At 55.2% G+C, this 70,754-nt stretch overlaps 1 pseudogene; it reads right to left on the reverse strand.

Annotated features, from left to right (window-relative positions):
- Positions 1 to 824: 824 nt before the first annotated feature.
- On the reverse strand, positions 825 to 29,022 carry LOC137202957 (uncharacterized; annotated as a pseudogene).
- Between the last annotated feature and the right edge of the window lie 41,732 nt (positions 29,023 to 70,754).

Genomic DNA, 70,754 nt, shown 5'->3' on the forward strand with positions numbered 1-70,754 from the left:
AGCCCTTGGCTTCGGTCCTGGAGGTCCTGCCTGGAGCAGGGGAAGGTCCCCGATCGGCCACTTACTAGTGGGAGACCTTCAGCCAGCCGCCTGTCCTCTGGTCTCTGTTTTCCAGGTGAGGAAACTCACATGCCTTTCTTCAGGGTGTGGAGCTGGCCTGGGGACCCCCACCCGATCCTGGCCCCCGCCAGTGCACTTGGAGGGCAGAGACCCTCGCCCCAGGCCTCTGCCCGCCACCGTCTAGCTTTGCCGAGGGAGCGCCCCGTGTGGCCGCCCCTGCGTCCGTGGGAACAGGCAGGAGCGTCCAGCAGCTCACAGCGTTGCTCTGAAGCCTGATAACCTGGGGCAAACCCCAGACGAACCACACAAAGACTGTGTGACCTCAGACCAGTCACTTGACCTCTCCCAGCCCATTTCCCCCGCTATGAAATGGGGGTTATGGCCCATCTCAGGGGCATAGCGCTGTGGCGGGAGATACGCGTGCAAAAATGGCACATGGTAGGTGCTTCGGAAGCACATAGTAGGTGCTTGGTGTTGGCGTCATGCTTCCTGTGGGAAGTGCTGGGCGTGGTGACTGGCACAGGGAATGACGTTTTAGGCCAGTCTGGGGAGGAGAGGAAATGGAAGTGCTCTTTGTGACTCTGAGGGAGAGGCCTGGGACCGGCAGGGAGACCGTGTGAGCAAATTTGGATGGAGGCATAGCCCCAGCTATCAGAGATGAGAGAGGCAGGATGGGCTGTCCCCTCAGATAGAGAGCTCCCCATTCCTAGGGACAAGCAAGAATAATCTGGTCCCCTGCTTCCTGGGGAGATTGCAACAGCGACTCACACGTACGTGGATCGGTATCTGCCCCGGGGTTTCATGACGCTGGGGTTTATCTGTATCTGGGTCTGGTAGAGACAGACTGTGTAGCTCCCGGAGGGGAAGGTGTGGCTGCCCTGCAGCTTCCGGCGGTAGCTCTCTGGCCCATCCACCTCCCGGCCCTGGGGCTGCACAGTCCTGAGCTGCTGGCAAACGCACGGACGGTTTCCTCCTCCTGTGGACCCGCTGCAGGAGAGGGCACAGCTGTCTGCCCGCCCCCACGGGGTCCTTGCCCTGCAGGTCGCTGTGCTTTCCCAAGGCAGCAACCTGTGTGCGCCTCCAGCCCTCTGACAATCTCCGTACCCCGCGCCCTCGGGGGCATTTTGCACAATCAATGTAATGAGGGCCAGTTTCTGCATTTAGGTCTCAGCTTAAAACCCTCCCACCGTGGCCTGGAATAAGAATTCATTCATTCAGTGGGGTTTAGCGGTAAATACTACAGATCAGGAATTGCTCCACCTGGAGAGAAGCTGGTGGGGAGGGATTGATTCTTGGTTCTATTTATACCCTTGCCACTTCTTCTTCCTCCCTCTCTTGTCCATCTGTGGACCGCCAAGTACCAAATCTCTGGGTCTAAATCTCTCCTGAGTGCAAAACCACATCACCAGGTCCTCAGGCCCCCGGGTCTGCAGGGAAGTCTGTGGTGGAACTCTGCGTCCTCCTGCCCCGAGCCCGTCCCCTTCCACTGCGCCTGCTGCATCCTGCCCTCCAATCAGATGCCTCTCCCTGGTTCTCCCAGACTCTGTGGGCCCCACCTCCTAACCATTGCTGGAGTCTGTCCACTTCCATCCACTACCACCGCACCGTCACCCTCACCTGGATAACTGACAATTGCAGCAGCTGCCTGGGGTCATCCTCTCCCCTCTCCCCCCGCCACCAAGTGCAGGGTCCGTCCAACACCAGCATTGGACAAATAAGGCTGAAGTTCTAACCGACATGTCAGTGAGGTATCAGTGGTGCAGCTTCCCCGGACGCAGAAAGTGAGCAGGGACCCTTCCCCGAACCTCAGGGTCCCCAACCGTAACAGGACAGAGAGAGGCTGGAGGGACTTACTGTCCTACTGTGAGTCCCCGAGGGGAGGGGGCTGCCGCCTCCTTCACCTCCAGCCCGGCAGGGGCCGGTTGGAGAGTCTGTCCTGTGTTGCTGGAGCTGGGGTGCCTGGGGATCCCCTCCAGGAGAGGCCAGGAGAGACAGCAGGGATGGACATGGAGACGCCCCCACGGTTGTCCCTGCGAAGGTGCCTACCTGAGTCCTGTGGACCAGGCATGGCGCCCAGAGCCCACCTGGGAGAACAAGGGACCCCAACAGTGAGTCTTCCAGGGGCGGATGTCAGAGCATCAGGGCCCGGGGGTGGGGATCCGCATTTGAGAAGCCACCACGATGGAGGCGACGGAGGCTGGGGGATGCAAGACAGGCGGCAGCTGGGCTGGGGTTTGCGTTAGGAGCCCAGGGGGCTGCAGTTCTGCTGACTTACTTCCTCCCTCCGGGGGAAACACAGCAGGGTCCTGCCTCTGTCCGGGGCTCGCAATCCCTCTCTCCCTCCACAGGCTGAGCGGCCCTGTCCCTGGCCCAGACCATGGAGCCCTGTGGCCAGGCCGGTGGCACTCGCTGCCCATCGGAGTGGGATGTGCGGGGCCCTGGGCCTTCTCCTGCCTGGGCCTGGGTCTTAGGGACCTGGAGATGCCTGTGTTGACATGGAGACTCATGAGCTGGCCGTGGAGATTTCCAGACCGTGGGCAGGGCCAGGGCAGGGTCCCTTTCCAGCCCAGAGTCTGGCCCCAGGTGTCTAAGGCAGGGGATTGAGGCAGGGGGTGGGCGGGGGGAGATTCGAGCTTCATGAAGGACACGTTGCTGGCAGCTCAGTCCCTGTTCGTGGAGACCAGGTGGTCCCCCACCTCCACCCCCTCTGCCTCCCAACAGGTGTGTGGCAGGTGCTTTGTGGGTAGATGCCCGTCTGTCCCTCTGAGAACTCACCAGGGCCAGTCAATGATAGCCATGGGACTCACACCCTCCAGGGCCCCACGGCACCCAGACCAAAGCCTCCTCACAGCACCCTTCCCCGCAGGGCACTGGTCCTGGGACCCATACAGAAACTGGCTCACTTCTGTCAAATCCTTTCTGAAATATCAGCTCTTCAACAAGGCCTCAGGGGGTCTCACTGCCGGTCCCCCATCAAGATTCCTTTTCTCAGTTCGGTTTCTGTTTCTCCCGCTACGGGCAAAGTGCCTTCTGATCGTCTGGACGCTTTGGTCCTTTGTTCTGTTGTTACAAATCCCCTTCGATCTGGAAATTCCACCAGCCAAGGTCTGGGCTCCGTATCTGCTGTGCCCCTGGGGCCTGGCACACAGTAGGCCCTCAGCAAAAATTTGCCAAATGAACGAACCAACCAGGATTCTGCAGAAACACCGGGCAGGACGTGGGCAGGGATCTGGGCACGCCGCTCTCAACTGTGCAAGTGTTTTTAAAATATTTTTGTTTCAGTTATCAGAAATCAAGGCAGAGTCGAGCGCGGTAATACATCTAAACTGGTTGATCAAACCATAAGGAAGAAAACAGCACTTCGTAGCAGTTAGACATAAGCTACCGGAAGATTTAGAAATACTGTGATCCCTTGAGCGGTTTTTGCAAATGGGGTTTCTATTCATAGTGAGGCCTTCGTCGTCTTTATCTCATTATTTCTGGGGGTTTTCTTCACTGCTCTTCCCCAGGGTTTCATGATATTGTTATATAAAGTGATTTCAATAATGAAAACCATGCACTGTTTGCTCTTGCCATTTTGGGAGCCAGGAGTGCTGTGCAGAGAGGGCTGGCCTGGGGGCCTTGATGTGACAGGACTGGGATTCGAATGTTGAGGCTTTTCATGCCACCTGACAGGGAGAACCAGGTCGGGTCAGAGGCTGAGTCCTGGGTCAGGGGCACACGAGGTAACCCTTCCCCCCACCCTTCCCACCAACTCTTCCTCCAATCCAGCAAGCCCACTCCTGCCTCAGGGCCTTTGCACTGGCTGGTCCTGCTTCCCAGATAGTTCTGCTGTCCCCAGATATGCCCGGAGCTGGCGTTCTCCTTCCTGCCTGCCTTGGCTGAAATGTCATTTTCAAGAAGAGCCTTCTCTAGAGCACCCCTCACCTCCTGAAGCTTCCCACCTGCCTTCTCAGCGTTTTTTCCCTGAGACATTTATTGCTGTCTGCTATATTATATATGCACTTGCTTATTTGTGAAGAGCAAACAGACTCAAGAGTTCTTTATGTGGGTGGGGGGTCAGATCTGGGGGCTGAAGGAGAGGGAGGGGCGGAGACCACCCCAGGTTTCTGGTTTGAGGAGCGGGGTAGGAGGGGAACCAAGGCCACACTTCCATGACCAGCTGCTGGTTCCTCATGCACACTGGTGCCTGCAGAGCTCCCATCGGGCCCCTCCTCCAGCTGGCCTGCCCCCAGGGCCCACGTGGCACGCAGCCTGGCCTCCTTGAGCCTGTGGCTGGCCCCAATTACCAGCAGCAACCCTTTGGGTGCCCTTGGATTGCTGTTACGGGTTGAACTGTGTCCCCCCCCCCCCCAGATTTACACGTTGAAGTCCTAACCTCCAGCACCTTAGGATGTGGCCCTTTATCAGGAAATAGGATTGTTGCAGATGTAATTAAGATGAGGTCATAGTGGAGTCGGGTGAGCCCTGGTCCAACATGATTGGTGTCCTTATAAAAAGGGGACGTTCGGACACAGACATGTACACGGGGAGAAGGCCATGTAAAGATGGGGGCAGAGATGGGGGTGCTGGGGCTACAAGCCAGTGAACGCTAAAGGTGGCCAGAAACCCCCAGAACATGGGGTAGGGGCCTGGCCCAAATCTCCCCTCAGAGCCTCAGAAGGAACCAGACCCCTTGATCTCAGATCCTGGCCTCCAGACTGTGACCGCACACATGTCTGTTGTTTTGAGGCCCCCAGTCCGCGGTGCCTTGTCACAGCAGCCCCAGGACACTAACGCCGTTGCCAAGCTCGAACTGGCCGGCCCCCGGCCCTCACCCGGCGGCTCCACTTGCAGCCCCACCGAGTCTGGAACTGTCTGTCTGGGAGGGACACCCTCGCTCATCAAACAAAGAGGCAGCTCTCCAGTCCCTGGTTCCTAGTTTGAAAAATTAGGATAATAATACCCACCTCCCACGGCTGTCACAAGCCTTCAATTAAATACAGTGGCAACGCACCTGGTTCGTGGTAAGGCTTGGTAATTGGTGGCGGCAGTGCTATGGTTATGTTTATTATTGTTGTTATTAATAGCATGATTGTAATTAGCTGTCAGTTGGCAGGTCTGAGCTGGCTGTCGAGATCAGAAAGCCTCGTGGTGGGGCCTCTGCTCACCGCTGTGTGCAGGAGAGGAGACGGCCTGTAGGAGAGGGCCAGATGTGCGCACCGTGATCCATTCACAGTCACTGTTGCCACCTCTGTGCCTGGACGCATCTGCCCCCAAGGAGGGAGGCGCACCAATGGTGATCGCAGTGCAGCACGATCTGGGCTCTGATGACAGGACGCTGATGGGCTGCGGCGGCCCAGAGGGCACCAGATCCGGCCTATCTGGATAGGGTGATGGGTGCAGGGAAGGCTTCACAGAGTAGGTGACTTTTGAAAAGGGCATAAAAGGAAGGGAATCTGGGCATCCAGGTTCCCAGCTCCCACAGCACAGTGTGACCTTGGGTTGGTCCTTGACCTTCTCTGGGCCTCTGCCTCCCTGCATGAAAAACGCAGGCCACCAAGGGCCTATCCCCCAGAAGAGCTTGGAGTAGTCACCCTGCTAAGCATCTCCAGTACCCAGGCCCCATCCTCAAAGCCAACCAAGGTAAGGACCCAGATGTCCCATGAGGCACTTGAGCAGGGCAGGCTTGTGGCCGACATTTCGGCCGGTTCTGAGAGCTGCATGCCTGAGGATAAGAAAAGAAACTCTGGACAAACATCTAAACCCTTTCATGACCCCCTGCCCTGCTGTTCCAGTCGAGGAGAAAACGAATAGCCAAAGCAATCTCTCTGAAGACGTACACCCAGCTGGGCCGAGCCTGGACCATCCAGTAGCTTCCCGGTTCTTTTATTCAGTTTCAGCTCTGCGGCTGGCCACCTGCCTGTCCTTTTTGAGCGCCGAAATAGAGCGATAAATGGGGACGCTGGAGCTGGACAGATGTCGCCATTTCGGAGAGTCGCCCCTCGCCTGCCACCTGGGATTTTGTTCTCCCCATTGGAAGACAACATCCCAGCAACGTGGAATCTTTCTCTGCTGCCAGATTGAAGGCATCTTGTAAACAGGAGCCAGAGGAGGGGAAAGAAACGCCCATTTGCTGAACACATGTTCTGCTCGGAGGGCTGCCTTGTGCGCGGTGAGTGCGGTTTCTCCTCTCCCCGGTTCCTATTTTACAGACGTGAACTACGGTGCCGGGAGCTTAGAGATGAGACAGCCCCCCCCCGGGAGGGCAGCAGGAAGTGAAGTCAGGGCTCTGATTGTCAAGTTTGCTGTGGACCAAGACCCAGAGTAAGATTTCAGAGCTGAGCAGCTTTGGGAGGATGGCCAGATCGGTGGGGGCCAAAGGGTGCGTGATAAGGAGAAAAACTGCACCGGGCTTCTGCTAAAAATGGCAAGGAATACTTTATTCAAGGCTACTGCGATAGGGGCAAGAGATTGAACTCAATTTCCGAATACAGCAAGGACAGCTGGGGACGTACAGCCAAGGAGCAGAGTGAGGGGATCAGCGGGTGGAAAATTACTAAGAGAGACTTGATTAGGTTTCCCGGGTAGGGGAATTCTTGCTAAATTGGCCCCAAAGGATTCTGGCTAAAGGGTCAAGGACTTCGATACCAAGGGTCGGGAGAATGAAGATATGGGGGAGGGCATCCTTGATAACCTGGCTTAGCAGGATTCCTGGCTGAAACTGGGCTTGGCAGGTCAGGGTCAAGGAGGAAAGGGCTCGGGAAGCCTGATGGAAGTTTGGTCCAGGAGGGAGTCTGTCAGGTGGAGGGGAGACCCTTAGGAGAAAGAGGTCGAGTGCCATAGTGTGAATATCCAGCTCTCTCTGGGGACTGGGCAGGGCTCGGAGATGTCCCGGGACGTGGCGATGGGAAGTCCAATGTCTGGGACCAGGAAGAAGGCGATCGGGGCTGTGCTTTGACCCCCTGACTCAGTTTCTCCGTCTGTTAGGTGGGGCCCCTGGTGCTGACTGAGAACACACAGGAGCAGCGACTGCACATACGAGGGGTTTGACAGTTATGAACCCTCCCCCGATCCGCTGCCCCGGAGCCTGGGGGTTTGTAAGCTGAGCTGCCACATATAGGCCCACTGCATCCAATGTAATTTGGGGAGAAAATTCCAACTGGGACAAAGACACATGTTCTCTGCTACTGCAGCTCCCGGCCCTACGGGGCCGTCTTGTTAGGCTGTTCACAGCTGGCAGCAGGCTGGGACCACAAGTGGCGAGGACTTCAGAGCTGGGGCCAGCGGGGCCTTTCATTCCAAGAGGATGCGTCCTCTCTGGGTATTTCTGGGTGGTGTAGCAAAGAGCTGAGCCACTGGCACCGCTGGGGACCGGCAAAAACACATGGGGGCCAGATTGCTGCCGAGGAATCCCACGAACCTCCGTCGTGACTCAGTTCCGGGACAGCTGAGCACTTCGGAATTAGCTTGAGCCCCGCCAGCAGATGCGCAGAGGCCATTGCATGGAGGGTGGCAGGGCCCAAACCAGAGGGGAGAAGCGCCTGGCTCTTGGCTGCATGTCCCCGTTGCTGGGAGGTGCGGCTGGCTCGCCGCCCTCTTGCGGGGTGAGTGCATTCCCCCAGGGCAGCGACCGCGCCTGTGTCATCCTCAGGTCTGTCCAGCAATCCCCGAGCAGCTGCTGTGTGCCAGGCAGGGGTGGGGCACCGCGGTGCCGAGATACATAGGTCTGAAGTTCTGTCTCCTCAAGCGCCTTCCAGGACTGGGCCCCCGGCTGGAACAGACAACCTGATATAAAGCAACTCGCCGTGTCCCAGCCCCTGAAGGCGGCTTGTCGGAAGTCCAGAACTTTCCCTGACCATTTTACGAAGCTGTTGTAGCACGTGGAAAGCTGACGGACTCGGGGATGAGCCAGGCCTTGGCCCAAGTCCTTCTCAGCCCCCGGCTGGCTGTGTGACCATAGACAAGTGACAGTCTCTCCAGCCACGGTTTCCCGTCGGAGGCGGAAGTCTTGGCGTTGGGGGACTGTTTTTATAGGAGTTACCGGGGTAGTGATCCCTAAATTCTAGAATTATGATGAATCACCAGTGTCCTGGGCTGAATCGTGTCCCCTCCCAAATCCATATGTTGAAGTACCACAGCGGATGACTATTTGGAGAGAAGGCCTTTGAAGAGGGGATTAAGCTTACGCGAGGTCATTAGGGTGGCCCCAATCCAGTAGGACTGCTGTCCTTATTAGGAGAGGAGATGAGGACATAGACACGCACAGAGGGACGAGCACACGAGGACACGGGGAGAGAAAGAAGCTCAGAAGAAACCAATCTGCGGAAACCTCGAGCTTGAACTTCAGGCCTCCGGGACCGTGGGAAAATAAATGTCTGTTGCTTACGCCGCCCGGTCGACAGGGGCCCCAGCAAACGATCACAACCAGTATTGACGTTAGAAGAGTCAAATGGCCATCAGAGCCTCTTGGGCTTGAATTCACCTGCAACCTACGAGTACACGCCGTGGGACACTCCATGACATCTGTGGAGCCCCCGGGCCCCTCAGGGCCAACCTGAGCCGGCCCCAACCGTTCTCACTCAGAGCATCCCAGATGCTTTTCTCAAAGGAAATGCCTTCCACCATTCCCGACAGGCACGAAGCTGGAGTTTGTCGCACCCAGGCCCCGGCATCCGCCTCCAGGGACGGTCCATGGGGAAGCCCTGGGCACAGAGATGTTTGCTGTGGTCTTCATGGTAGCAAATCATTCAGAGAAGCAGTTAAGTGAGCCATGCGGGTCCACCCAACAGACTCTAAAGTTGCTTGAGCTCAGTGCGTCTGAAAATTACAGAGGGAAACGGGAGGAGGGAACTAATGGATTCTGAACGGCTGTATGAGGCCTGGCTCTGATAAACGCTTTTGATAGTTATCTTGTTTATTTTTCTTAGCATCCTACGTAAGATAGATATTTTTATCCCTATTTTATGAGGCTAAAAATCATGCCCAGGGCCACGTGAGAAAGGAAGACAAGTTTTAAAAGGAACACGGGAAGTGAAGCGAGCCGGTGATGAGGGAGGCATCTGGAGGGCATCTCTGCTGGCTCAGGGACTAGAGATCAGAGAGGAGTTCTCTCTCATCCACTCCTGCAGCGCTCCTTTTCTATCTGCCATAGAGAGGGAGGAAAGGTCTTGGGGTCTGATCGCCGAGGCCTGATCCACGTCCCCTCCTGGAGGAGGCCTCTCCTCTGGCACCTGCTGGTTTGTGTCCTGGTGTCTTGAAGGCAGACTCCGTCCCTCTCTCTGTCTCCCTCCCAGCACCTAACACAGGCTCTGCACGGCAGGTGACTGTGACAGCAAATGCTGACGTCACTGGCAGTGTGCCAGCTCCACTCTGCACTCCCACCTCATGCCCAAAACCTGTGGCAAGGGCTGTGATCGGGCCCATTTCACAGACAAAGAGACTGAGGCCCAGGGAGCCTAAATGACTTGCCCAAGGTGAACGCCTGGACGTGGGGACACCAGGATCCACCCATGGTACTTTGGCCCCCGCGGCAGAGTGTGTGACCATTGGGCAACCCTGTCTCTCAGCACACGTGTTGAGTGACTGCTGGAGCGAGCAGCTGTGGGGTCTGGAGTGAGTCCCTACGCCTGGCCGGGCTCCCTTCCTCAGCTGGAAAATGGGCTCCCTCTGAGGCAGGAGATAGATGGGCTCCAGGCCAGACATTCGTTACCAGCCCCCTGTTTATATATCCAGAGGCAAGAGACCAACGGGCCCCAGAATACATATTTGTGACCAGGCTCCTGTCTGTATTTCAAGATCTGCACTTCGATATAAGAAACAACAGGAATAGGGTAGATAACTGGACATTGGACACTTTTGTGGCAGGGACAGAGCGGGGCTAAACCCTGTTAAAAGATCAAGTGGTCACATATCTCCCATCCTTAGGGCAAGGGAAACATTGCACGTGCGCAGGAAGGCTCCTTGGGGGTCAGAAAGGAGGGGGCACCACCCCATAATAGGTGATGCTAAGGCCGTCCCACAGGCCTGTGGGCTGTAACTCACCTTGGAAAAAATTTGCGCACGCGTGTTGGGGAGGGTCCTAGGGCAGGTCACGTGTGGAAAAAGAAGCCAGGTAATTGGCCAAAGGTAAACAAACCCGGAAGAACTGCCCTATATGAATGACGTCACCACCTCTTTACTGGGCCCCTCCTCATTGGGGGGACGCCCACACCCTTTTTCTCCCCGTGTGCATCTCTGCCCTGCTTCTGTCCTAACTAAGCAAACTGCTTCTCTGTATGCTCTCCCACTTGTGCTGTGTCTCTAATAATCAACTTTGTACGTGTTTTTACAGTTTTGCCTCCGTGAGAAATGCATTTTTCACTGGAGGCAAGAGCCAGGGGGTGTGGTGGCTGGGATTCCTGCTTTTCATCCAGGCTCCCCAGGTTCAATTCCTGGGCAGGGAATCAAGATCTCGCTTCAGGCCACTGCTCCCTGCTGCGTCTCCGAGTTCACCTCTCCACCGCGAGCCTCCTGCGCGGCTGCGGGAGAGGCAGGGAGGACCAGCCTGAACTGGTCAGCACTGGACACTGTTTCTAGTGGTGTGGACTTCTGGGAGGGCGGGGACGACTCCACCTGGAGCCTGGCTCAGAGAGGGCGTCCTGTGAGCGGCTGATGAGTGGCCACAGGACCGGCAGCCTCCAGGCGTGGCCACTCTCCCTGGGCCTCCCGTCCCTCCTTGGCCAAGCAGCTGCCTTAGGGAGCCTCGTCAGCAAGCCCAGGGCTCAGAGAAGGAGCCGGCGCAGGCCCACATCCTGAGGCCCCTCTGCCCAGGACAGCCCCAGCCCTGTGCAAGGGCCGGCCGCGGGATCAGGACACAGCTGAGCGGTAACGAGGGCTCCCTGTGGAGCGGGTTGGCGGCGCCTGGACGCCACCCAGCGTTCTTCCAGGGCGTTCCGGATCCCCGCTGAGCTCCCTGTCTGACGCTGTTGGAACCAGTGCTTGCGCCAGCCGCCTGCTCTGGGCTGGTCCACAGATAGAGCCACCAAGCATCACAGGAGGAACAGAGTGTGTGGGGGCCCCCGGAGCACCCGGACCCAGAAACCTCCTTAGTTAGATGGGCCTGACTCACCGCTCCATTTCACAGATGAGGAGACTGAGCCCAGCGGGGGATGCTGCCTGTCAATCACCAGGGTGGCTGTGCTCCTTCAGGGCCCTGCCTCCACCCTGGCCTCCCCTCCAGCAGCTGCTGCCGTCGTCCTGCCCTTATTCTTGATGGCAGCAGTGGGGTCAGCCGTATCCCACCTCCTGCGGGGAGACTGGCTGGCCTAAGGAAGGAGGAATTGGGTAGGGCCCCTCTACCTTGGGTGTGGGGAAGAGGGTCATGTGACTCCCCCCAAGGCAGCAGGACGGGTAGGGAGGGTGGCTTCCCATGGGGAACCCAATCCCCGGAGATGCAGCAGCTGCTCCCATCCCCCCAGGGTTATGACTTCCTGGCCCAAGATGGGCCTAGACCCCATTTCATGGAACGTTGTCTGCTCACCAAGTCACTCTGATATTCTGGGGGTCCCACCGTGCGCCAGGCCTTCCTGTCCAGGAAGCAGTGTCTGCCTTTAAGACCTTGTGTGGGAGCGGTGGTCTCCAGGCCAGGTAGTCAGTGTTGAGATGGGGGGGCACAAGGTGACAAGAGAGCTCGGGGTGAAGGCGTTGGAGGTGGTGCACACCCAAGCCAGCCCGGACCCCGGCACAGGCCCCAAAGGCAGCCATCGCTGTGCCTGGGGATGCAAATGGGGTTGGACTCCAGCCACGCCTCGAAGCCAAGCCACGCCAGGGGGTCAGCCTGGAGGAAGGGGCCTGGCTGTAATTTGCACAAAGGCACGGCATGTAGCAGTAGCTGCTGGAGGAAGATGGGTGGGGCTAGCAAGCAAACCACCCCCAGACTTGACCAGTGCCCCTGGGGTCCTCTGGGAATCCAGGTCTGGGGACAAGAGGCTGCTGGAGGGGAGCCAAGAGGCAGGACCGCATGAGGAGCAGTGGGACGACGGGGCTCATTCTTGGGTCCAAGTTAGACCCTGAAGAAAGCATGGATCCTGGAAGCTGGGGCAGAGGGCAGGGCATTGCCCAGGGAGCCGCAGGCTGAGGGGCCCTTGGGGAGGGTCTCTGAAGACGGCCACGCCCATCAGGAGACCCTCCCTGCCCCTCCTCTAGCCCTGCCATGAGCCCAGCTCCGAGGGGTAAGAAGCACCCCAGCAATAGACCTCCCTGGTGGCGCAGTGGTTGAGAGTCCGCCTGCCGATGCAGGGGACACGGGTTCGTGCCCCGGTCCGGGAAGATCCCACATGCCGCGGAGCGGCTGGGCCCGTGAGCCATGGCCGCTGAGCCTGTGTGTCCGGAGCCTGTGCTCCGCAACGGGAGAGGCCACAACAGTGAGAGGCCCGTGTACCACAAAAAAAAAAAAAGATGCACCCCAGCAATGAGGGAGAAGGGGGGACAGAGGAGAAACTGACCACGTCCCAGGCCCCTAAACCACGCTGAGCTGAGCGGGGCCAGGCAGGAGCTTTAAATTCCACGAGGCTCTGAAGTTTTATTATTAGACTTGCCTGGACTTCGTATTACCCAAAAGTGCCTGGAAAAACTATAGAAAATACCCTCGCTGTTCATGCGAGGGAGGGAAGAGTCTGCCGGCTAGGAGCGAGGGCCCAGAATGGAGAATGAAGCTGGTCCCACCCCCAAGCCCCCAACCCACGCTAAGTGCGTGGTGGGCGTGTCTGTTGAGGGGGGCAGTGGTGGTGATGAAGAGCCTTCAGCCAGTTGACTGGGGCTTGGAGAGCAGACCTGCGGGAAGGGGATGGGGTTCCCCTGGGCGGGGGGTGAAGAGGGAATGGAGCCCTGTGCAGGGGGCACGTGGGCTTGTGGGCTGAGCCTGGGCAAAATGCTGCAGGCATCAAAGACCCAGCCCCGCAGCAGGGTCCCTGACCGTGCACTGGTTAAAAACACCCCTCCCAGAGGTCAGCGCCCACGTGCATCCTTCCTGCTCCCACCCGGCTCCGGGGCACCCGCTTCCATGTCCAGAGATCCCGGAAGCTGGGCCGCTGTAATGAGGCCTTTGAAGCCGAGTCAGCACACATCTGGAAGGGCTCTTTTGCCATCAGAAAACTTGAGACAGATTTTGAAATAACGACGTGGCCTTCTGATGTTTGAAGAAGGGATGCTTTGGGCTTCCATCTGCACTTTTGTTTCTTAGCCTGTGGACCAACACACCAGCTATCGACTGACACACACACTTGACACATTCACAGATGCATGCCCACACAGGCACACACAGACACGCACACGCACACTGCCCGCGTTGCCACAGCTGTCCTGAGGAGGGGGTGGCCGTGCCCCGTGCTGCCTGGGGCGAGGGCGGGGCACACTGGGAACCGGAGTTCCCTCACTGTTCTAAGCCGTTTCAGAAATTCAGCAGTTTGGCCCAAGTGGATCCAAAAAAAGCATGGTTTCTGGTGGAAATTAAGTAAAGCGAGAGAGAAGTGTTCCTGCCTCAAGCCCTGGCTCACGCAGACGGCGGCCAGGGCTGCCCTCCCGGGGCCTCGGCGGGCAGGCATCCACGCCTCCCAGCCTTCCCAGTGGGTCATAGGTCGGCAGGAAGGGACTATGGGTCTCCTCATGTCTGTGGATCCAGCTCGGGAGACTCCAGCCCGGCTGAGCTTTCTCCAGCCGCCTCCCTGCACCTCCCAGCTCCCCCGCACCTGATTCCCACCACGGTCCCTTGTCCTCAGCACGAGGTGCCGGAGGCTCAGGTAAAGGGATGCATTGTTTCTGCCTGATGTCCACCTGAGGCCTCAAGAGGAGACACTGCTCAGGGTCACACACGGGGCTGCTCTGCGTTTCTGAGACTCCTCGGCCCCTGGGAGGCCTTTGCTGCTTTAGGAGGGGAGAGGGTGGGCCTCGTCCGGCTCCCCTCCCAGCCCCGGGCTCCCCGTGTCTCGGCCCTGGCACTGCGGCTGGGGGCTCTTTCAGGGCAGGCTCTGGTCTGAGTCAGCTTGAAGGACGTACACCAAACTGATGAGGGAATGAACCAGCAGGTGCTTTCTGAAGAGCAGTGAGAATAACGCAGTGATAAAGCTGGCTCCTTCTAGCACCTGCACAATGGGCGGGGTTCTCCAAGCGCCCAGGTAGCCACTCGTTTATCCTCGCCAGGGCCCTTTCCGTGGAGCCTATCACCAGGCCCACTTTCCAGAGAGGGCCACGGAAGCACAGAGAAGCTGAAGGAGTCCCCAAGGTCACACAGCAGAGTGAGGGGTGGCCACAGAGAGTGGAAGGCAGCCAGACAGACGGCAGAGCCCCCTCCCCCTCCCCTCGGCTGCCTGGCGGGGCCACAGCCGCTCCTATCTGTGCATCTGTGACAGCTTCCCTACTGCAAAGGGCCCCGCGCTCTCTCACCCCTCTTAGCCCCCAGCTCTTTCCTGTTCTGGCTTCACTCTCTGTTCACCAGCACTGCCCAGCACTGCCTTCACCTCACACTGGATGTCCTCTTGAAGTGGAGTTGGCTGTTTGGGTTTTTATTTAATAGATTCACTTGCCCCCATGCACAGCCACCCCCATTACCAGCATCCCGCATCAGGTGGTATATTTGTTACAAGTGATGAACCTGCACTGACACATCGCTGTCACCCAGAGCCCATAGTTGACATTAGGGTTCACTCTTGGTGTTGGACATTCTGTGGGTTTGGGCAAATGTATAACGACATGCATCCACCTTCACAGCATCATAAGAGGAGCTTCACTGCCCTGAAAATCCTCTGTGCTCCCCCTCTTTGTCCTCCCCTCCCCCCTCCCCCTGGCAACCACTGATCTTTCACTGCCTCCATAGTATTGCCTTTTCCAGAATGTCATAGACTTGGAATCCCACAGTTGGTAACCTTTTCACATTGGCTTCTTTCACTTAGTAACACTGGCTGGCTTTTAATGGCACCTTGGCTGGGGGGTTGCTAGCATGTGTCCCTGCCCGCAGCACCACCAACCAACCAAGACGGTGCGCATGGCCACAGGGAGAACTGCTCACCACCCACTTCCCCACCCGCTGTATGAATCCTGTCTTCCTTATACAAATAACAATGATCTTAAATTGCAAAACTGGCCGCATTCTTCCCCTCCTTCTTGCCTTGATCTGTGTAGTCCCTCCCGCATCGACTCTGGACTTGCCCATGGGGCTCGCTTTGGGCAAGGGGACGTTAACATGATGCAAGCAGAGGCTTTGGGATTTGCCCTGGTGATGCCCTTGGGAGGCTGAGAGCAACAGGTGAATGAGCCGGAGCCAGCCTGCTGGAGACGCCACGTTGAGGAGACCAAGGTGCCCCAACCAGCAGCCTGCCAACTACCAAACATGTGAGTTGGCCATCCTAGGTCATTCCATCACCAACCTACCTGCCAGCTGACCACAAACGCAAGACGTAGATTGCCCAGCAGAAGTGAGCTAAGCCAACCCAGACCCAGAACTTCTCAGGCAACCCATGGAATCATGAGCTAAATAAACAGTTGTTAAAGCCACAAAGAGTCGGGATGGTTTGTTACACAGCAGAAGCTGACTGATGCAGCCATTAATATTTGATTGGGACGCTGGGTATTTGGTGTGAGTGTTCAAGACTTCTGTGCATTGGGGTAGTTGCTTTCAGGGCAGACTGGTGTGGAAATTACTCTTTACGCACCAAAAGTTTAAGTTGCCACAACCCCCTCTGCCCAGCACAGGCCTCAAAGAGCAGCTGACTGACCCGCAAAGTTGCCCAGATGCAGAGAGCCCACGTCCTTCCTGAAGACTTGGATTGGGAGGCAGGCACTTTGCAGACTCCGCGAGGGGAGACAGGGCTTAGAAATGTGGTTGGTGATGACCTCAGGGACTAGCAAAGGAAAACTGACCAAGAGCCTGAACATTCTCTGCAACAAGAAGGGTCCTGCTGGAGGAAGCAACGAGTCTCACAGGAAATAGCTCAGGACAAAGGACACTGTGGCCTCTCTTTTGACCCAGAGTTAATTCTCTTAGTTAAGGGGTTTCTCCAAGCCCTAAATGGGGAAGGGATACAGAAGCCCATGATCTATCCTTATATCTTACTGTATGACTTTACATATGGCATATGATAAGATACAGTACATATTTATGTAGATAGTGCAGTTTATGATCTAATACACCAGACACATGTTTCTTATTCTAGAGCAAAGATCTGCAGCACACTTTTCATTTTCTCCCTAAAGTCCTGAGTTGAAAAACACACCTAGACACTGTTGCAGACAGATATCTGGCTTGAGGACCCACCCCGTGCCCTGAAGTCAGGCTCCCTGAGTGGGGAAGAACGATCGGGAGGCCCTGCCCCAGAGGAAGTCATTGAATCTCATCTGACTCTTCCGGGAGACACAGGGAGGCAAGTGGGAGCCCATTTTACAGAGGAAGCCTCAGAAGGACAAGACGGGCCGTTTAAAGTCCTGGCTGGTCCGTGTCAGGGCTGGGACTCCAACCAGCCAGCACGTCGGATCGCGTACCAAAGTGAGCCTTTCCCAGTGTCACGCGTACCAGAGTCAACGCCACTCCCCTCCCCGCACCGGCAGAGAGACAGACCCCACTCCGCTGCACAGCCAGCCCCCAGGGCTCCTCCCCTGCAGCCCCTCCCAGAGAATGATCAGTAGCTGGGGCAAGGGAGCCGGGAACCCTTCCGGGCCGGGGCAGTTGTCAGCGGGAGCCTGGCCTCCCACCGCTCCTTGGGCTGATGGCTTGAGGTAATTGATGCAGGCTGGGCTGCCTCTGGCAATGGCACAGCGTGGGAGCGGCTCAGGGCCCTCACCTGCCCAGGGCGGGGAGTTGGGGTGGTTTGTGCAATGGGTCTGGGCCTCTTCAGCCCATGGGTACGTTTATCAGCTGCTTCCAACCTGATTAATTCCTCCACGCCTTGGGGGGACCTGGAGGCCCCTGCCGCAGCTGGGGCCCTTCTCGATCTGTCTGGGCAGAGTATGCAAGATGGGCAGGCGTCTAGAAGCGGGTGGGGTGTGTGTCTGCATGCACAGGGGCACAGGGAACATGGCGGTGGGTGGGGGGCGGCGCGGATCCCCTTCCTTCTCCCCAGGAGGGAGCTTTGGGCGCCGGGCGGCGGCTGAGACGGAAGTCTTCCTCAGGCTGTCTTGCACAGAGCTGCTTGCAAGGGACCCCCCGGGCAAAGTTCAGCTGCTCACCTGCGGTGCGGGCAGCGGCCAGCAGGACATTCAGGCCTCTGGCAGGTTCAGCCAGCCCCGGTGTGCAGCCCAGCACGCGGTGCACCCCACAGCCTGCTGCCCACACTGGCCTCGTCCCCCTGGCCTTTGCCCTCGCTGCTCCCTCTGCCTGGATGCCCTACAGTCAGCCTTTTGATCTTCTTTCCAAAGGCAGTTGTACACCCAGCCACGCCGGCAGCTGGGAAGAGCGCCCCTGCAGGTGTGCACCCATGTGGCACCTTCCCACGAGGCCTCACAGCCCACTCTGCCCGCCCCTCTCCCCCCTGCCACCTCACCTGCTTTACTGTTATTACTTCTCATGTCATCTGTTGCTTGGTTCTTTGTCTGTCCCGCCCCCAAGGATGTTAACTTCACAAGGACAGAGACTTTGTCTGTTTTGTCCTACTGCTCTGTCCCCACTGCCTAGAAGAGTGCCTGGCACATTGCATGTGCTCCATAACATTGGGTAAATTAATGAGTCCTTCATATGACGATTTTTGTGTCCCAAACCATCTTTTCAGCAAGGCAGACAGGCCAGGGTTAATAACCTTATTCTGCCAGTAGGAGAAACTGAGGCTCAAAAACACCTGAGATCATATAAAAAGTAAAGGGCAGGGGAAGGCTGGAGTGCCTTCCAAGCCTGCCAAGGCCAGAGATCCCTCACAGAGTCATTCAACAAACATTCGTGGAGCACCAATTATGTGGCAGGCACAGGGCTCGTCAGAGGAATATGGCGGCGAACCAGCTCTCTGTGGAACTTGCAGTCCCTTGAGGGGGCATCAAACGGTCATTACCAATAAGCTGTGGCTGCAAACTGAAGAGTGGGGAGTCTGGCCTAAGCAAAGGACATTCAAGCTGAGACCCCAAGGTGGGGAGAAATCAACTGGCCACATGGAGAGGGTGGGGAAGAGCATTCTCAGGCTGGGAAACAGCTTGTGCAAAGGCCCTGAGGCAGGACCTCAAGATGTATTTGAGGTAATGAAGGATTCTCAGGGTGGCCCAAGCTGAGAGAAGGAGGGGTGCTGGGTGGTCAAGGGCTGGGCCAGAACCCACAGGGCCTTATTGGTCCCGCTGAGATGTTTGGTCTTTACCCCAGGGTAACCAGAGTGCTTGGAGGTTTTATGTGGGGTGATGTCATTAGGCCTGACGGCTCTTGGGTTGGATGTTGGAGCCTCTCTCTGGCCACCAGCCCCCGTCACCTGGCACCCCAGGCCCCGTCAGCATGAAGGCACTTTAGGCATTTCTCCTGCAATATGCAAACCAGACGCCTCAGGCATGGGCTTTGGTTCTGACCCGTTGATGCCTCGCATGTTGGGGGTCATTTGCCGCCACTCGGTGGCCGGGAACCGGCTGCAGTGGCTCAAGTGAGGAGTGCAGCTTGTACAAGGCCTCTCAGGGTGGCCTTGGGGGACGTGACCGGCTGCTCCACGGCCAGATCTGCCTGGCTCCCCAGCCACCAGGCTGCCTTGGTTCCTGGCCCCTTTCCTGGCCGGGTTCCGGTTTCTGATTCTGAGAAGCCCCAGATGTGCTTCCTAGAAAATAGCTCCACTGCCTGCAAACAAGCCCTGGATGGTCACCATCCAGGTGGCTCTGCCACTCACGGTGGGGACAAAGGCCTTGATGTGCCCTGTGGGTGACCCGTGAGTTAAGGGGAGTGGCTGAGCCTCGGAGAAGCAAGGAGCTGGGAGCTGGGAACACGGGGATGGTTGAGGCAGACTGCTCTCAAGGTGCCCACATCTGGGCAGTGGCCGAGCAGACAGATGCCAGGACAACGCACCCAGCATGAAATCAGATCAGGGAGGCATCCTAGAGAAAGAATGGTTCCTTCTCTGGGACGGAGGGGTGAGGCTGAGGAAGGCTTCCCAGAGGAGGCAGCCTTGCAGTTTTGAGGAGTGAAGAGGAGTCCATCGGGTGGCCAGGGTCTGGAAGAGGCAGTGGGCAGTGGTTAGGAGTTTGACCTGGAGCCAGAAGCTGCTGGAGCTTCGGGAAAGAACCGGAATCCAGCACCTGAGACCCTAGCCCAGTACCCTCAGGCCACATGACCTCATATACCCCTCCTCCGACCTCACCTCCCAGCCCTGCCCACTCAAACCCATCCACAGCTCCTCAGAAAGTCTCCATCTGAGGCCAAAAGGAGTTTCCCTCACACTGTGCCAGCCCAGCTGGCTCTCCCGTGAGTTTCCTCTGTCCCGCGGCCCCTGCCCTGTGGGGACCTTCGCTCCCCTGCGCAGAGAAAGCCCGGATGGTCAGAGGTGTGTGGCAACTTGCTGGACCAGCTCTTCACTACGTGATCAGCAGAGAGGAATGGGCAGCCAGGGAGGGGCTGGCAAGGTGGGGGGAAGCTCTGGGTATCAAGGGGTGGTCTCTGTTGTTGGTCTAAATCCTACACTGAAAGAGACGCCAAGGGGGGGAACCAGCAGTGTTCATCTCTTCTATTCCTCCAGCTGCTGTAAACCCTGACTCCCCCAGCCCTCCCGTTGCCACGGAGAGGCCTGCCTCTGACACACACAACCTCTGGCCTGAGAAGGGAGTAGGGATGATGAGAATGTGGCCTGGCCAGGCAAGGATGAGGGCTGGGCACAATTGGGAGCCCAGGGGTTTGCTTTGGGAATAGCCTTGGGACTCATCCAGTGACCCAGTCAGCGTGGGGTCTGGGGATGCCAGCTGCCGGGAGGAACAGAAGGGCTGGGGTCCGGGGAGCACTTCCTAGGAAAACCCAGCCTCGCCACACTGCACACCCAGCTGGACCACAGTGGTCGGTGCCAGACGCCTTTGGACCCAGGAGATGCCAGTCTCATCCCAGGTCATTGTTAGACAAATTCGCATTTCTTTAATTAATTCATTCCCTCAGTGACCTGTGACCATCTCAGTGCCGACAACGCTGGGAACACAGAGCTCCCAGCTGTGAAGGAGGTGGACAAGGACACAAAAGATGCCCACGGCGGGGTCAGGGCTCTAATGGGGGAGGTGCATAGGGAAGAGGTTTGGGCATCCAGAGGGGAGCCTGCAGAAGCCTGGTGCTGGTGAGTGTGTGCCCAGCTTCTCAGAGGCACAAACAATCTGCACTTATTAGCACTCCTCCTCCCCCCGTAATAAATTCCCACAACAGCATCTCTCTCAATTCGTCTTCTTCTGCCATCTCCATTGCCACCAGCTGAGTTGAGGCCAGCATCGCCTCTTGCCTACCTTCCTTCCTGATCTCCTAGCAAAGAGAAAAGTGAGATACAATGCAAGACACGTCTGTTTAAAGGCTTGAGAGAGCTACAGAGGCTGCCAGGACTGAAGGGGCCAAATCCCGGAGAGAAGGGAAACTCGTTAAGGCAAAGATGATCGTCTACCCTGATTCTCCCCAGAGACAGCTGACAAGTTGTAGCAGCTGTTCTTAGGGGCCAAGGAGCTAAGCCAAAACAAAGCAAAACAAAACAAAACTAGGCAGACAGTGGCAGCTAATCCGAGCTCTTAGAAATCTCAAGGGGGCTGCGGAGATGAAACTTGGAGTTGAGGGCTGTCAGGGTACCCAGGACCTGAGTATCTAAATTCCAGGAGATGAGAAGCACAGAGAAGTGAGCCCAGTACTCACTCTCCCCACCTCCCCTTCCAGAAACTTGCCGACTCCTAAGCAGAATGAGGCTGGCAGAAAGTGGCTGCTAAGAGACTGAAAATCTAAGCAGAACTTTCAGCAGATTCATGATCGTGAGAAGAAAAAAAATATTGGAGTTCAGGGACCACCAAGGAGGAGTGTCAACACAATTGGACCCATGAAGGTGGCTGTGTCCTAGGAATAAGGGTAAGTCAGAGATAAACACAGCCCGAGAAAGTCTAAGCCCCAGCAGAGAATCAGCTCAGGCCTTGAGTGGATTAATATTCTCTCTCCATACTCTAAATGCCTCCAGAAGCTAACGTCGAGCCTCTTGAGAGGATTATAACATTATATAGAGGCTCTGCGAGTTTGTACAAAATGTTCAATATTCATTTAAAAGTTCCCAGGCCTACCAATAACTGGAACAAGAGAAAAAACAGACAAAATAATGACCCACTGATGATGCAAATCCTGAAGTTATCAGACAAAGAGATGAATATTATTGTGATTAATACATTCAAGAAAATTGGTGACAAGCCGGAGAATTTCAGCCAAAAGCCAGGATTAAAAATAAATAAATAAAAAAAGCAAAAGGAAACTCTAGGTCTGAAAAACATAATAACTGAAAATAAGAACTCAGTTGATGGGGTTGAGAGCAAAGTGGACTAGGCGGAATAGAGAATTAATTAACTGGAAAATGAGTGAGTACGAAAAATCTATATTACAGCACAGAGTGACGGAAGAAGGACCAATACAGAAAAGATGATAAGAGACACAGAAATCAGTTAAAAGATCTGACATACATATAATTGGAATCTCAGAAGGAGGAAGGGGAAATGAATTAGACAGAAACAATGCATGACAAAATAATTTCCAAGAATTTTCCAAATCTGATGAATGACCTTAAGCCAAGATTCAAGAAGCTTAATGAGCCACCAAGTCACCCCTAACACACTGTCACAAAACCAAAGACAAGGAGAAAGGCTTACAAGCGGCCAGGAAAAAAAGACACGTGACCTTCAAAGGAACAACAATAAGACCGACAGGTGACCCTTCAACTAAATGATGCAACCCAGGAGACGATGGAAAAGCATCTTTCATTAAAGTGCTAAAAGAATATAAATGCCAACCGAGAATTATATACCTTATGAAAATATTCAATTCCTTTCAAAAACAAAAGTGAAATAAAGATCCTTTCAGAAAAATACAACTTGAAGAATTTATTCTCAGTAGACTTTCGAGAAAAGAAATACCATAAAAGAAGTTCTTCAGGCAGACACATAACAATATAGGCAGAATGAAAAGCTGAAGAAGAGGAAAATGTGTGACTATGTGGGTACAGCGGAACAATAAGAAAAATATACAGAAGGAGCAAATAAAGTTAAAATGCTCTGAGGCCCTTGCATTTTTGCATTTTCTAGGAAGCGGTAAAAATAGTTACTTAAATTAGACTATAACAAGTCCTTTGCATGGTATAATCTCTAGAGTAACCACCGAAAGAACAATTAAAGAAAGGATAACTAGCAAGCTAATGGAAAGGAGGAAATTGAATAATAAAAAATTTTTGATTTTTCTAAAATTAAGAAAGTGAGTGAAGAAATATAAAAGAGGTGGGATAAGTAGAAAATAAATACTTTTCTTACAAGACAAATATCATCTCACTTAAACTGGTTTAATTTTAACCCAACCATATGCTGCTTGGAAGAGACATCTTAAATAAAAGGACTTATGTGATAGGCTGAAAGTAAAGGAACAGGAAAAGATCATGAAAACTCTAACCAAGTGAGTGGGTTTCACTATAATAACATCAGGCAAAGTAGACTTTAGGGCAAAAATCATAAATAGAGGTAAAGAGGGACAATTAACCAAGAAGATAAACTATTGTAAATTTGTATGCACTTTATAACATAATCTCAGAATAAATAAAGCAAAAACTGGACAGGACCAAAAGAGGAAATAGACAAAGCAGCGGTCGTGTGTGGGGGGTGCCCAGTGCATTTCTCTCAGTAATTAACAGAATGAGTAGACAAAAACTTAGGATATACAAAATTTAGACAATATGATGAATAAACCTGATCTACTGACATATAAGGAACATTGTAAAAATAAACAGCAGAATTCACATTCTTTTTTTTTTTTTTTTTTTTTGCGGTACGCGGGCCTCTCACTGTTGTGGCCTCTCCCGTTGCAGAGTACAGGCTCCGGACGCGCAGGCTCAGCGGCCATGGCTCACGGGCCCAGCCGCTCTGCGGCATGTGGGATCTTCCCGGATCGGGGCATGAACCTGTGTCCCCTGCATTGGCAGGCGGACTCTCAACCACTGCGCCACCAGGGAAGCCCCAGAATTCACATTCTTATCGAGCGCACCTGGTACATATACAAGACTAGATTACATGCAGGTCATAAAGCAAGTCTCAACAAATGTCGTTTAATTAAAATCAGATGTTCTTTGACTACAGTGGAATTTTACTGAAATCCAAACCAAAAAGGCAACTAGACTATGCCCACCGTTTGTAAACTAGTTAAATATACTTCTAAATTCAGTGAGTTGGACAAGAAATCACAATGAAAATGAGAAGGTAGTTTGAAATGGACAATAATAAAAGTGAATCATCAAAATAAGGGATGAACCTCCAGCAGAACTCAGAGAAAAACTGATAGTCTCAAAACTTATATTTTAGGGGGAAAAGGGCTGAAAAGAAATTGTCTAAATAAACATCTCAAGAAGCAGTAAAACAACAAAAACAAAGTAAACTCAAAGAAATAAGAGGGAAAAATAAGAGAGAGAGAGATCTTAAATAGTAAAATAGAAAATGAACATGGAATAGTGAAAATCCACCAAGTATTAAGTTTGTTTCTCAAATGTATAATAAAATTTATAAATCCCTAACATGACAGATCATCAACATGGAAAGCAGTATCAAGAATTAAAAGCTGACATCTCTACAGACCTTTCCAGCATTAAAAAAGGATATTGTGAACACCTCTTTTTGGCAGTAAATTTAAAATTTCAGTTGAGATGGACAAACTCCTAGAAAAACAAAACTAACCAAGAAGAGATAAAAAGTTTGAATAGTCTGATAGCTATTAAAGAATTTGATCTATAATTTAAAACTTTCTCACAAGGAACTCTCCAGGCCCACATGGCTTCAGTGATGAATGCTTCCAAACATTTAAGGAAGAAATAACATGAGTCACGTACAAATCACACACAGAATAAAAAAGTGGGAATCTTTTCCTACTTGCTTTAGAGGCAAAGCAGAGCCTTCATACTTAAAACTGAGAAGAACTTTAAAAGAAAGGGGGAAGAATGTATTTTCCAAAGGCAGACACACCAATATGTTTGCCCTGTCTTCTTACAAGGGGGTTGACCCTCTTCTCACTCTCTCTGAACCTGGGAGGAGTCTAGTAACCTCCCTGACCAATGGAGAGCTGCAGACGTGATGTTATGTGAGGTCCCAGGCTAGGTCTACAAAGGAAAAAGAATAGAGCATATGCCTCACTGCCTCTCTCTCCCTCTTTCTTCCTCTCTCCCTCTTGGGACATTTGCTCTTGGCCTCAGGCCACCATATTGTGAGGGAGCACAAGCAAGGTCCCCTGTCAACAGTCAGCCTGTAAGTGACTGAGATTTTATGTGAATCCTGTCCCCAGCCTCCAAGTCTTCCAGCTGAGGGCCCAGACATTGTAGAGCAGAGACAAACTGTCCCTGCTATGCCCCATCTGAATTCCTGACCCGCAGAATCCATTAGAGATAAGATTAGTGTTTTAACCAATATTCTTTAGTGCAAGTTTTTATTCAACAATATGTAACTAACACAAAAGGAAAACATTAAAAGCCAAAAATTAAAAATGCAAAAATATTAAACAAAATATTAGCCAAATAGTGTCTGGCTATATAGACAAAGAACAATACATGACGATCAAGTTGGGTTTACTGTGGGATGCAAAACTGATTTGACTTTTGACAGTCAATCTGTGAAATTCACCACTTTAGAAGAATATAATACACACATAATCATATGTTTATCTCAGTAGGCGTAGAGATAGCATTTGATACAATTCAGCAACTATTCATGATTTTTTTTTTTTTTGCGGTACGCGGCCCTCTCACTGTTGTGACCTCTCCCGTTGCGGAGCACAGGCTCCGGACGCGCAGGCTCAGCGGCCATGGCTCACGGGCCCAGCCGCTCCGCGGCATGTGGGATCCTCCCCTTCCGGATCTGGGCACGAACCCGCGTCCCCTGCACCGGCAGGCGGACTCTCAACCACTGCACCACCAGGGAAGCCCTATTCATGATTTTTTTAAATGTTTAGCGATCTAGGAATAGAAGGAAACTTCTTTAATCTGTTAGAAGGCATCTATAGTGCCTTCAGCAAACATCATTCTTAATGATGAGAGATTAAAAACATACCCCCCTGAGGTCAGGAACAGGTCAGGGGTACTCACCGTCACAACATCTGTTCAATGTTAAGCCAGTACAGTAAAACAAGAAAAAGTATAAGGACTTGGAAAAAAACCTGTCAGCATATATATATATATTTCTTTTCTTTTCTACTTTTTTGTTTATTTTGTTATCTGCAAATTTGTACAAACATATAAACGGTTCTACTCTCCAGACACGTGATTTCTGAGGCTACCACTGGGACCTGAGACTGTATTTGAACTGCAATGTTTTCTTAAAACTAGAGTCTACTTTTTTACCCAGGTCTGCTTGTAAATTTGTGGCATCCCAGATATTTGAGGCAGCCTCCATAATTTTCATTTTGTATTTCTAACTGGACCAGTACTAACTTTGGACGTGCTTAACTGGCTTGTGCACCTAGGGACGCTACCTGGTATGTTTCTGACTCAGAAGCACCGTCATTAGTACTCGCACCCTCAGTGGTTCTGGCCTATTCCAACAGGACAGTCCCGGGGACTTTGCCTTTCACGTTTGGGAGCATCTGATACGTTTTCACGTACATACTCTGAAGCGCTCGCAGCTGCTCCCACCATCCTGTGGACTCCGCGCACCCACGGTGCTGTCTTCTGGTGCCTGCGTGCTCGCTGGCTGTCTCAGTTACTCCCGGGGGGCTCAAAACGTGTGCCCATCAGAAAGGGAGACGTGTGTCTAAAACTGGAGCTTTGGGGCAATTTAACCTTTTTGAATTGCGCTTCAGCAGAAGTTTTTCCTCCTAATCCTGCACCTGTTCTGGTCCAGGCAAAGGCTGGTTCTGCAGCTCTGCCTCGAAGGAGTGCGTCCACAGTCACTCCACCCCCTCTCCCTTCTGCCCTGAAGGTCACTCGGCACACCGTGGAAATCCAAGTTTAAAATGGGACTTCAGTCGTTTGTAGAATACTTTGTGTTCATGCGTGCAGATGGCTACCAAACGGAATAAACTTGGTTACAAACTGGGGCAACTCATCTGAAAACCAACAAACCAAGCTGTAAGTTGTACATTCGAATTTATTTTAAAAGTCTTAGCACAAGTTGGAGAATTTCTTTAGCCTTTAGCAACCTAAACTATAATTCCCATCATTCTGTTTCAATATTTTCCAATTACCTGTAACAGACCAACCAGGCGAAACTGGCTTTGCGTCCTATTTTATCCATCAATATTTTCAACTCATGTGGAGTGCCCCAAGTCAGCACAGTGAAAGGAACAGGTGCACTTTATGAAACGCCCCCCTCGCCTTCTTCAGGAGGCTCTGACTGCCGCGGTACCGAGCCCACATCACCTTCGCTTTGTCTTCCAGGGGACCTGCGCCCTGCTGGCTTGGTCTTCCTACAGGCTTCACAAGAACACCAGTGTTCCTGATGGATTCTCCACAGGCGGCCAGCTCTACTGCGAGTCCCATCCCCCGCGCACCACCCCCCACCCCGCCTCCCGCCCCGTGACTTCTACTCCTGAAGATTCCTTAAATTCCCACCTCTCTAACCACGTTCATTGTCGGCCACTCCCAAACAGGTCGGATTTTAGCAGCCTGAGTTCCTCGGAGGAATACCTTCCGCACACGGGCTAGTACCTGCGGCAGCCGGCCGGCCTGCGTGCCCTCACTTCTGTTACCAGGTGCCGCCACTGCCCCCCCCCCCCCCCCGCACCATCACACAGCAGGCCTCAGAGCGCCAACCACAGCTAAAATCACTGTTACAACCTACTACTTCCCAGAGTGACTTTTCAAAAGATGTTTCTTCCTCCTGAGTCTTTGTGAAATAGCGTTTTTCCTTCAAATTCTTCTTTGTGTTGAAATTCTCACGTGAATACGGGGTAGCTCCCTGGGGCACAGTGACACCCAGTGAAAGGTGTCTTCTCCATTTTGAAAACAAACATAGGTGACCTCTGGTCATTCTTTCTCTGTACAAACACTGGCTTTCTGCAGTACAGGCAGACCTCGTTTTATTGTGCTTTGCAGACGCTGTGTTTTTTTTACAAGTTGAAGGTTTTGGGCAACCCTGGATCAAGCAAGTCTATCGGCAGCATTTTTCCAACAGTATTTGCTCATTTCATGTCTCTGTGTCACATTTTGGTAATTCTCAAAATATTTCAAACTTTTTCATTATTACTGTATTTGCTGTGGTATCTGTAATCAGTGATCTTTGATGTTAGCACTACAACTTGACCACTGAAGACTCAGATGATGGTTAGCATTTTTTAGCAATAAAGTATTTTTCAACTAAGGTATGAACACTGTTTTTGTAGATATAGTGTTACTGCACACTTAAGAGACTATACTATAGTGGAAACATAGCTTATCTATGCACTGGGAAACCAAAAGGTTTGTTGACTCGCTTCATTGTAACATGCACTCTACTGCGGTGCCTGGAACCGAACCAGCGGTGTCTCTGAGGTCATCAGTACGTCAGTTACTGTAGGGGATTACTGCGTGAAATGTGCAAATGACATCATCTACATAGCCTTGTGGGATTATCTCCTCTGGTTCACGCTGTTATTAAAAGCACATTGCATTATAGAGCTATTCAGATATTTTAAATATAAAGATGTGTTATTTCTTTAATCTAGACGTATGGAATACATCAGGTAAAAGATGCATTACTCGGAAAGTTCTGCTTTGACAAACTGACAAAGTCTAAATTAACAAATACTGTATCCCAGCGAGCAGCAAATCAATGAAACATCCCAAGAAAAGGAGAAAGACAAAATGGAAACAGTTCTCCAAAGAGACACAACTCGGACCCGTTCCACGGCAGGGTGTATGCCACCAGCACGCCCCACCCCACTTACATGAAATTCTTACATCCAGCTCCTGAGAGGTCTTAACTTAAATACAACTGACTTTTAAAACTCCCCTTCTTTTTTTTTTTTTTTTTTGCGGTACGCGGGCCTCTCACTGTTGTGGCCTCTCCCGTTGCGGAGCAACAGGCTCCGGACGCGCAGGCTCAGCGGCCATGGCTCACGGGCCCAGCCGCTCCGCGGCATGTGGGATCTTCCCAGACCGGGGCACGAACCCGTGTCCCCTGCATCGGCAGGCGGACTCTCAACCGCTGCGCCACCAGGGAAGCCCAATACGACTCACTTTTAAATGAGAAGTTTCTCTTCTGGTTTTAGTACAGATGCAGCTTCCCGGCCCCCTGAGTCCCATCAGACCGAGGTCACGTCCTCCCGGGCGGCGCTGCTCCAGGACCGAGTAACAGTGCGGGTCCCCTTCTCCTGTCCCAGCACCTCTGAGAAGTGCCTGATGACGATGACGTACTTACAGACACAAGAACAGTCTTTACTGTTATTGTAAAAAGCCATAGATGCATATAAATTAAAAGGAAAAAGAAGTTTCCACTGACCTGGTGCAACTACATTCGCTCTCATTTTCTTTCTTGCTACTTCTTTAGCAAGAGCGCGTGAGAACGCGGCTAGCCCGCCTTTACTGGCGCTGTACACGGACTGGCCAGACTGCCCTTTACACCCGCAGTACTTCCCACATTCACAATGGACCCTGTCTGCTGTTTAATCATTGTTTTCACGGCAGCTCTACAGGTCAGCACGGAGCCCAAGAGGTTAGTATGAAGCTGAGATAGCATATCTTCGGCGTTTGTCCTTACTGAGAGGTTATCCCTGTTAATTCCAGCTGCATTTACCAAGAAATTAACTCGACCTAAATTTTTCTCTATCTCTTCAAAAGTATTTTGAACATCATGTTCTTTGGCAACGTCACAGCTCAATGCCAAGTGATCTCCCGCGTCCCACGATCTCATCACTTCGGTGAAGCCATCGGTGACATTCCTGTAAAGGTGCCCCCCGCCCCCCCGACGGTGAAGTTGGTGCCCCTGCTCCCGGCCCGCCTCTAACTCAACAACAGCTGCGAGCTCGGACCTGCACAGCATCCTGTCTCCCTACCATCCAGAAACTGAAATTCGCGGAGCAATTGAGAATCCATTCCTAATAAACGGGGTGGAGGGGGGATGCAATAACAAGGAATCTGGCAGAAAAAATCTCATTGTCCCTTGTGAAGGTCACCAAAGCAACGTAGTGACATCAGTGCTTTGGAAGCAGGAAAGCAGACCGGGTACAACCAGGACTGGCGGGGCTGCGAGCCTCCTGGGCCGGCATTCCCTGTCAGCATATATTAATGACATAGTTTGTTATGATAGAGAATCCAAAAGAATGAATGTACAGATAATCTATTAGAGCTAATAAATTCAGCAAGGTTGCTGTATACAAAGTCGATACGCCCAAATCAATTGTATTTCTCTATAGCATTCACAAATAATTAGAAAATGGCAGTTTAAGAAATCATTTACAATAACATCAAAAGCACAGAGCACCCAGGAACACATCTAATGAAAGACACGTAAGACATCTGCATGGAAAAATCAGAGCATTCTTGAGAGAAATCAAATAAGATCCTTAAAAAGGTAGAGAGATAAGCCATATTCATGGATAAGGAGACTCAATATTGTAATGATTTGAAATCAACCCAAATTGATCTGTGCACTGAATGCTATCCCAGTCCCAATCCCAGCAGGCCCGTAGGTATGTTTGTGGGGGGCGGGCACTGATAAGCTGATCCTAAAATGTATACGCCAGCAAAAAGGATCTATGACGTTCAAAACAGTCTCAAGAAAGGAGAACAAAATTGGAATTCACAGAACTGGATTCCAGACCCACTATCAAGCCAAACACAAATGTACATTTGAGCACGGTGTGCAAAGGCAAGCAGGCATACGAGGGCATGAAAGGGGGCTGCCTCGTGGGGGTGGGGTGTCAGTGTGAGCCCTTGAAGAAAATGGGCTCAGAAAGTGGCAGGTGTGAGGGCAGGTCAGGGTAGGATGAAAAGAGCACCTGCTGTTTGCCAGGTGCTGAACTCTGCAACCGCTCTCTCTGAATTCCCAATGCAGCTCTGCAAAGCACGTGTTGCTAACCCATTTTACAGAAAAGTAAACTGAGGCCCAGAGAAATGAAGCCTCTTGCCCCAAATCACATAGGGCCGTGATGCGAACATAGATCCGACGCTACGACCTGTGCTTCCAGTAACAGAAAGTGGCCTGGGCCGGAGAAGAGGCCTCAGGAGTGAGCAGGTGGGCCACAGAGGTTCTGTGTCCTGGCAAGGCAGGGCTCCCCGGCATGTCGTGCCTGGCATCTCCAGGGCGGGCCTGTCTCTGTCTTCCTCTTCCTGGCAGGCCTGAGGCTTCTGCAGGCCAGATGTTCTCTGCTTACAAATAACACTGTTTCTGGGGTGGCCTGGGAGGGGAGGGAGACAGGGGGCTAATGGCACAGCAGTGTGTTAAGAGCTGGTGAGTGAATCGACTCTGTACTCTTTAAGCTAAAACTTGGCCAGCGCTCAAAGATGCAAAATAAAAATGATTCTCAGCATACTGGGTGCATTCTTTACTCATCCAGCCAATTCCAGAAGAAAGTGGACCCAAATGTTGGCTCCAATTTTCTCTCCTTCTGTGCCCCGGGGTCACACGGGGCCCTGGGAGGAATACAGCCAGAGAGCCTGGGGAGTAAAAGGATGGCTATTGGTCTGGGAACGAGGGAGCTCTTAACCCCAGAACCCCCACGGCACCGGGGATTAGGGTCAGCAGCATGACGGCTGAACGGACCCCATTCTTGTTCTGCAGGCCTCACTTTTCTCTTCTGTGAAATGGGAACATCACCCACCTCACCAGACTATTGATCAAGAAGGTAAAAGACTGCTCCCGGGGCCTGGCGCACAGCAAGTGTGCAGGAAATAGCGACCCCGCCCTCTCAGGCCGACGGGGCTGACAGGGCTGTGCACTGGAAGCTGCTTGCCCAAGTCACCTGCCTGGGGCTGGTGGCAGGGCCCAGCGTGGGACCCTGAGCCCTCCTGTCCCCTAGGACCCATTTGCTGCTGGACTCCGGGGAACAGAGCAAGGGACCTCTGAACTCTGTAAATACTCGGGGATCAAAGGGGTCCCAGCATTGCACAGGCCCTGAGTAGAGCCTCTTTCTAGTAAACATCTGGCCTGGTGACAGGCACGGGGTTGGGGGTGTTCGGCTCTGCAGAGAAAGGAGCTGGCATCAGGAGCGCCAGTTATCTGTGTGTCCCAGACCCCGGGAGGGGGGCACTGCTCCCTAGTCAGAGGCCCCCCTCAGGGACCAAAAGGCCCTGTGGCTTCCTGATCCCAAGAGAATGAGAGCAATTCTCCCTAGTGCCCCTCATCTAGGGAGCTGTGTGGTCTCGGGCAAATATCTTAACCTCTCTGAGTCTCAGTGTCCTCAATAGTAAAATGGCATCAATATGGTGTGTTCTGCATAGAATAGTGAGAGGATTCCAGGAGTTTCTGTCTGTGAACTGCTGAAAACAAGGCCTGGCACCTGCAAATGTGTTAGCTGCTGTTATTATTATCATGGCTGTGGTGGTTGTTGTTAATCATTGTGACTTCCTGGCAAGGAGTGTGGGGAGGAGAGCAAGGGCTCAGAGGAGACAGGGCTCTAGGACAGAGGAATCCAGTTGCCAGGTGGCACCCTCGTGTTACTCCCTCTGAAACCCCTTGGACTGGTAAGCGGGGGCCCAGGATGACCCTTGTGGGGGAAAAGCACAGGGACGGCTGGTGCAAGAGACATGTGGCCCTTATCCATCCATTCACTCCCCCCAGGGCCTCCTGGGCCAGGCAGGGAGTGATGCTGCTGAGAGAGGAGGGCAGAGACAAAGACAGGGAGAGGCCACGAGCTGTGACATCTTGCACCCACGTGGTACGTGGTCAGAGCAGCTGGATCACAAGGAGGACTGTGAAGAATGGTGGTGAGCACCCCATCACCAGAGGTGTGCGAGCCTCGGTGCTGGAGGCAGGGGTGGGGCTCCTGGGTCAGGGGTCCCCCCTCCCACCTCCTGAGAAGTGAGGGGTGGCTGGTACAAAGGATGAGCCCACAGGCATCCTGAGAATGTGATGATGGTAGCAGCAAACATCCTGCAGGGCTGCCGTGAGGACTGCATTTGTTCCTGTTTGCAGAGCCTGGGCAGAGTGCTGGCACGGAGGGACACTGGCTAGGATTACTGTCACACGCTTGAGGGCCTGGATGGACAGCTCGGACCTCACACCACTGGAAACTTCCTGTCCTCCATCAAGAGAGGCAGCCAGGAGGCTGGAGGTGGGGAGTGAATGCTCTCTCAGCGGCATTAGTCTCAATCATCATTCCGGGATCTCAATCATCATTCCTGCATCACAGAGCGGCTTTGTGGAGTGGAGAAAAAATCCATTAAGGTTTTTCAAGCAAAGCTCAAGACATAATCACCTCATTGTCAGGGACCTTAGTGGTGGCAGCCCTGCTCCCTCCCCCATCGGCCACCGGACTAGCTCAGGTGGGACTGTGCCTCCCAGGGCGGGGGGCAGGTGACAGGTGAGCCCTGGCCACACCCCAAACAGCTCCGATGACCTCCAGGGATGTCCTTTCCGGGGCTTTCAGCGACAGATTGATCTGGTCCCTCCTGGTACGCCCATCCCCCTGCATATTAACCTTGAAAAGTCCGACTCTGACATTCTTCTGCCTAAAGTCTCCAGTGACTCCCGTTGCCTTCCTGATAGCGTCCAGACCTTCCTCTATGTGCATCAGACGCCCACCGGCCGGCGTCTGCCCGACTCCCAGGCTGAGTGCCTGGCTCTCATTGGGCAGCCTTGGGCTGGAGTCCGGCTCTGCCTGTTCCCAGCAGGTCACCTAACTTCCCTGAACTCCAGGGTCCTCATCTGTAAATGGTATAAAGTAACAGGTGCCTGCAGGTGTTGCTGAGAAAATAAGGAGATAAGCAGAGGGGAGAGTCCGGCTCGGTTCCAGGCACAGGCTAAACGCCTGCGGTTATTAACCTCCTCCTGCCCTTCCCACCCCCAACCCCGCCACTGCTCAGCGCTGCGGTGCCCTGGTGTCGTTGTGCCTCATTCATTGTCTGCCTGACTTACACGTCTCCGTTTAGGCCATTCAGGATGTGCTTTGAAGGTGGGGCTGCAGGACCCGCTCATGGTTTGAATGCTACACGGAGAGGTGCTGGGGAAGATGGGGGAGGGGAAATCAGGGAGCAGTTGATATCTGTTCAGTGTCGCCCCGTCCAGGGAGGAGCCCTCAGCTGAGCCTACTGGGGTCGCTACTGGGGTCGCTGCTGAGGTCAGAGGTCGGAACTGCACTCAGGGAAGGTCCGTCCACCTCCTGGATCTCAGTGGAGCCCCAGAATTGCTCCGAGCCACACGACAATGGGCCTTCCGACTGGGGGTCTCGTGATAAGGCTTCATGCTTTCCCAGTCGTCAGCTAACCCTCCCTCTCGGGATCTTGCACTGGCCTGTTGAGGGGCCCAACATCACCCCATTTCTCAGATGAGGGCACTGGGGACCAGCAGGCGATGGGACCAGCCCAAGTCCCATAGCTGTAAGTGGCGGTGACCCTGGCCACCCGTCCCTGTCCTGTGTTTCTGCTCTAGGGCCTGGGGTGTTTGCCCCTGCCCCCCTTTTCCCCTAGCCTTGTGGCAGAGCCCCCAGAAGGTGCTGGCCCCAAGCCCTCTGTCCACGCCCCCCTTGGCTAGCCCCCCAACCCTGGCTTTATCCCCACTGTATGCAGAAGGTGCCCACCCACACGTGTCGGCTCTGAGGTCTCCCTGCGCTCCAGGCCCGCGCTCCCTTCATGGCAGATGTGTGGACCTTCACGTCTGCAGCAGCCGCCTCTGGTTGTTTCTGGAAGATTCATTCTCTGTGCTTTTCTCTCTTTTCCAAGTTTTCAGATATAATTATTCCAAAGTCGAAACACTGGGAGGACCTGCCCACTGAGGGAGCCTCTTCCCCACCTGGGGACATGAACGCCTCTTCCAGCCCCCTGGGCATCCCCTCACGACATCCTCCCCAGAGAGAAGAGGTGCTTTCCTTATGTCACACAGCCAGCAGGTGGCAAAGTCACGTCTCAAAACGGCGCCCTGTCTGCCAGGCCAGGGCCCCTCAGGACATCCCAGAGTGCTGGCTGGGAGGCTGAGCTCCGTGCTCAGGCCACCCCTGTACACCAGCAGGTAGGCGCGTCCCTGCCCTGGTTTCCCCATCTGCCAAGAGACACGTGGCCTCTGTCCCCGTAGCTCCCGCGTACATGCACGTGTCGTGTACGTGCACAAACACGCCCTGTCAAGGCCCGAACACTGGCAGCGTTGGGGTTTCTCACGGCTCCTCCGTCCCTGGGCTCAGACCCTGGAGAGCAGCGGGAACGCGGCAGAGCGGGGCTCCCGGCAGACGCCCCAGGAGCGCCTGTGAGCGTGTGCACGTATGTGTGTGTACTTTACCTGTGGCGCCCGCTGTCGTCAGGGCCGCAGGGAGACACCCTCATTTGTCTGGAGTCTTGGCCGGCAGGTAACAACTTATGTAGTGATTCCTGGGTGCTGACTCCCGCCTCCCCTCCCCTGGGGAGAGGACCTCGGCTGGCCTGGGAGGGAAGTGGATCTGGAGGAGGTCAGGGCAGGGCTTCCCCAGGCTGGGCCCCTGTTCCAGCTCAGCTGAAGGCTGTATGTCCTTGCAACTGTCCTGTGACCTGCGCAGGGCTGCACCCAGGCAGAGCGCACTATGGTCCATGCAGACATCGTAATCTTGGTGCAGGCGGATGGGCTGCTTGGCCCAGGGGGCACTGAGCTTCGCTGGTGTGGGCGGCTCCTGGCACTGACCTCACCTCCCCGGCGGCCCACCTGCCCTCTGCCTTGGGGGGCAGGGGTGAGTGGGGACGGGGACCCTGGCCCTGCGTGCATGGGTGGCATTGAGTTTGATCCAAGCTAAGTCTCAGTCACTCAGTGAAGGGGACATCTCCAGCCAGTGCCACTCAGCTGGTCCACACGGAGAGTCCATCCCGGGGAGAAATGTGGAAGACAAGCCACAGGCAACCGAGGGGGTGCAGACCACCTGCTCGCCAGTAAGGAACACGCCCTGATGAGTCCAAGGGCAGGTGCATATGCGCCCAGCACGTGTGTGGCGTGTGCATGCACGCGTAGGTGCGTGCGTATGGGGGCACGGGCCTGGGGATCCAAGCGGGAGGGGCCGAGTGTGTGCTCATCACCTCCCTCCACCCCATTTGCCACACCTGAGGCTGAGCCGCCACCACTTTCAGCTTGGTCCCCTGGTCCCCCGAATCCCCCTGCACACAGCCAGCGGGCTTCTTCCTGAAACACCTGCCTGACTGTGTCAGCTCCATGATGAGATTGCCCATTGCCTTCCTTTAGGATGAACACCCAAATCCCCCACAGATTTATAATGCATCATCCAAACCCGTCTTCACTCTTGAATGTAAAAGAGATGTTAACAACGTCAGGATTACGGGTGTAAATGGGACTGTCCTGAGCTGCCCGGAACCTGTGGTCGCCCTCACGCTAAAGCTCTGTGTAAGGCTTGGTGGGGACGGGCCACTGCCCACCTCTCCAGCCACATCTCACATCCTGCTCCACTCTGTTTTCTGAACTTTTTTTTTTTGCAGTACGCGGGCCTCTCACTGTTGTGGCCTCTCCCGTTGCTGAGCGCAGGCTCAGCGGCCATGGCTCACGGGCCCAGCCGCTCCGTGGCACGTGGGATCCTCCCGGACCGGGGCACGAACCCATGTCCCCTGCATCGGCAGGCGGACTCTCAACCACTGCGCCACCAGGGAAGCCCTGAACTTTTTTCTTCCTATAAACTTTAGGTTCCTTTCCACCCCAGGGCCTTTGCACATGCTGTTCCTTCTGTCTGGAATGCTCTTCCTCCCTCTTCCCCTCCTCTCCTCCTAGTTAAGTCCTGTCCATCCTTTAGATCCCAGCTCAGGGAAGCCTCCTTCCCTCCCTGGTGGGCTCAGAGCAGTTATCTGCCTTGTAGCTGCTCACCCTCTTGGGTAGCTAATGTCCGCCTCCTGCCCTGGGCCACATGCCCATGGGCCCATGCCAGTTTGGGGCATTGACAACTTCCCAGGTGAGGCCTGGTACACACTAGGTGCTTAACTCCCCCCATCCCCACCTAGAAAGGCACAGGACCAGAGCTGGGTCTCCATACACACTTGCTGCCTGCTGTGAACAGCCCCCCAGACGGTGCTACCATCCCCTGAAGCTCAGAGAGCTGTGGACACTTCCTGGAGTTCACTTAGTCGGTAAGTGGCAGAGGTGAGAGTCAAACCCACTTCCTCCCGGAGGATGGTTTCCACTGGTGAGCACGAGAAGCCCAGGCTGGGGAGTTGCTCGGCGTAAGGCCCTGCGCGGGGAACCGTCAGCCTGTGCGAAGCCTGCAGCCCTCCCCTCGCCACCGTGGGTGCGGAAGGAGGGTGGTCCTGTTACCCCAGCGCGGGAGGGTCTCCCCCACCAGCGGGCATCCTTCAGAAAGAGAACGATGCTGCAAACTGCGTGCCCACGTATGCCTTCCCATCAGGTGGCCATCCCGGGGAGGTGGGGCCCAGCTGTGCCAGGAGGACTGTGATGGGCAAGCTCCCCAGGAGTGGCTCCACCTAAGGAGGAACTTTCTAGAAGGCAAAGCTGTCCTCCGTAAGAACAGCCTCCCTGAGTAGATGGTGAGGTGTATGACACCTGCCCTTCGTGCCCTTTGGGTGGTCCCGGTGGGAGGGCAGTGGGGGGGGGGTGAGGGACAGGCTGAGCGCAGAGCTGCCTGCAGCCATGAGATGTCAGGACTGCAGGGGCCCCACGCCAGGCCCACCCTGACTCTACTGTTTTCCTCCCGCCCTGACCTCAGGTGACGGCTGCTGGGGACTTGCGCATCTATGTGTCTCCACTGGCCAGTGAAGACTTAGGAGCCAGCAGCTCCTTACTGAGCACCCACTGCGAGCCAGACCCTGGGGCTGCGGAAGGGGTGCACGGGGCTCTTTCTTGGGGAACTCGAGTCCCTCAGGGGGAGACAGACACAGTATGAGTCGAAAAGACGAGCTGTAGCTCGGGGGAGATGCGGGAGGGCCAGGGAGCACAGAGGAGCGACCGATGGCCGTGGAGGTGGCGGGGCACATGGGGACATGCTTCCCAGGGAGACCGAGGCAGGAGGTGAGTGTCGAAAGATGAGTAGGAGTTGACAAGGGAGATGAAGGAGGGAAGGTGTCTGGGCGGAGGGAACAGCGTGTACAAAGGCACGGAGGGCTGATTCTGGACGTCTGGGTGTGCCGAGCTGAGGGTTGAGGCCCAGACCTGGGATAGAGTTTGGGGAGGGGGAGGCAGAGGTCAGTGGAGGGGGCATGGGGGAGGGGAGCGGATCAGACAGGCCCTCGCGGGAGTGTGGGTTTTAGCCCCGGGGATGCCGGGGAGCCAGGGAAGTGTTTTCAGCGGGTGGGAAGGACCCGGGCTGATGTGGGTCTTGGGAAGTTCTGTCCAGCACTGGCGAGGAGGCCAGGACCCCAGCATCCGGCAGGTGCTTTTGTCAGAGACCTTGACCAGCCTTTCCAAGAAAGACAGACAGACGAGGAGACCGGCGGGAGAAAGACCCAGAGGATGTTCACAGAGCATCCGGGAAAAGCAGGCAGGCCCGGCGTCTTCCTCTTCTGCCTGCAATGCTGGGAAGGGCCCGCGTGGGTATGAGAAGCCGGCCTCTTCCCCACAAGGCGTTTGAAAATGTGCCTGATTGACAGCAGAACAGTAAAAGGAGGAATTCAAACACAGTCAGTCCCTCCCTTTGCTGGGATTAGCTGCTAGGAGTGTAATGATTTTCATTAATACCATCAGCTTTCCTCAACCTTGATTATAATTACTCTCCCGACCGCATTCCCCTCGGTGAAGTGTTGCTGAGTGGCATGTACATTAATCAAATCAACATCTGAAGGCGGATGGCCTGAACTCGGAGCCCGTGGCCAATGGGGGGTCAGAGGCGGGCGGCTGGGCACCCTCTCTCCCTGGGGCAGGACATCCATATAGACGGAGAATTGATGAATGCTAATGTGGCCGTGATGAGCTGCCTCCCTGCAGCCGCCTGCCTCCTGTTCACAGGCTCTGTTCTCATTTATCACCTGTTGGGCCCTCACCACATGTCCTGGTGGCAGGAATATTGTTTGTATTTTCAGACAAGAAAGAGCCGTGGCTCAGAGAAGTCCAGTGACTTCCTGAAGGTCACACAGCACGTTGAAAGTCAGTTTTAAACCAGAGTTTGGTGACCTTTGGCCCACCTTCTCTTTCCTCTACAACCTGATTGTTCCCCTGGGAAGCAGGGTGGGTAGACGTGGGCACTGGAAGGAAGAGAGGGGCAGAGAGGAAAGGCAGAAGGAAATGGGAGGCAGGCTTCCCGGTCTGGCCGCCCCAGAGTCCTGAGTACTGGCTGACGCCTGCGTCTCCTCTATAGATGACTCTCCCCTCTGCACTCTGAGTGATTTTTAAGATGCAAACGTGATTGTGTCACTCGGGGCTCTGAAGACCCAGCCCAGCTCCGGCCTCTTCTTCTCCACCTGCCTGCTGCGTTCCAGCTACACCACTTGTTTGCCATTTCCAGAAGCCCAGTCCAGGCGGCCCCCTGTCCCTTCTGTGGGTCTCAGGCACTCATAAATAATACTATGAGACGTCAGTTACGTAGACTTCTTTCTACTGATGGAGCTGAAGGCTGACAGATGGGGCTGGGCCTGGCAGCTCTGCCACCTGCCTGCTGCCTCGGGCACGGTGTCCACCTCCCTAGGCCTCTGTTTCCTCATATGTAAGGTGGGCGATAAGACCTCGGGGAGTAGCGCGGGCTCTTCTCAGGGTGCTTGCCAGGTATTCCTGCCGCGCCCTCTTGTCTCTCTGGGTGGTTTTCCATGAGGACCCGGTTGTCCCACTGCAGACTCCAGCACGGCGGGAACAGGGCTTTTCCTAACGGCCCTGAAGGCATTTCCTACTTGTCCCGAAGGCATTTTCCAAGCCCAGGCGCTGTAGAGGCTGAGAAGCCGGGCAGCCTGGCCCAAGTCACACGCCCTTTGGGGGCCTCGCCAGTCCTGTGCAGGAGACGCACTCAGGGCCCTGGGAACAGGTGATGAGGTGCAGCACGGGTCACACCAACGAGGGGCAGCAGGAGGCTCCCCAAACCCTGCCGGGAGCCCCGAGAGCAGAGCACAAACCAGCAAGGGAGCCAATGTCTCACCCCTGGCTTGGAAAGGCCGGGAGACAGAGTAATGACGCAGCCGCCAGGCCAACACCTGGCCACGGCCCCAGAAGACAAACAAATACATCAAGTTTCCTTCTGCCTGCACCGCCCCAGTCCAGCTTCCCCAGAGCTGCCAGGGAGCGGGTGAACCACGCATGCCTGACAGATGACTGGTGACAGAGGACCCGGTGCCCTGATTAAGCCAGGGAGAAAAGCAATGTCTAATATTTACTTCAGGGGAAAGAAACAAAAACATGGTAAATCCACTTGGCAGGAAAGAGAGCCAAGGCACCCTGTTCGGGTGGCTCACTGGGCTCTGGGGCTCTGGCCTCCCCACCCCGGGCTGCTAAGAGCAGAAAGTGTGCGCTGGAGCGCACAGTCGCTGACCCAGTCGGCTGACCCAGTCGGCTCCCCTGCAGACTGGACAGCATCAGGCTGGAGAGATGGGAGGAGAGTAGACCTCAGACAGAGGGGAGAGGGAGTGTGGGTCTCCCTGGCGGGGCCCAGAGAAGCCCAAGTACGAAGGCTGGAACTGGTCAGGGGGCAGTGGTCAGGGGGCGGTAATCAGGGGGCCCATTTGGGATGGGGGCGTTCTCGTCTGGTCTCTCCTCTCTCTTGTTAACCAGAGTTGCTGGTGACCATGACCTTTGAGCCTCCCTCCCCCAACCCATGGGCAGAGTCCCTGGGCGGGTCCTGCCTGTGTGCTGAGTGATAAGAAGGAAGAAAGGCAGGAGAGAACAGGTGGGTTTCCGAACCCTGGAGATGGCTGACGTTACCAGGAGCAGTCTATCGGCTGGGTTAAGGACCACACAGGCTCAGCGAGAGATCAGGTTGGGGTTCTGGAAGAACCTCCGGACACAGGACAAAACGGTAAGAGATGGGCATGAGCAAAGGGACTCAGGGCTGTGGACATCTGATCTCAAGCTTCACAAGCATCTGAGAGCAGCTCCCGGGAGAGTGCGGGGACACGAGGAGGAGTAAGCAGAGTTTAAGAAAGAAGTAATGATGGAAGGAAAGCTCCCCGCGAGCGGCAGCAAGACCCACATTTACAGATCAAATGTGCCCATGAGTGTGGAGCAGGACTGGTGGTGGAAAAATACCCACTCCTGGTGAAATTCAGAATGGCAACAAGAAGAGAACACCCTGCAAGCTCCCTCTGGGAGGAAGTAGCCCAGACTTTGGAACGAGAGCCAGACCCGCATCAGATTTCTCCCGATCAACCAGAAAAGCGGGAAGATGGCGGAGCAAAGTGCTCAAAGTTCGGAAGGCAGAGGTTTGAACAGAGATCTGCACAAGCTGACCCGTCCGCGGGACGATGGCAAACCGGAGACTTCTGCGCGTGAGGAGGAAGGCGGCTGGGGTACCCCAAGCCCTACGCGCACACCTGAGCCTGGGCTGCGCGCACACCTGCATCCTGGTGAGCAGGCAGCGTGAATGGGCCTGGGACTGCTGAGGCCGTGGGAGCAGCAGAGACCCAAAGGTAGCGCACCAGGTACACGTGGCCCTCGGCGTCAGGCAGGTTCTCCTCCCAGGGGCATGTTTTCAAGAGTTGGGATCACACCTCCTGGTGTGCAGGTCCAATGATGCTTCATGGCTCCTCGGGGAGTAGCATTTGCATAGTGCTAGTTTCATAAGCCCTCTTTATTAACCCCCAGCTCTAGACTCGGTCCACTGACAAAGCGCAGATGGGTGCTTGCTGTTTGTTCAACCCTCCCCCGGCCAGTGGAGCAGCCCCAGCAGTGGAGCAGCAGCGGGAGGGACAGGAGGGTGCGTTTCACCGCTCAATGACGCCCAGAGTTGGCAAATAGAGAAGCTGAGGTTGACGTTTTTTGCTCGTTGGTTCAGCTAGCTCTGCCCGGCTCCCACTGAGGGCCAAGAGCTCTGCAGTCATGAGCAACCTAAGTGTCCATCAACAGATGAATGGATAAAGAAGATGTGGCACATATACACAATGGAGTATTACTCAGCCATAAAAAGAAACGAAACTGAGTTATTTGTAGTGAGGTGGATGGACCTAGAGTCTCATACAGAGTGAAGTAAGTCAGAAAGAGAAAAACAAATACCATATGCTAACACATATATATGGAATCTAAAAAAAAAAAAAAAGGTCATGAAGAACCTAGGGGTAAGACGGGAACAAAGACACAGACCTACTAGAGAATGGACTTGAGGATACGGGGAGGGGCAAGGGTGAGCTGGGACAAAGTGAGAGAGAGGCATGGACATATATACACTACCAAATGTAAAATAGATAGCTAGTGGGAAGCAGCCACATAGCACAGGGAGATCAGCTCGGTGCTTTGCGACCACCTAGAGGGGTGGGATAGGGAGGGTGGGAGGGAGATGCAAGAGGGAAGAGATATGGGAACATATGTATATGTATAACTGATTCACTTTGTTATAAAGCAGAAACTAACACACCATTGTAAAGCAATTATACTCCAATAAAGATGTTAAAAAAAAAAAGAGCAAACTGGTTCCTCCTCCCATGGGGGTTGGAGAGGGGTCAGACGGGAAACCCAGTAACACAGAACAGAAATGCCAGGGCGGCCAAGAACTGCCCAGGGTCGCTGGGTGGAGAGCGTCAGTGGGGAGTGCCCCAGAATGCATTTGGGGGGCTCTGGGGGCTGGTCTTAAAGCTAAGAGTGGGTGGCAAAAAGGGCCAGCAGGGGAACCAGCTTCCTGCCTGGGGAGCAGCCAGTGCAGGGCCAGGACTGAGGAATTTAGGGGGGCCAGTGATGCTGGGCTGGGCGTCACAGAGAGTGGGGAGAGGGACACGGAGGGTGAGAGAGGGGGAGCCGGTACCGAGAAGCAAATCCCCGTCGGAGGTGGAGAGGCAGGAGCGGGGAGGTGGGCGAAGGAGGCTGCATTTCAGAGCAGGAGCCACAGATGTGGTGTGAAGTCAATAAGAAAGAGGTGGAAGTGTATTATTTAAAGTTATAAAGGGAGGGCTTCCCTGGTGGCGCAGTGGTCGGGAGTCCGCCTGCCGATGCAGGGGACGCGGGTTCGTGCCCCGGTCCGGGAAGATCCCACATGCCGCGGAGCGGCTGGGCCCGTGAGCCACGGCCGCTGAGCCTGCGCGTCCGGAGCCTGTGCTCCGCAACGGGAGAGGCCACAACAGTGAGAGGCCCGCGTACCACAAAAAAAAAAAAAAAAAAAAGTTATAAAGGGAAATGGAGAACAGCCTTTGGCTCATGGGAGAGGGTCTGTGCAGGGGGATGGGAGTGCAGGCGGCTTTTACCCTTCCTTTTACACATTTCTATAAGATTTGCATATGCATTATACATAATCACGTTCATAGGTCACTCTTTTAATTAAAAAGGTAGGGGAACAGGGAGAAACGAAAAAGAAGTGGCCGGCCCTGCTTCCAGAGCGAGATGCTAACTTAAGGTTAGAGGAGGAGACGGGGGTCAGAGTGGGTCTGGGCAGGGAAGTGTGAAGGGGTGGTCAGGGAGCCCTCCAGGAGGCGGCACTGAGGCTGAGCCTGGGGATGAGGGGGCGCCAGCCCTGGGGTGGGGGAGGGGTGGTCAGTCAGGGGTAAGGAACAGAGGGAACAGCAAACGCTGAGGCCTGATGGGACAAGGGACGTGTGAGGACCAGCGAGGAGGCAGTGGGTGGGCAGGTGAGGTGGGTGGGAGAGGGCTCACTCAGGGCCCGGGGCTGTGGGCCCTTTGATGGTGATGAGTTACCCTTGTGATCCCGAATAACATCCCAGCAACAGCTAACACCTAGGGACCCTCTCTCGGTGCCACGCCCCCGTGCTGAGCATTGCACGTGGAGTATTTCATTCACTGCTCATAAAAAAAAAAAAAAAAATTGCATAATTTTGCCCATTTTACAGATGAGAAAACTGAGGCTCAGAGAGGTGAATTAGCTCAGCCAGAGTTGGAGGGCTGGTAAATGGCAGAGCTGGGATCTGCACCCTGGGAGCCCAATGGCCATTTCTCCACCACCACCACTTGCAGGGGACAGGGCCAGCCCTGGGACAGGGCCAGTTCCCTGAACCGTGGCTGGCTGTCCCCAGGGTTCACTGGCAGCAGGTGAAGGCAGAGATACAAGCCCTGATCCTACAATGAAGCTCTCTGGTCCTGGATCGGTGCACCCAGAGTTTGAAATTCAATTCGATTATAAGTGCATTAAAAAAATCAACAGAACCCAGAAACGCAGCATCATGGAGTGAGGCAGAAATCGAGCCTGCTGGCTCCTGTGGGGCAGCTGCTTGAGGACACAGTTCCGAAGTGCTCACCAAGGCAAAATGGGCCAGCGTGTCGGGACATAATGGGCGCTAAACAGTGGGTTCTCAAGACGGCCCACAGGCGCCCCAACCGAGCGAGGAGCCTGCAGCCTCCTGAGAAGAGCGGAGCTTCTCCCCTTCTAAGAGCAGAAAACCAAATATTCCCCAGCTCCACACACACACACCATGCAGGCCGTGCCTTGGGGTGGAAACAGCACGGGATGCGGCCCAAGGCCTGTGGCTGTGCCCCCTCTGCCTCTGCTGTGTGACCTTCGACACGTCACTCTGTATCGCCGGCCTCAGTCTCCTCAACTGTATAACAGGATGACATAGAATACCCGCTTCCCAGGGCCCTCGAGCCCCACCTACTGGAGAATCCTGGTTGCAGCAGGTGAGCTGAGACCATCCCACCCCCAGCTCTCTGCACCTGCGGTTCCCTCTCCCTGGGGTGCTATTCCCTGAGTTCCCGTGGCCAACTCCAGCAGGTCTCAGCTTAAACGTCACTTCCTCAGCAAGCGTGCTCCTTGCCCTCCAATTCATCCTGTGAGATTGTTGTCCTGTCTTGTGGTGCCCTGTTCTCCGTGGGCATCTGGCCAGGCCTGTGGCCGCAGGAACCGGGGGAGGGGCCAGCCCCTAGCCCTGCCTGGGGGACAGCAGGCTGGTGGCAGAGCAGAAGCATTAACGTAGAAGTTGAAGAAATTGCTGGGGTCACACATGGAGGGTCAGTTCCTACTGCTGGGCTGTGCCCTTGAGGAAAGAGTGGGATTTTAACAGAAGGAGGAGGGAACAGACGGGGCAAAGCAGCGAGCTGTCGGATGCACAGAGAACTCAGAGACCAGGACATAGTCTCGTGTAATGGCAACTTGTGGAGGCTGGTACGCATGATCAGGGGTGTGGACTTAAGCCTGCGGGTGCTGGGGTCGCCCGTAAGGAATCCCGCCTTGGAATAACTGTACATCCTTGGAATAACTGTAGCTTGCAGTTAGATGGTGGTAAATGGGGAGAGGTGGGGTCTCCGGGGCCTGTCCCTTTGGGATCCAGCTGGCACCTGGGACTCGGGTTGGCACTCTCACAAATATTACGGTGCCAGGTCACCCACGGTCCTCAGTCTGGGGACTGCACTCAGCCCCGGGCGCTTGTCCACACTGCCAGGTGGGTCTGGGGTACTGGAAGTGCAGGGAGCAAAATTTTCTACCCCAAAATGTGTCTCTTTGGGAGGATTAACTCAGACTGATGGTTTTTAAGAAATAGAAGACTCAGGGAAGTTTCTTTTTGCTGCCTCTTAGCTGCCTAAAAAATTTAGATAAAGGGCCTGTTCCTGGAATAGAGCCATCACCAGAGATATCTGCAAAGAACATGGGCCAGGTGTGGGGGCTGACTGGGCGGGGCCTAGACATCAGAGTCCACTCCGTGTCGCATTGTCTCTGCGAGGCCCACAAACATTTGTTTTCCAAACATTTGCTTTTCCTTCTTCCTGTGAATTGCCTTCCTCCCCTTTGAAGTCCCAAACCACGACCCCCAACATCCTTTTTTCTCTTTAGCTGAAAACGGCATTTAAGCTAAGGGTTTTGGCCATTTGCGGGCGTTAGTTTTCCTGGGTCTCTCCCATCTACATATGTTATTAAACTTTTGTCTGATTTTCTCCTGTTGATCTGTCTCATGTTGGTTTAATTCTTAGACCAGCCAGAAGAACCTAGAAGGGTAGAGGGAAATTTCTTCCTCCCCGACAGAAGTGAGGTAGGCTTGGCTCTGCACCCCTCCCCCACATCTAAGGGTTCCAGGGTCTTTGCAAGCTGCTTGCCCTCTGAGCGTCAGTTTCCTCAGCTGCAAACAGATGTGAAGACATTAGTTAACTGAGGAGACAGCAAGTGTGAATAAGCCCAGGTGGGGATTCCGGCAGGGGGGTGGCTGGAGGTCCAGAGGGGAGAACAGCATGTGCAAAGGCCCAGCGCCATGGGTTTGTCTCGCTGGAGGGCGGCAGACAGTGGCGGGATTGGGGCTGCAGAAGCAGGAGACGCCAGGATGGAGTTGGGCCATATCTGAAGGGACTGGGGTGGGTCACGCTAAATTGATCAGCTGGAGAGCTTCCGGAATGAAGACACTGGCTGAAGTGCGGGGGATAGGTTAGAGGGGGCTATGAGTCTTAACCTTGGCAATGGAGACCAAAGGCACCAAAGAGGAAATGCATAACGTCTCAGAATAATGACTGTTAAAGCATGTCTATCAGGCACTTGCTAAGAGCAAGGCTCTGTACAGCTATTAAGGCAAATGTGATAGCTTTACCATGTTACAGCTGAGGCCCAGAGAGTTTAAGTAACTCACGCAAGATCACACAGCCCACGATCACAGTGCATCCTCCTAACCACTGGCCGTACCTCCAGGGGAGAGCCCACTGAGCAATCAGACACCAACACAAAGCATATCTTAGCACCAAAGCCATCCTAGGCTACACAGATCACTGTTAGCAATTGTCTATGATATTTGCACAGCACTTTACAGTTCGCCATCCATCTTCACCTGTATTATCTCATAAGATCCATACAATAGCCCTGCACAGAATTATCAGTTCTGTTTTCCAGACGTCAAGGGACCAGCCCCAGCTCACAAGGTGAGCAAGGTTTACATCCGAGACTCACTCCTGGCCAGGTCGGCTGATCCCACTTGGCTAGAGTGTGGCCCCTGTTCACAGCCATCACCATTCCCTGAGCTGCTGCTGTGCACCAGGCCCTCCTGCTGCCTCCTCCTCTCGCTCGGTCATCCATCCCACCCACTCCATGGTACAGGCATTCTAAGGCTCGCTTTACGGACGAGAACCGCTTGAGCCTAGGATCGCTGTAGTCGCTTGCCCAGGGTCACACATCTAAGCGGGGGATGTCAGCTTCATTGAGTCAGGCTACAGAGCCTGAGCTCTCCCCTCCCCCCAGCCCTCTGAGCAGGGCCCGTAAATCGATTGATGACTGAGCTGGCGCCTTTGCGGCTGCCCCCCCCCCCCATCCCATCAGCTCTGCCCACCCTGTTCCTCGATTCTGGATGGCAGGTCCTGGGAAAGCGTGTCTCAGAAGCGCAGAAGGTTTCCGTGAAGCAGCCAGATGACATGCATGCTCTTCTCAGGAGCAGAACAGCAACAGAAGGGAGGCCCAAGAAGCCTCAGTTGTCTTCCAGTTTTCATCATTTGTGAGGTGCTTTCTCTGCAGACCTTGGCGGAAGCTCATCGGCAGGCGGGTGTGGGAGCCTGAGAGGAGCAGCGTGTCCCGTCAAGTGACTGATCTTGGAGAGATCACACAGCTTGGGAGCTGCGTTTAGAGGACTTTGAGACACAAACCTCAGAGTGTCCGCCGCAAGGTGAAGGCTGTGACACGCTGGCAGAGGCAGGAAGGGATTTCTAGCCTCGATGCTCCTAACCCGGAAGCAAGGGGGGTTCAGCTTGGTAGTCAGTTGGCCTGGTCCAGAGGGCTCTGGGTCTTCACCCCAACAGAGACATTCGGGGCTCAGCGCAGGCTGGGATGCGTCGAGATGGCAGAATTCCTGGTTTTTGACAACAACACAATGTAACTCAAAAGAATCTCATGGCCCCACGTGGCCCAGTCTCTGTGAAGAATGACCTTCCACCCTAAATCTGTAACCGAGCAGGACCCTAAGGGGCCTTCCCGGGACAGGCCTTCCCCCATATCCTCTGCTTTAGCTCCTCTCTGAAGTACCTAGATAACAGTATTTGATGCACATTACCGAGCTGTTTTACAGATGTGAAAACTCCCCACCAAATGGAAGAGGTTAACTACTTGATGACCGTGAGCACATGGGCCCAGGCCTCCTGGAGCCTGAGGACTGATAACTTCACCCCTGTGACACCGTCCTGTTACCTCACCATCAGCCAATCAGAGAGCTGTGCGTGACCTGATCCCATAGCCCGCGGACCCCACTCCCTTACCTGGCTTCTAAAAATACTTGGCTGGGACTTCCATGGTGGTCCAGTGGTTAAGGCTCTGCGTTCCCAACGCAGGGGGCCCAGGTTCGATCTCTGGTCAGGGAACTAGATCCTGCATGACGCAGCGAAGAGCCCGCATGCCGCGACTAAAGATGCCGTGTGCTACAATGATGATCCCGTGTGCCGCAACTAAGACCCAGGCCAGCCAAATAAATAAGTAAATATTAATCAATAAAAGTCTAAGTGAGACTTTAAAAATTTTTTTTAAATAATAAGAATAAAAATGCTTTGCTGAAACCCTTCAGGGATTTCGGGGCTTTTAGGGCGTGAGCAACCCTGTCTCCTAGCACGGCCCTGCGATAAAACTTCCTCTGCTCCAAACTCCAACGTTCTGGTGCGTTTGGCCTCGCTGTGCCGCAGGCGCGTGAACTTGCGCTAACAAGTCCTCTTTCTCTTTCCGCCCTTGCAGCTTCTCCATCTCTCCTCCCACCCAGGCTCGCAGCTCATTACTTTTTGCTTCCTGTCTCAGACTGTTTTACAGTTTCCTCTCCACGCTGCCCACGATCAGAATTCTCTAGAACACCGGGAAGCACAGGAGCTGCCTGGTGGTCAAGTTCTTTCCCCTTTGTCTTTTCAACTTTCCCAATTCCGTAGCTCAGAGATCCAGGAAACACCTGGTTCCTCTGGACTCTCGCTAGGGATTTCAAAGATGGAGCAGGTGAGTGGGGCAGGACAGCATTCTCTTTAGCTGGGAGGACAGGGTGGAAGTTTCCCCATGTCATGGTAGCATCGCTGTGTCATGGTGATAAGGCTCACTACTTGAGATGGGTTCCTCCGTGTCAGGCTCCATCAGCTACTGTCCCCGCCCTCATGGAGTCCCATCTCATGGCAGAGAAAGACACATGTCCTCTATGGGGCCACTGTCACCAGTGCCTTCCTGGAAGTCTGCACATGTCCAGTGGGGAAGAGGGAGGAAGTCAGGGTGGCTTCATGGAGGAGGTGATGTTTGAATCCGGAATAGATATTTACCAAGAAGACAGGTGCCCTTGGAACAAAGGGAACGGCATGAGCCCAGCCGAGTGCTGCGTACAAACACGGAGGCTGGCGGAGGTGGGGGGATGGTGGAGTGGCATTTAGCGGTAGCCGAGGTGGGGACAGGAGGGCAGAGTGTTCCTGGCGGAAGGAACAGCACGTGCAAAGACACTGGCGTGGGAAAGGGCCTGGGGTGCTTGGGCGCCTGGGCACCTGTGCGCCAGCAGGCCTGATGCTCCAGCTGACGTCCCCACAGGATGAGCAGCGCCAGCTGCCTCTGTGCCGGGTGTGGTGTCACCTTCCCCTTGTACAGCGAAGGTCACAGGGGCTTGGCCAAGGCCACCTTGTTCAGGGGGTCTGACAGGGGTCCATGCCCAAGTTTACCTGCTTCCAAGGTCTGCAAGACCTCATGCCTCTGAGCCCCCTTCCACCCCCCAAGCACCTCGGGAGAGCTGTCCGTCCCCTCAGCAACGCACGGGCTTACCCAGCTCTGGGCCACCCTGCGCGCTCGGCAAATACATTTGGGCAGCCCCTCATGCAAGCTCTGCTCTGGGCCTGCCACCAGCTGAGTGACCCAGCCAGGCCCGTCCTCCCTCTGGGCCTCATCTGCGGAGTACGTATAACCAAATAGAACATTCTGGGAGCAAGCGTCCAGCCGGGGCCTGAGCAGTGCGGTGGCCACACCTGGTGGAGAAATCATGCGGTAGGATCCTCACTGGTCACTCTGCTTCTGATGCTTCTCTGTGCAGAGGTTCAAGCCACGGCTTTGTTGCACACTGTGGGGGTGGGGGGAGGCTTTGGCCGTGTCCCCTGGCCCCTCAGAGCCCAGTGTCCCACCCAGAGAATGACCGCATTGTGTCCCAGTGCAGGGCTGCACAGGGAAGGACTAGGGGGATGGGCCCAGCCAAGGAGGGGCCCCCTCGCTTTATCCCCATCACCAGCGTGACCATTGCCTGGAGCGACAAGATCTCAAAGGAGCCCAAGGGGAGGAGGGGGCTCGGGGGCCGTCAAGGCTGCCTGGACCCCGCTGAGGCCTCGGGGACCCCGACATGCAGGTTCCAGGCATTCAGTGCCTTTCTGCCAAGTTGATAGGATTAGTGTGAATGACGACAGGACCCCGGGCCTCTGGAGGGAGGGCAGCAGCAGAAGAGAATCAATAACGTGACTTGGCGGCCTTTGTTGTCTATTTTTGAGAGAGAGAGAGAGAAAGAGAAAACTCCCCACTCGAGCGGGAAGATATTTGATGCATTTGAATTGCTCAAGAGGACACTTGAGCTTCCCTTCAGGGCCCCTCCGGGCTGAGGGAAGGAGGGAGGCAAAGAGGGAGGGAAACAAAGGGTCTGGAGAGGAAAAAAGACCGGGGTGGGCTGGGGAGAGACGGGACTGACCCACGCTGGGGGAGGGCGCGGAGGGCGCAGGACCAGAGGGGCCCCCGGGAGACCCCAAGGGGACTTGGTGTGGCTCCAGCCGGCTGGCGGCTCCTGGAATCCGTCTCCGTTCCTGGGGTGCTTGGTGGGAGCCCGCCCAGGGCAGGTTCAGGGACGCTCCCTGGAAGGACGGGAGGCTGGGGAAGGCGGACCCTGGGTCGCCCATCTCCCGAGCCCCAGGTCGGTAAGGTGAGGCTATAGCATCCACCTACTCTCCTGCGGGGCACCGCAAGGTCCCAGGGTGGAGGGAGGGGCAGAGGTAGGGGAGAGGGCCCCCGTCTTCCACATCAACACGCACCTCCCAGGGTCCCTCTGATTTATTCACGCACCGTCCCCCTCCAGCCCGGGTGCTCCCTGAGGACGGGCAGTGACTGATTCTCCCTGGACCACGTGGTCCTGATGATGCAAATATCACTGAGACGAGGAGAAGCTCAGGATCGAGTGGGGTGAGTTAACACCCGGGTAATGGCATTGCTGCCAGCCAAGGGGGTCCCAGAAGGGGAATGGAGGAGAGACGTGGGGCGCTTACGCGTCACCGAGGGGACAGGAAAGCCTTCACAGGGGAGGCGGCCCCGTAAAGGGATTTCAGCAGGCAGAGGACGGGGAGCAGAGGGCATCCCGGGAGGGGGCACTGCCCAGGCAAAGGCCTGAGGGCAGGACAGCAGAAGACGGAGTTTGGCTGGCGCTGCTGCCACTTCTGAGCCTCCGGGGCCCGGACACCGAAGAGGGTGCAGCCCCAGGGCACTTTCAAAGGCAGTTCTGCTGCCTCAGCTCCTCCCTGAGAACTTCCTTAAGCTCCTTGGCACCAGCTCTAAATTAAGTACTAACCGGGAACCTCTGATCTCGTTACTTGAATTATAATTGTCCTCTGCTCTTTAATCATTCATGGTGGCAGCGCCTGCGGACACGAGCCTCTGGAGAATTACCCAGCCAGCAGCTTACAGGTCACTCGCAAATACTCCAGTTCACATTAATTTGCAAAATGAAGAATTCACAGTCCCAAGGCTCCGAAGCTATGAAGATGTTTAAATACCAGCAGTTCGAAGCACGAAGGGGAGAGGGGTTATTTTTCCAAGTTAAATACTCCCTTGTCTCCAGAGATTTCAAAACCCTGGGCAGAGAGGACACTGAAAGAAATCAATCTTATACACGAGGCATCTGTTTGAAGTGTCTCTTCCCTCCCCGCCACCGCACAACCCTTCCGGGCAGAGCGGACCAGGAGACAGAGGGCCTGGATTAAAGAACGGTTCCGGTGCTGTAGTTGTGTGCCCCTAGGCACACCCCTTAGCCTCTGAGAGCCTTGTTGATCCATCTGTAAAATGGGCTGATGAGCCCTGCTTGGACCAATCTTCCAAGAGGGTGGGGAGAATCAAGGGGGAAGATGGGTATGAAAATGCAGGGAGAGGTGGCAGCCCGTGTACTCAGTGGTTGGGGGGCGGGTGTACAGGGCCGGAGCGGGGGAGCAGTGAAGGGTCCCAGAGGGAACTAGGGAGCGGGTAAGGTTGGTCACCTCGGGCCTGTGGCTGGGACTGTGGAGGGAAACAGAGACCCAGTGACCACAGATGTCGCCTACAGAGAGGAGCCCTCCAGCTCTCCCTGCAGGAGTGAACAGGGGAGGGGGGTGCCCTGAGAGGTCCTCATGCCCTCTGGGGACGTGAGGGGAACCCCGCCAACCCCCACCAGGGAGTCCCAGGCCAGTTCAACATTGTCTCCAGCTCAGAAAGGAGAGACCTGAGTCCATGTTTTTAAACCAAGAATGACTGAACCCATAAGAGGCATAATGTGAAAGCCAGTTCAGGAAAAACATTAATTAGCTGTCCATCACCGTCTGCCGTGAGAATGGGTTTCCCTTCCTCAATCCCGTCCTTGCCCTTCTTCAGGAGGGGCCGTCGCTGGGAGCCTAGTGTGTGCCCTGCAGGGGCGTCTGGGGCCAGAGGGTCGGGGTTCAAGCTCCAGCCCTGCCACGTTAGTCATGAGACGCTGGCGGGGGCTTCGCTACTGCATGCCTCAGTTTCCCAGCCTGTAAATGGGGGTCTCATGGAGCCACCGGGAGGATGGCATGAGTTAATTTGCTTGAAGCACTAGCACGGCACCAGGTACCTGCGGGGCTCTCCAGGAAGGGCTGACTGTCTCCCAGGTCCGCCTCTTAGAGGACCTCCTCCAATCCTCGGGGACCTTGACTGGTATCCAGGGCAACCTGGTGCAGGGACTGCAGCCTTGTACCTTTGAGCTTTCTTTGGGCACATTTTCATACGAAATCTTTTCTGGGGGCTCCTCTGCTTGCAGGAGATGGAAGGGGAAAGTGGGAGGGGACCCCCACCCCTGAAGTCTCCCGCTCACAGGGGTACACAGATTGACAGCCCCCCGCAGGGCCTTCACCTCTAGAAACCCACCTGGACCTGGAGGCAGTCGCCCTCCCTCCCTCCCATCCCCAATCCCGGCCACACAGCTGAGGCCAGGTACCGTGAGCAGAGACATTTCATGAGCTGAGTTGGTTTGGCCTTTTGCTCTTTTTTTTTTTTTTTTTTTTTTTTGCGGTACGCAGGCCTCTCACTGTTGTGGCCTCTCCCATTGCGGAGCACAGGCTCCGGACGCGCAGGTTCAGCGGCCATGGCTCACGGGCCCAGCCACTCCGTGACATGTGGGATCTTCCCAGACCGGGGCACGAACCTGTGTCCCCCGCATCGGCAGGCGGACTCTCAACCACTGCACCACCAGGGAAGCCCACCTTTTGCTCTTTTGCCACAAGCCGGAGGAGACCAGGCCCCAGACTGAGAGTGTGGACCAGACCCAAAACAATTACAGCCTGCAGCCAAGTGGCCCTGATCGCAGCCCAGCCCAGCCAGACACAACCATGATCAGCCAAAGCCCAGACCTGGAGCGAGAGAAACACATTCGTTTGCTGTGAGCCACTGAGAGTTGGGGATTATCTGTTACAGAGTATCACTGCAGCAAGAGCTGACCGATACAGCAGAGACATGCATCTGTTCAAAGCAGGAAAAACACTAAGACAGAGGCAACCCTGAGGGGAGCATTAGTCTGGATGAAATGACAAAGGGCTAAACCCAGCAGGGCACCCCTAGGGCGGATTTTACCCTCAGGGGGGCACCAACCAGGAGCATGGCCTCTGGGTATGGGAGCAGAGCTCTGGCGCCAGCCGCAGGCTTGTCAGTGTGGCCAGCAGGCACCTCTGCTTTAGGCCGCCTCCCTCTCTGTATTCAAGTACACACACGGTTGCACTATTTACTGAGTTGCGTCTTTTTCCAGAATTTTATTCTTTGCAGTAGAGCCAGGTGGTTGGATGTGTAAGACAGTGTTTGTCAAGCACGTGGCCCCGGCCTGGCATTCGGTCACTTACACGCAGGGTCACTGTCACTAATGCAGGAACATGCTTGGTTTCAGGCCTTTGATACAACGCTGCCCGTGACCTCGTCGCGGGTCTGGAGAGAGCCACCATCTCCCACACTCCCAGCCTCCTGGCCTCACAGAGGCAGCTCCTGGGGACAGGCCGGCTTCAGAGGCACCGGGGGCTGAGGCTGGGCGTCCACATGCACACATAAGACAGAAGCCAAATTAGCCAGAAGCCAGAACTGGGATGAGGTTCCCGCGGGAAGGTCGGTGCCTTAACCACTGGCTCTTATGATGACAGGGCCTTGCACGTTCCCGCGGCTGCACCCACCCCTCCAGAAGGTGACCAGAGTGCCCTGGACCCAAACCCACCAGCCTGCTGTGTGGACCAGGACCCTGTGGGGCGGGGGCGGGGTGATGGGAGGGGCGAGAGGATATACTCCGTGTTGTCACCCAGGTCCTAGGCTAGGACCTGGGTGTGTATGTCAGAGCCAGAGAGGCTGTGCTGTCGTGTGTGTGTGTGTGTGTGTGTGTGTGTGTGTGTGTGTGTGTGAGAAACCGACAAGCACTGTTGCACTCGTACTGTGTGCTGGCGAGTACTGGCTCTCAGGGCACAGGGTCTAACGTGGAAGAAAGGATCCTGGTGTTGAAGACTTTGCCCTCCCCTGCGTGCTGCCCCAGGCTCTGCGTCCTGCTTCCTGCCCAAGATTTCTGCTAATCCTCCAACTAAGCCCCACGATGGAGGCAGCATCAACCCATTTGATTGGTGAGAAGACTGAGGTTCAGGGGGCCGAGTGTTTTGCCAAGATTCACACCGCTGGGGAGCAGTAACGTCGGAGAAAACCCGAGTCGGAGTTCCAGCCCGAAGGTGACAAGACCCAGGTGCTGGTCCCGGTGACGCAGGCCACACACAAGGAGCAGAAGTCGTACAGAAGCCGGGGGAGGTGGGGACGGTTTGCTGGGCAGGTGAGAGGCAACGGTCCCTGGGGCCAGGGGCCTGGGGGATGGTGGGAGAAGGTTGCAGGGCACCAGCTCCTGGGAGGTGACTCCGAGGAAAGGTGCAGGGGGAGAGGACGGCGGGTAGACGGGCTTGGACGCCTGGCACGGAGGGTCCCTGGGTATTTGCAGGAAGGACGTTCTGGGGAAACCCAGCGGCCACCCAGCATTTCTCCACCGACCAGCACAGAGCGCCTTCCTCTGTAGGCCGGCCCGGCCCTCCTTCCTGCAGCCACATACCTGGACCACTCGCCCGACAGTCCCCACGCTCCAGCCGAGCCAGCGCAGCTGCAGGGTGCCGCTGTGGCAGAGGCCAGCTCCCTCTCAGGCCGTGAGAAATCATCCTGATGAATTCCACTCCCCAAGTGATTCCCGGCCATGTGCCCACGAAAGGCCCTGGCAGCCCTCACGAGGGTCTGGTCTGTCCCCAGACCCCCCAGCACCTGCCCTCCTCTGATGAACGGGGTTGGGAAGGCAGCCAGCATCCCCCCGCCCCCCCAGCCCATCTCCCCGCTTTCCCCATCCTGAGCACAGGAGGAGATCGCATTAGCACCAATCGCTCGCCTTCAGGCGAATATCCCGCCCAGGAATTAGGCACAGAAATCCATTTAAGCAGAAAATCAGATTTGATAGCCCCTCTGAGAGCCGGGGACAAAGGTGCAAAGCTCCAGGACCTACCAGGACCAGATCAAGGCCCAAAGCAGCACCCACCTTTTACTAAAAGGTTTCTTTCGGTAAAAAAACCAAAACAACCTTTCTTGAAGTATGATACAGAATCGGGGATCTCAAGTCCTGCCCCAGGGAAATGTGTGTCCCTGGGATTTCTCCCCATCTTCCTGGAGAATGTTCCCCAGGGTTTCCGAGAAGGCTGGCTGGCTGCCTCCCACTGGGGGTAGGACCTCAGTCCCCCGTCCTTGCCCCCACCCCCACCCTGCAGCAGGAAGGGGGCGCATTTCTCCTCCGAAGCCTCCAGGCTCTTCACAATGCTGCGGGGCGCCTGCCTGGAAACTTTTCAACCTGGCTTCTGCAAACCCATTAACCCGCAGTGGGCTTCTGATTAAGCCACCAGGACTCTGATGCCTCCTCGCCGCTGAGAGTATTCAGAGCTGCAAAGGGCAGGCTGGTCCCCACCAGGCTGGGGGCATGGAGCGGGGAGGGAAGCCGCATCGCAGCCCCCTCCAGGGGAGAGCTGATGCCCCATCAGGGCTCCCAGGAGTTGAGGGCAGACACAGAGCCCCTTCCCACCCCCAGGCCCACAGCTCACCTCCCCCAGGGCCTGAGGAGGCGTCTCCCCTTACCTGTACGGAGGCTTGTCACTCTCCAGCACGTGGACAGTACCTCCTGGCCCCTTCCTGGGGAGCAGTCCCAGACCCACTCTGCGGCGCACGTCCCAGGTTGGGGCATGGGTTGTGTGCGTGTGAGGTGGGGTGCCTCTGGGAGCTGGGCTCGAATATTCCTGGCTGCCACCTGCCACCGACCCGTCCCGGGGGGCCAGCTGCCTGAGGGGAGATGCTCCAGCCGGGCGGGCCCGCCGTCATCTGCCAGGAACACCAGGCATCAGCTTTCCCTCACCAGGCGCCCGCCGGCTGCTCCCAGGCTGAGGCGACTGGTTTATTTTTAGAGCCCGGCCCTTCCCCAGACGCCAGGATCCCAGCTGAGATTTCCAGCGGCTCAAACTAGCCCATTCTGGGCTGAGCTGTTGCTTACTGGGAATGTTCTAGAAGAGAGAGACGGAGGCTTTAAAGGCTGTGGTCCTCCTCCAAGAAATCCGGGGCTGGACTGGGGGTCTCCGAGAGCCTCTGACGAGGATGGCCCCCAACTCGGGCGCCACGCGGGGGTTTAGCTTGGGCAAGGAGCTTCCCTCCCTGGGCTGCCTCAGTTTCTTCCTCTTGAAGATGACCGATGGCAGTAGGCACACCTACCCGGAGCAGGGCTGGGATCAGGGCTGGAACGCGGGACAGCCATAACCGTCCACTGTGCATCTCCTCAACCGGACTGAGGTCACAGGAGGCCAGGGACCTTGTCTGTCTTGTTCACCATCATAACCTCAGCGTGTCTATTCCATAGCTGGTGCACATCGTAGGTGCTCAGAAAATATTTAGTAAGGAGGGGAACACATGCCCATCTCCGGATAGCACTGTTAGCCTCCCAACGACCTGCAAGATCACGGGACTAAGTACGCTTGATAGACGTACAGCCCAAGGTCTAGACACGAAAGGAGCTGGCTCAGGTCCCCTGGCAGCAGGCGGCAGTGCCAGGGCTCCGCATCCCACCTGTGTCTGACAGCCAACCGTGGAACATTCCGCTTTGCCGGCTTTGCGGCTGCCTCACCCGGGCCCCATAAACCTCATCTCCTCTGCAGACCCAGAGCCACTGATAAGATTCACTGTGGGCGGCTCTGCCTTCTGAATCTGTCCGGTACCCCCAAGGGAGGACTCAACCCAGTTCTGGATGTTTCTACACGGGAGGCCCCAGCACAGCTCTCGACCTGTCGGGCGGAGCCTTGCTCTCCCCTCTCTCAGGCCGGGCAGTGATTCTGCTGCTGGAACTGGCGGGGCTGCAGGGCCGAAGGGGAAGGCGCCGGGCACGAGGTGGGCCGTCAGCGTCTGCTCATTCGCTTTGCCTTAGCTCGTAGGGAAAGCAGTGTCCTGATCTGTGTGTGTGTGTCTGCGTGTGCACGTGCGTGTGTGCACGTGTGTGTTTGCTGAATGTGTTTTAGCCTCGCTGCAGACTGCGGGTCAGGCTGCCCCTCACCCGGTGGGGGTAGCCCCTTTCCAGACATGCAGACCCCTTTGTCCTGCCTCTACCCACCTGTGCCCGGGGTGCCCGCCGTTCCTCTGCAGCCGCCCAGGTGCCACCACCTCTTCTGTACCTCGGGGACTGGCTGGCTGGTCTCCCAGGGTCCCGAGAGGCCTGGGGACTGGAAAGGCCCACCCCCCATGCTCCCGCCCTGGGGAACAGGAGGCAGGTTGCCTGGAGGCTGCGATGCAGCGGCAGCCGTCGGGGTCCCCTCCCCGGAAGACAGATGTAAGCCCACCCAGGGCTACTCGCAGGCAGGAGAGGGTCTGGCATCTTACCCGGGACCGTCCACCCCTGGGGTTGCTGACCAGGAGCAGCCAGTGGTCCCTTGGAGGAGCCCGGCTGTACTCTGCAGCTGCTGGCAGTCCCAGCACACCCCTTTGAGGCTGGTCTCCCCAGTTCTCTCTCGGGGCCTCCGCTCTTCCGGGCGCCTGTCCAGGAGAATCTGTGCTTTGTGTCCCGACTTGACTCACGCCTGCTTCTTCCATCAGGTAGAAACTCCCCGCGGGCAGGACCACTGCTTATGCAGGGCTGCGAGGGCCTTCGGTTCCTATTCGTCGGTCAGATGAACGAATCCACCCACAGAAGAGCTCGGTGAGTTCGAGCCGTCCACGTGATGTCACGCTATGCAGCCATTTCCAACGGGTTTTCTGAATAATATTTAATATTCTGGGCAAATGTTCACAGCATGAGCAAAGTGAAGACAGTAGATTCCAAACTGTCACTGTGAAGATGTACATGGATGGATACGGTCCCTCCATCCAGGCGGGGAGTAACCCCTCCCAGCCCAGCCCTTTGCCTGCGTGCCCGGTCCCTTGCTTCCTGCCAACACGTGGGCTTGTGACAGTGACCATTTGGTGAAAGGATGGATGGGTTCTTTCATCCACCGTCATTCCTCCCTGCAGCCGACAAATACTGTGGAGCACGTACAGTATGCAGGCTCTCTTCTCTGCACCTGCAAGCTCCCAGCCTGATCTGCTTTGACCGGTCCACACGCCAGCAGCATCCCTACCGGCCCTGTGGCCCGAGGCCCTTGTTCACGGGACTCAGGCTGAGCCCCGGGGTCTGTGCTCTGGGCTGAGCATCGGAGGAGCCCGGGGGCCGATCACCCTCCAGGGACAGAGCCCCGAGCACCAGTCCCCTCTTGTGAGTCCTGCCGGCCCTGTGTCTGGGCCACCAGATTCTCTCCACTGCTCCCCACCCCAGCCAGGACACACCCCACCTGCTTGTGATCTGATGGCCATGGCACTCCCATCCAGGGCTAACTCAGGCTTTCTACTACTGGGTTTCCCTTCTCCAGGGGACTGTGAAAATCCACCCCCCACCCCCGCCCAGGATGGATGCCCCGAGCAGGGAGAAAAGAGAGAGATGGCAGCTGGCATCCCAGCTGCTGGTCTAATTCTAGGCCCCATCTTGCCTCCCTGTCACTCATGGGAAGGGAGGAGGGGGTGGGATAGACGGAGACACCACAAGACGAGGCGAGAGACGCATGGAAAGGAGCACAGGGATAGAGATAGACGTCCAGACAGAAAGAGGTGGAGACAGAGGGAGGGAGAGCAGGAGACAGACAGAGAGAGGCACGTGGGAGAGGCTGGAACAGAGAGGTGGCCAAGAGACGCTGAGAGGGACAGCCAGCCAGGGGTCCTAAGAGAGGAGAGAGAGGGGGAGAGAAAGAAGGAGTGGAGAGAGACTACCTGTTCCTCCAGGGAGCCCTCCAGGCTCTGAGCATCCATCACTCTGCCCCTTTCTGCCTTGTCCCCCAGGTCCCCCCCGGGCATGTCCCCCATGCCCAGCCTGATCCCCTCTGGTCCCTGGCATGTCCGCCAGGCCCCTCTGTGGGGTCGCGAGGCCGGTGAGGATGAGCTGAGAAGGGGAGGGTGGGGCATTGACCTCGCCTACCCACAGTGAGCAAGCTCATTCTGAGGATGCTGGGGGACACTTGGGCTTGGGGGCCAAGAGGGTCTGAGAAGGAGCGCCCCCTGCCCCATGGGCGGACCAGCGAGTGGCCAGCGAGCAGAGTCTGCAGCCCAGAAAGCGATGGCAGAGGAGGACCTGCAGTGCCTGCCCACCTGAACTTGGGCTCTAGGTTGAGAAGGTTTTCCAGCTGAGAGCTGTCTGGTGGTCCATTTTACAGATGAGAAAACCAAAGCCAGGAGGGTCAGAGTTAGGTGCCTGTGCTCCCTAACCCCCGCACTGGCAGCCTCTCTCTATTCCTTTGTGCCACTCTAGTCCCTTTGGCAGCCTTCCTGGTGGTGAATGCTTGCACACCTCCAGTAATGCGGAGCTCACTATCTGTCATGACCCCTCCATGGACACAGTGCACGCTCTCCAGCTGTGCCCCTATCCCTTCACGTTTCAGTGGCTCAGGGAGCGGAGGCTTTGCCCACAGCCCTGGGGGCTCTGGTCCACCTCTGTGCCTTATGGCCATGCACCTGGGCTTTTGAAACTTTCAGTAGGACTCACCCTTGTGCCTTTAAACCCCTTTTCCTGAGTGAGAATGGCCAGCACTTCCCTCCTGCCAGGTGTGTTTGAGTGCTCGCGTGTTACTCTCAATCCCCATCATAAACAGTTTGTCTGTTTACTTATGAATTGCCCCCATTCTGAAAGGTCAGGCCAAGTGAGCAGGGCCCCCGTCTGTCTTGTTCACTTCTGTATGGTCAGCAGTGACCATTGCTTGGCACGTACCAAGTGATCAGGGGACATTTCCTGCCAATCTGATGATCGGGAGGAAGAGGGGAGACACACAGCCTCCGTGTCCTACAAGGACATCCCTTCTCCTGGCTCCCTGCCCTACTGGGCCCCCCACACAGGTGGTTCCTCCATGGCTCAGCCCGCCCCTGCCCTGAGCCCACCCTAGCTCAGTCGGGGTCATCTAGCCCAAAGAGGGGGCCTGGGGGCAGGGGGATCAACAATGCATTGGCAGGAGCCCAGGGGCCAGAATGGGGTCCAGGTCAGAACAGGCGCATTATTTGTTGAAAAGACTGTCCTTTCTCAGACCTTTCATTTTTCTTCATTTTAAAAAACTCTCTGTTCTTAAGTATGCGTAAGTTTTACTGGTCTGTTTTTAAGGTTCCTATATTTTCCCCCGTCACCTCTAACACACTGTGAAGCCGGTCCAGTGAATTTTCATTGCAGTTACTGTACTTTTTAGTTCAAGAGTTTGCATTTTTTAACAGTTTTCCTTCTTCTGCTGAGTTTTCCTATTTGTTCACTCATTAATACCATATTCTTCAATTTCTTCAAGATGTTTTTCCTTTAATTCTTTGAACACATTTGTAATAGCTCTTTTAAAGGCTTTTCTGCTAAGCCTAACATTGGAAACATCTCAAGTTTAATTTCTATTGCCTGCTTTTTTCCCCTTAACTGTCAGTCTCATGTTCCTGTTTCTTTGTGTGTCTAGTGATTTTTTAATTGAATGCTGGGCATAGTGAACAATGTATTGTAGAGATATTGGACTCTGCTATCATCCTCTAAAGAGTGTTCCTTGTTTTAGCAGGCAGTTCAATTACCAGCTGACGACTTTGAACTTGGAGAGACTCAGCTTACACTTTGTTCGTGTGAATATGGAGAAAGCCAGTGTGTTTCCTCAGTTCCTCTTAGTTGGCAGGAATTACCTCTGAACTTTGGTTTCCTTGCAGATCTTTTGGGGGCTTCGTTTTAGGTTGTATTAGGAGGGGTCCAGTTTAACTCTTACCCTGATACGTGGTTCCTACTCCTAAGATATGGCCTCTCTGGGGTCTCAGCTGGATGTCAAGAATATTAACAAACTGCTGAGATTTCTCCATTATGACCAAGCAGGAATTTCAGTGTTCCTCTGTTTTTCCCCCAGTTCAGCTCAGACCTCTAGTGTTTCCAATTTGCTTTCAGTCCCGTAGGGTCCAGTCTCTGAAAGTCTTGGATGGTCTCGCTCTGACCATGTACAGCACATCCTCCAGCCGTGGACTCATCGGGAGACCCCACGTCGACTTCCGGGGTCCGCCCTCTGCACAGCTCCTCTGTGATGCCTTCCTCTGCCGGTCCCAGCTGCCCTGACCTCCAGCTGCTGCCTTCGCAGCTCACCATGGCCACTGAGCTCGGCTAAGCCCCAGGCCCCTGTGCTGCACCCAGCAAATTATCCCCTGGAAGAGAACTGGTGATCGTGGGCACCCCTGTGGGCTTTCCTTCTCTCAAGGATAACAGTCTTGCACTGCCTGTTGCCCGTTGCCTGCCAAAGGTTGCCCCATATATTACTCCAACTTCGTAACTGTTGACCACGGAAGGGATAGCTGAGTGCCAGTTAATTCCATCTTGGCCAAATGGCTTCATTCCCTGGCCCCCGATTCCACCCAGAATAGAATTCCAGTTCCGTGTTTGGTCTTCAAGGCTCTGCAATCCCTACTTCCCTCTCAGATTTCACCCTCACGCTCCACTGTCACTTCATCTCCAGGCACAGAGGCCCTGCCTTTATTCTTCAAGTACATCAGGCTCTTTGCTACTTCTGGGACTTTGCACCTGTTCCCTCTACCAAGCGTTCTGAGCCCAGATCTCTGCATGACTGGTTATTCAGGTCTCAGTTCCAAATCACCGTGTCAGAGAGCCTCTCCCAGGCCTGTCCTTGTAAAAAAAACTACAGTCCTCTCCACCTCCCCATTGTTTATTTTCTTTATAACACTGATTGACATCTGAAATGATCACGCTTGTTAACGGATTTATTTGTTTCTTCTCTGTCTCTCCAAACAGAACATGCGCCCCACGGAGCAGAAGTGCATCTGTCTTCTTCCCCGTGGTGTCTGGGGACCAGGCTCAGACCTGGCACGCTTGACTCCTTTTAAGGATTTTAATGGGCCCCTCCCTCCCCTTCCTCTGACACCTGCTTGGCACCCTTATTTCCTGAATGAAGAGTCGTTTCCTTGAACGCGAAGGTAGAAATCTGTCCTGCGCCTCACGCCTTCCGCCATCTGCTGTGCTGCCACCTTCCACCAGCAAGCAGCCTCCCTCCCTCCCCACTCTCGCTCTTTGTACGCCAGGTGGAATGAAACAAAACCCTTCCCCGATCAGGCTGTGTCCATCAAAAGGCTTAATAATGCTCCCACCCTTGGGTCCAAGACAAGGAGACAGCTGGGGGTGCCACAGTCAGGGCTGGAACAGGGGACGCCCAGCAGGACGCCTGGTGCAGGTTTGGAGCTGGGTCCAGAGTCCCTGGTCCCAGGGGTTGGGTGACTGATAGGAATGAGGCAGTGAGATCAGAAAACCAAGACTGGGCATTACATCCTACAGCCCACATGCGGGCGAAGCCTCAAGGAGGGGGATTCACGTGGGACCCCTGGAGATAGGAAGGTCACGGGGGAGGGGAGCCCGGCAGGTCTGGCACCAGTGGGCGGAGATCAGTTCTCTAGGCCACCCAGCTCCCTGGTTGCACAGCGGAATCCCTAGTTTCCACAAAATTATGCCAGTGCCTGGGCTCTCCCCACCCCTACTTGACCAACGACACAGAAATCGCCGGGAGCAGCTGGCATCAGTATTGTCAAGAGTGGCTCCCATGCCTCGAAGGTGCGCCCAGGCCTGAGGATCTGAATGTGCCTTGGAGCCCCTTGAGGAGGGTTCCCCAGCCCCCTGCTCTGCACCCTTCTCCCTGGGCGGGCAGGCCCACGGGTGCGCCCCACGCTGCAGGCTTAATTAACTGTTTGTGAAGTCTAAAGCGAGAGCTTTCTTCCGGCTGGCAATTCTGCCCATGATTGATATTAGTTTCCCTCCGTTCCCAGAGGCGGTCAGGAAGTAAGAAGTCTCTCTTGCTATTAAGCCTGATCTCAGCCCAAGACCCTCTGGCAGTGGTGAGGGGGGAGTAGGGCTGGACTCAGAGACCTCCCCCGCAACCCCCCCTCACCCCCGCTGACCCATCCTGCCCCTTCTCCTCTGCTGCGGCCCTGAGCGAAGCAGGGAGGTGGACACAGGCACCCAGGACTGGCTGATGGGGCCCTCAAAAGTCTGCCCGTCCTCTAAAATACCAGCTCTTTTTTTTTTTTTTTGGCCTCCCCACGGCTTGTGGGATTTTAGTTCCCGGACCAGGGATCGAACCCAGGCCCTCGGCAGTGAGAGCGCAGAAACCTAACCACTGGACCGCCAGGGAATTCTCACCAACTCTTTCTTAAAGATGAGACTGTGTCCCCTAAAACCATCTCTGGAACGTTCTTGAGCCAGCTTCTGCAAAGACGCCTCCCGGGCCCTGTCTGGGAGGAGCGCAAGACAGTGGGTAGCACTGAGTATATGGGGGAGGGGATGGGGGCCCGTCCTGGGTTCAAATCCCACCTGTGCTTCAGACCCCCATTCTCCCGTCAGGCAGTGAGGATGACGGTGAGGCATCATCTCACAGCCCACGGTGGGGACAAAGGAGAAAAGGTGCGCAGAGGTGCTTCAAACGTGCCGAGCACGTGCTTATCGTCATGGCGACGGGGACGATTCCTGCATCACGGAAGAGTGACTTGGAGCCCCGGCTGCCTTAGAACAAGTGGGCAGCCTGTCAGGGACGAGGAAGGAACCCACTCCCTGTGGTGGGCAATTTCTGGGGTGTGAGTCAAGCTCTCGGTCACACCACTTCACCCTCACACCTCCCATCCTTCTCCTCCTTAGCAGAGGGAACTTTGGGCTAATTATAGAAGTGAACTAGCTACCAGGGGCAGCTGACTCCACATAGTATAATCTGTGAAACACGAGCTGGCACGCTGCAGACCCCCTTCCCCAAGGGCTGGGGCAGCTGCAGGCTGTGGGGTGATCCTGGGAGGGCCCTGGCTACTCTGGACAGCCCCCCATTCTCGCCTCTTCCCCGTCTTGGCTCAGCTGGTGAAGCTACAGAGAGGCCTAGGGCATAAGCTTGGTGCTGGGGAGGCCATTTAGCTATTCTTCGGCGCAATGTGGAGGTCTCAGGTGGTCCTCTAGTAGTCAAGGTGTTCCAGCTTTTTCCTAGCCCAGGCCTGGGGAGTGCCGGGCACTGGTCTCCTCTGCTGATGCCCTTGGAGACGGGGCCAGGAAGCTTTCCCTGGATCCCAGCTGGGCCTCGGAATCCTTCTCAACGCTTTCCCAGGCAGGCTCTGCTGATTGATTAGGGCTGGCATTTGAGATGAAAGCGATTTGCCAGCCCTGCCTTAAATCTTCCAACTCTGAAAGAATCCAAGAAAAATGTTAGCTCTGGTATAAAGCGACCCATAGCTGTATAGAGGGAACCCCTTGGCAACGGGTGGAGGACCTTCTCCTTTGGAGAAGGCTTGAGCCCTGAGCAGAGAGAGAAGAGGAGGGATGCTAAAGAACTGTGACAGCATCGTCTCCCCCAGGCTCCTGGTCTGCTGCCGGGGTTCTCTGCTTCCTCCAACCCCGTCAATCCCCTGATTGCCTGCTCCCAAGTTGAGATGCCCTTTGAGGGGGGAGCACCGCAGAGGCCACAGTGGCCAAGGGTCAAGTCCCAGCTCTGCCACCTAAGTAACTCAGACAGTTACTGAATGTCTCTGATGCTCTGTTTTCTCACCTGTAGAATAAGGGTAACGTTTCCTGCCTTGAAGTTATACCGTGAAGAATAGACGCGTTAGTAGATGATATTTAATTGATGTTAGGAGTCATCTTTTTGGGTCACAGTTAAATTATCAGTATTTCAAAAATTCTTAGTGGTACCTAAAATACAAGGGCCTCATGATGGGCAAGGATCTTTGACTTACAGGAATATGGTGTGTACAACATTTAGAACCGTGGCTGGCACGTAGTAAATGCCAATAAACGTTAGCTGTTGTTATTTCCATATAAATCAGGTAAAGTCCAGATCTTGTTCTGTTGCCCTCTCCCTATCCCCCGTTCAGATAAGGCAAATAAGAATCACTGAAAGCAGAAGACCCTGTTCTGGGGCTTCCAAGAGCGCGTGTAGGGGAAGGGTCTGCAGACGGCTGCTCCAGGCGGGCATGAGGGGTCACCTCTGTCAGTTCCGTGGCCCCTGATGGGATCACCACGCTCAGGGTCTCGCTTACGTTTCCCACAGCCATAGTATTTTTCTGCAAGATGGTTTTTCTTGGTCGCATAGTATCCTGCCACATAAACGGTCTGTCCTTTTCCTAACAAGCCCTTATAGGTGGCGATTCGGGCTGGTTCCACTTTTCCATGTTATACAGAATTGCCTTGTTCATATCACGAGTGAGTCCCCAGAGTAAAGTCCTTAGAGGTAATTGCTGGAGAGAAATGATCAGCAGGTCTTTGGTCTCCATAATCGACTTGCAGTTTAGGAAGTGTTATTCTGTTTCACAGAAGAGGAAACAATCCAGCCTATTTCACGCCATCAAGGTCACCTAGAAAGCCAGCAGCGGACCAGGACTCACCGCGTGACCTGGAAAAGACTTGCTGCCATGCCTGGTTTGAAACACCTGCGTCCGGGCCTCTGGGAGGTCTGAGAAATCATGGGAAAACCTTAAAAGGTTTCCTCTCATTGAACTTCCCTGCGTCTCCGCACTGATGCGCATTAAGACGTTCAAAGCCTCGGAGACCGAGTTTCCGAGAGGCGGGATCTGGAGGTGTTTATTCCGGCAGGTCTTGGTGGCCAGGCGATCTCATTTTCAGCTGTAACTGTGCGTCTCCACTCTTCTCTAGAGATTTCTCTCCCAGCCAAGTGGCTGTCCGGGTCACTGGGCTGTGAATTAATTACGTGCCGGCACACGGCTCTGTCAAAGAGCGCAGAAAAGCAATCTTAGAAAAGAAACCGCTTTTTCTCTCTTGGTGGCTTTCATTGTAGGAGAAAGGGACAATTATGAATTACATCAGAGCTATTCTGGGGCAGCCAGCGGAGGCCGGGAGGAGCCTGGTCTCAGCTCTCCAAGCCGGGGCTGGCTTTCCAGGGGCCAGGTCAGGGGGCATTTCCTCTCCCCAGTCTCACTCCCACCGCCCCCAGGAGCCAGGAGCTACTCAAACCCGAGTGTGGATGATGCTGGAGTGTGTGAGCATCGTCAGATCACAGGAGGCCAGAAAACCCTAATCAGCATCTAACACAGTTCTTTCACTTACAGCAGGGACCTGGGCTCCCCCCAGAGGGGAGGGAACTTGCCCAAATTCGCACAACCAGACAGGTGAGGGCCTGGGGCTGGGCCCCTCCTCTCCCAAGCGTCCCTCAGTCCCAAAAGTTTGGAGGAGGGGCGGCACCTGGGGTTGGCTTCCCTGGAAACCAAGACGGGGACTTAGCTCAGAAGGCCCGGGTAAGCAGAGCGCTTTCAGCAGATGTCTGCAGTGGTTTGAACGGTGGCCCCCAAAGATACATCCACAGCCCCACCCCGGGAACCTCTGGCTGTGACTTTATTTGAAAAAGGTCTTTGCAGTTGTGACTGAGTTAAGGATCTCCAGATGGCCTCCTCCTGGATTATCTGGGAGGGCCCCAAATCCAATGACGTGTTTTTTGTTTTGTTTTGTTTTGCTGGCCACGCCACGTGGCCTGCGGGATCTTAGTTCCCTGACCGGGGATTGAACCCACACCCTCGGCAGTGAAAGCTCGGAGTCCTAGCCACTGGATCGCCGGGGAAGTCCCAATGACAAGTGTTCTTATAAGAAACAAAAGAGGAGAGGACACAGGCAGAGAAGGGAAGGCCATATGGCCTGAGAGACAGAGACTGGAATGATGTGGTCACAAACCAGGGGACACTGGCAGCCCCCAGAAACTGGAGAAGGCAGGAAGGAGTCTCCCCTTGAGTGTTTGCAGGGAGTGCAGCCCTGCAGACACCTTAACTTCAGACAACTGGCATCCAGGGCTGTGAGAGAAAATTTTCTGTTCTTTTAAGACACAAACTTTGTGGTGCTGGACTGTGGCAGCCCCCAGGCACAACACACCCTGTCTCTGCAGGGAAGTAAGGAGGACAGGCAGAGGGAAGGGCTGCTCCCCTACCCCTCGACGCTGCAGGGCGCTCTGGGGGCACCTTCAGGGGTGTCCCAACCTGGGGCATCAGCTGGTCAGTCCCTGGGCCGCCCGCTGGGAGGGGGCGAGAACTGGAGGGGCCAGTTCTCTGTGGCAACTGTAGGGATGGGCACGCCTGTCCCGAGGAGCATCTGGGTGACACGCGACAGTTCCCACCACAGAGGGGCTGACAAAATTGTCTGCATAAAAGTGGAAACTCCTATGTGGCCAAAGAATGAAAGGAAAGTGAAAAAGACATACGCCAAAGGAAGAGAAGTCTCTTGCGACATATAGAACGGAAGCTTAATAGCCTTCTTTTGCAGGAAGTGCGCTAGAAAACAGTCAGAAAGACACAAACAATAAAAAAGAGGTAAAGTAGTGAACGAGTAAAAAATAAAGAAATTCACCTTCACCAGTGATCAGGGAACTGAAAGTTAACACAATGCCGTATTAGTTCTCACCATCAGAACGCCGACAGAGAAAGGGTTATGACGTTGCAGTCAGGGGAGCTGGCGCTCTCTCAATGATCCGGGCTCGGGGGGTCAATAGGGTCCGCTTTTGTGAAAGGCCAGGGCGTCAAAATCACAAATGCAAGCAACCTCTTGAGTAAGAAAGTCCACTTGTTAGAGCCCCTAGTATAAAATATTCATCAGGGGACTTCCCTGGTATCGCAGTGGGTAAGAATCCGCCTGCCGATGCAGGGGACATCGGTTGGAGCCCTGGTCCGGGGAGATCCCACATGGCGCAGAGCAACTAAGCCCATGGGCCACAACTACTGAGCCTGCGCTCTAGAGCCCACGAGCCACAACTACTGAGCCCGCGAGCCACAACTACTGAAGCCCGCGCGCCTAGAGCCCGTGCTCGGCAACAAGACAAGCCACCGCAATGAGAAGCCCGCGCACCGCAACGAAGAGTAGCCCCCGCTCGCTGCAACTAGAGAAAGTCCGCGCACAGCAACGAAGACCCAATGCAGCCAAAATAAATAAATTTATAATAAAAAAATATTCATTAGGTGCCCCGAGACAACTGTGCATTTCGTTACAGCATCACTTGTCATGGAGAGAAGCCGACACCACTTAACTGTTGAAAGGAGCTGCGCGGCACGTGTGCAGAGACTGTGGGTCTATTTATCCTGCTCGGGAAAGATGCCGTGAGATGTTACAGTAAGATGATCCAGAAAGCATACTTCTAGTATGAACTTATGTGGAAGGAAGGCGCCAGCTCTGTACGAGCGTGTGGGAGTGAGAACACGGGATGGAAGCGTGCCTCTCCCCACTCTCCAAAAGGCCCGCTTCGCACCTTCCCTCTTTCTTCCCACCTCCCACGCTTCACGTTCAGCCGGCGACCTTGCTTCGTTCTTCACTGAGGAACCAGAAGCAGCCAGGTCAGGCGGGTCCTTGCCCAGCCCACGTGCCCACTCTCCTCGCAGGTCTGTAAGGCATGTCCCCGCCCCTGATGCAGACCGAGTTCTCCCCTCCCCTCAACAGCTTTCCCCCCCCCCCCACCGCTTCCTGCATCGACCAAACTCCCCCTTTCCTGGATCAATCCATCAGCACACAAGCTTCTGCTAGTAACTAGAGCAGAATGGCTAACGGGGAGGAGAGCTTTCTGCTGAGCTAGGGGCAAATTCGAATGCACAGCCCGGCGGTGCTGCCTGGGACCCCCAGGCAGCACTGAGCTCTGGACACGGTGCCCAGCTGGGGAACACAGGACGCAGCTGGCAGGGCCCAGAGCCCTGGCACTGTGTCACCAGCTGCTCCAGGGCTCACTGCGGCCTGGGAACCTGGGGGCAGGCTGGGGCCGGGGATGTGCTGGCAATGTGGGTGCAGCAAACCACACGCTTGGCTTCAACGACCCCCTCCTTCAGAGACAGAATCCTCACCCCTTTTTCACAGGGAGAGACTAACACTCAGACAAGTGGCCCAGCTGGGATTTACCCAGGATATTGGACTCAGGGGCCGTGACCCCCCTCCTGCCCCATGCTTCCTGTATCCTCCTGGGTGGGGGGCAACCTCCTACGTGGAACTCCTGAGACTCCTTCATTCCTAAGATGCAGCATTTGCTTTGCTTTTGGTTTTGACAATTTTTTACTAAAGTATAACAAACACACAGAAAAGTTCACAAAACCTCAGTGTCCAGGTCCCTGAAGTTTTCCAAAGTGAGGACCCCCAGGTGGACACCCCCAGACTGAGGAGCAGAGCTCTCTGGTTGTCTCCAAGCGTCACCCAGCTGGTAGCCCATGTCAGAGCCCCCTCCTTTTTCAAGGCTGAATAATATTCCATCCCGTTTTGTTCTTGACAAAGAAAAGACACTGCCCAGTTATTACATTACTACATAAACCCTGACGAGCCCTGGAGAATGTGCCAGATGCCACAGAAGGAGTGGGGGTACCTGCAGAAGCAGCCCCTATGCAGCCCTGTCAACTGGGGACAAGAATGGACACTTTGTCATAGGCTTGAGGCAAGGGGATGCGTCCATACAGGACGGCTCTGAGCAGGGCAGTGCACGACATGTGCTCAGTAAGGATCCGTAATTACCGGACTTGCTGCGCGCTCCGACGGGGCACCTGGCCGGCCACTGCCTGGCACAGAGAGGATGATCCCTAAACGCTGCCGTGAGGGGCACACCGGTGACCTGGCAGAAAGCCAGCCAAAGGCCTCACTCATGTCCCTCGTTTAACTCGCCCCACCTCTGCAGGGGAGGCCCTCCAAGCCCCATTGGACAGATGGGAACACTGAGGGAGGGAGAAATGGGCTGCCGGTGATGGGATGTGCAGGCCTGGCCCTTTGGAGTCCTGTACTGGCCTCCTGTCCCCATGTCCCCACCCAGGGGCAGCCAGAGCTTTGTAGGAGTAGGAGTAGAGCACACAGAAGGAGGGGATGGGCTACAGGAGGGAGAGAGCTGCAGCGGGGAGGCTCTACCCCGCCACACACGCCTGGCTGCCACCCGTTCCATCTATGTTGGAAGCTGGGATTCAAGCGTGTGGGTGTTGGCCCAGGGCTCAGAGGCCCAGGCTTTACTTGCAGAAGTTTTTAGTCCTTGCCCAGACCTTTCACTGGCCCAGGAGAGCTCAGTAGAATCTGGCCTAGCCGGGGCGAGAGAGGTCAGCCCCTGAGCAAGGGAGGGGGCTTGGAGTCTCCCACGGACCAGTGGACACAGAGGCCCCTGAGGGGCTTCAGGCGTGCTGGGCAAGGGCAGAGCCCGTCTGGGGTTCACACGTCAGGGTTTGACAAGCTGGAAGGTCCTGGGTCCCCTGATGGGGGCAGAGGGACAGTTCCCCACAGCCCAAGAGCTGGCCCTCCAGGCACGCTTTGCAGGGGAGGGAGCGGAGGCCCAGGGAGGGGGCCCAGGCTGGGGCCATGCTGCCGGTGAGAGGTAGAGAGGCCCCCAGCGCTCCAGCCTCTCAGGACCGCACCTGGCGGAGAGGGGAGCCATGTTCCAGGGGCCCGACCAGTGGAGACAGATGGAAAAGGGGAGGCAGCTTGGCAGGCAGCCGTGTGGCGGGCGGGCTGCAGCATTACCTGGGGTCATGTTAAACTGGAATTGACAAGGCACAGATGGGAATTCATCTGCTCCTCTGGACGGGAAATCTATCCAGCAAACGCCGGGCTCTCCCACCTCCAAGGCTTGCGCTTCATGGGGAGAAATAGGAACCATCTGAGATCTTCTGCCACTTCCCTGGGGCCCGGGGTCCAAGAACAAGGGCAGGGTGGAGGTACAGAGGGCTGCACGGGGGAAGGGGGGTCGAAAGAGCATCCCCTGTAAAGGTGTGGGGAGTGGAAGGCTGGCCTCAAACCTGCAGCCGG

The sequence above is a fragment of the Pseudorca crassidens genome, chromosome 11, assembly GCF_039906515.1.
Source record: "Pseudorca crassidens isolate mPseCra1 chromosome 11, mPseCra1.hap1, whole genome shotgun sequence".
Classification (NCBI taxonomy): Eukaryota; Metazoa; Chordata; class Mammalia; order Artiodactyla; family Delphinidae; genus Pseudorca; species Pseudorca crassidens.